Here is a 51031-nt window from a genome sequence, read left to right as displayed (position 1 = left end):
CCTTTCTTTTTATTAGCAAGAGAATATTTTTCTTTGCAGTTACACCTTGACATTTTCATAAGAGGTTTCATTAACTAAAACCATTAAATTATTGTACTTCCTAAGAATTTGAAATTTATCAACATCATTAAAATAAATGAGATGCACATGCAAATGCATATTTATATTGGATGTACCTACCCAAGGAAAAGGATGTAAAAACTGCTTTATCTTGTAGTAAAAGATTTATATTTACAACGAGATCTTATTTTCTATACATCTCTCATCTTAATTTGTAACTAACGTTGATTAAAAAAGCATTTTTTGTTATAAAAAATCTAATAGATATCTTTAATTGCACTTATATAATAGTCATATAACCCTCGTTTTTCACGGTGGTCAGTTGAATTGCCAACAGCTTATTTCTTATGTCATAAATATTCCTAATGCAGTCATTTTTATAAAACGCTTAAATTTTAACATATAAAAAACAATAAATTACTAGTTCTTAGGATATTACATATAAAATATACGAACACATCATCTGTGATCCTTAACAATTACAAAAAAATTATTTGTTTCTAGTATCACAATATAATCATCATGGTGAATGATTAGAGCATAATTTAAAAAAAGTCAGTCAGTACGACACATATCACAAGACACTAACAATTTAGTTCTGCTTTACATCGCAGTTTCTAATGGCTGACTTTTACTTCTACTGTATTCAGTAATGGGATGGTTAAATTGGGGACTACCACCAGGTGGTGTGTAATCGAAATTTGTCTCTAAAAACACTTCACTTTTTGCCCTCATCTTAGGTCTGGGATGAGGCACATCAAAATCAGTTTCTAGTACATCTGCTGAAGATGGTCTTTCAACATCTGGTGCAGCTAAACCTACTGTGTTATAATCAGGAGTTGGTGAGTACTGCAAACCCTCAAGTTTTTCTGAATACGTAGGAGACTGGACGTCTGTTGATACCGGATCTGGTGGGGGAGGTGGACGGTGCGGGAATTTATTTTTCAGTTCATTCAACAAATTTGCATTGGGTCTCTCTCTACTATATATAGGATCATAATTTCTATTCTTATTGATATCGTCTATCCCTTTCTTCAAATCCAAAGTCGAATCCGATTTACCTGAGGTGGTACTCAGTGGTAAAGTGTCTGTGGTATAATATTCACTGGGTGGGTATGACACACTATTGCCACCGTTGTCTTGTATAATGGGAGTTTCTTCGTTTGCGTTATCTTGAATACTTTCCGCTCGTGACTGGTAATTCGAGTTGGTGGCGAAAGTTGAATTATCTCGAAAACCTTCGTTTTTGAAACCTAGGTCGTACCCATTAGGTTTTGCGTATTGGTTTTCAAAACGATTCGGCGATTTGTGGTATTCTATCGTTGGGCTATAAGCAAAAGCGGAAGGGTTAGGATTATGGGCTTCGTAAACGTCATACGATTGATTATCGTCGATCGATGAAGTGTACGTCGACTTTTCCATGCTGTCGATGGAACCATTTGTTGTGATCATCTTTTTAGTTAAAGTATCGGTGGATCTGGTGCTCTAAAAAATTAAATTGATTAGTACGAACTCACTTATCGTGAAAAACTTACAAGTTGAGCTGCCTTTCTTCGGTAGTTAGCATCAGCAAAGGTTCCAGGAGCCAAACCAACAGATCTTAAGGAATGTAAGCTCTGGCGAATGCTATTTCTTCTTTCCAGTCTTTGTGCATGGCGATATTTAGATTTGCTCCACCAGCATATCCCCACAATCCCAATCAGAAGTAGTGCCAATGCCACACTACTAAACGCAACGATTGTCACTAGGTCGTCAGTCAACGGTAAGATGCTAATGGATACCTTAGGATCTGGAAACACACATGGTTAATTTACCATTCAAAATCTAGTATAATGTAGTTTGAACAACTGTTTTAACAACTATTCGTATATCAATATTAACACATCAAGTACCTATTTCGCATATGAATGGATTTCTTTGTTCGCAGTCATCCGTTTCAACTTTCTGATATGCAAAGATAGTGCATTCGTTTATTCTGTCAATATGTTGCACCCAGACCCTATCGGAATATAAGTACCATTGTTGTTGCGACCTCAAAAATTCGTACAGCTCGACATAATTCAAATTCCCCAACAAGTAGGGTATTGACGCGTTATCGGCCTGCAAAGTTATTGTTTACTTGTTTGCTCATTTGAAATCGAGTATTAATTTACCTGGCAAAATGATTTCGCTTCGTGGAATGTCATGGGGGCCCCTATGTAAGTGTAACAAGTCCCCCCAACTAAATCCCATCCAGGAGGACATTTTCCCTTTTGTAGAATGGATTGGTTGTTAAGAAGGAACGGCGTGTAGTTTACTTCGAGCAGTTTTTGGTCGTCACTTTGATCTTTAATGCGCCCTCTAACACCTAACGTGTTATTTAATCCCCAGTAGTTATAAACGGCGTCGATTTTTGTGTTCCATAGCTGCAGAGTACTAAGCACAGAAAAAAGTTAATTAACGAACTTTTATGAGTTGATTAAAATTAATGAAACAAAAAAACGGCAATAAAAGCTGGAAAAGCAATTTCTATACTTTAAAACAAACAGCATGCAATATACACAAATTAAGCGATTTTCTGGAAATATTGATCTTTCTTTATGCAAATAACAATAACTGAATCTTTATAAACTAGTTTTACAGTAGTATTACGACAATTTATTAAAACATTTATTGCTATGCTATTTCTTACCTGTTGAACTCAAATCTGCATGCACCATGCAACATAAAACAAAAAATATGTTAGTGTTAGCTTATAAATAATCTAAAAATAATTTTAAATTGCTAAAATTTATTGGTTTAAATAAGTCTGCGAATAATTGCATTTGAACTTAGGAGTGGCAATAAAACTAATCAACTATGTCGTGAATTAGTTCATACAAATATAGGTCACGTATAAATGTTTTATAATATCATTCAATAGGTCTGCTGTAACATGAGTGACACTTATCTCGTAAGTCTCGTAACAGTTTTGTAATCATACAATGGCGACAGTGTGCGCGGTGTTTATTCCTGTAGAACAGAGACGATTCTACAGTTTCTGTAACTAACACTTTTAAATTGGAAAGCAACCTTCTTCAGAAGATGACATTTTAACAAATTTATGACAACTATAATTCATAAAACAATTCGCGTGTTCCATGGAAGCCCTTAAGTTCAAATTTTGTAATAATTTGGTGTTTGTTCCAAAAAATATAAAAAATGTTGGCTAATTTTGTGAAGTAGAGTACCTCGGAGCAACGAAAAAGCAATAAAAAACACCATCAATAACAGCCATGCATTTTTGAAGATTCGTCTTTAATAGTATTTTCGTCTAGATTTACCGTCAATTTGAAAAAACTTTCAAAATTTCATGGCTCTCTTTGATCAGGTTTATTATTGTTCTCGCAGTTGGTAGTTTGAGCATCATTATTTGCAGCATGTAATTTATTTGACTCTAGTATTTTTGTTTTGTTTTTGTTTACAGCATTGAATTCTGTCATTTTTTCTAAGTATAGTATAATCGTATTGTAGTAACAGTAAAGAAGAAAAAAATTGAGAAAAACCGGATCAAAAGAAATAGCGTCTGAAAGTGATTGTTGTATCAAAAAGGTAACGATTTTTCTCGCTTTGGTGAAAAAAAAATTACAACAAAATTTAAAACTGATTCTACAATACATGTGATTTTACAATGATCCCAAAATTTAGAATATAAGGGGTGGTCAACTGACAAAGTCATCAAGTTAGCGTGTTTTTTTGTGGAAGAGAACGTAGCGAAAAACGCATGTGTTTTATTAATCCTTACTACCGTGTATAAATGATATATTTAACAGAGTTCTTTAAAGGCGTTAATTTTGTTATAAAAGTGAGAATAGGTTGTATCATTCCGAGTTTTCAGTTGTCATCGATTAAATTTTTGGCTTATTTCAGACATACTTCATAATGTTTATAAAAAATCAACGCCAATTTGATGACTCTTTCCACTGAACACCCGTTGTGATAGGCAACACACATTTTATGTTTTCATGCCATAATCATCTATTTCATAGATAAATCAATGATGAATAAAGAGAACTCTGATGTGGGTACGTTATGTGAGGAACACTATGTGTATTCGAAAATTATTAGTCTGCGGTGATTTTAAAAGAATTCAATGACATGTCAAGGAATAACAATATATAAAATAACTATGTATAGTGAACCAAGAGTTATAAGGTTATATGGCCATCATAAAATCATCCCATTGTGTCGAAATTAAGTTGTTTACAATAGAAAAGGTTTTAGGGTCGTAAATAACTGCAGCTCGACCGGCTCTTGTAGTTTCGTTCAGGGACGGCTTTCATTAAATATGAAAATCCACCACTCCACTATTTCTTTACTACCTGCAGTCGCTGAGGGTTCCGAAATAACCACTCGCTTTGAAAGACGGCCCTGTTAAATATGAGCAAGAAATGTTTAGAAGATGATTTATTGCCAACCGGTAAGCTTAGTGCGAACCACACAAAGGGGGTATTTATTTGCGGTCAACTACTTTTATGATGGCCATATAACCTTATAGGTCTTGGTTCACTATACGTTAGTATTTACACTGAAGCACTGAAGTTAGAAGCGATAGTAGTAAACAACAATTTTTCGTCAAAATAAAAAAAAATCAGTCAGAAAGGTGAATCTAAGATTTAGTTTTTTAGATGTTTCTTTTAATTTCAAGTTTTGTGATGTGAAAATTAACAAATCTTTTAACTTTTGGTTACTACAGATCTTCAAAGCTGTAATGTTATTAGTAGCACTTTTTAAGTGTACTGTTATAGATTTAAAATGTCTATAAAAAATTATGTTAGGAAAAAAAACAGAAAAAATGTATGACGTCACAATTGTCACTAAAGTACTTTATTATATCATAAATATAATATAGTACTCTAATTGTCACCATGCGATTCAAAACTTTTCTTATCTTCCTAAACTACGAATTTCATGACATTTCCCTAAATATTCACGGAGCAAAATATGAAATGTGTTTTGTAATTACGATTACCTATTTGAAAATAATGAACAAGATTTCCTAAAATTAGCATATGATGATAAAAATTATCCCGTGATGATTCCGTTTATAAATTCAGGTCTTTTAGGCTTGCACAAATGTGTAGATTCATTTCAAAAATTTATGAACATTTCAAAATATTCCATATTTTTGTCCATGAGCACATTTTTTGTAATGTGATTACGCAAAGTACTATATTATTACAACCAGTTTTTCCTTCTTTTAAGATACCAACTAAAATATTAAATTAAAAAATGTCATAAAAATTCTAGTTTTGATAGCAAGGAAATTTGAAATTTCTTTTTAGAATGCAATTGCGATAAAATTTGTTTCATCTGCCTTAACGGATTTTCTCAGTTTATGCTATTTTGGATCATTTGTATATTATCTAGTAAACAACTTTATAATACGATTAATTTAATATGGAGTATGACAAAACATCAGTATTTTTTATTTTTTCTAAATATTATTGAACTAAATTATTATTATATTTAGTATTATCTATTTGAAAATAACATGTAAAAAAAATGTGAATATACCGAATGATTTTGTTAAATTTGGCATGAGATCAGGCTCTGAAATTAAAAGACGTAGAACTTCTTTTAATTATATTTTATGAATGTCACTGTCATTGACACAAGATTATTCTAATGAACCTGCGCCCTATGTCTTTCATATTTTTTGTTTCCGGAGCCTTCCATTATATCCAATTTAAAAAATCATATGGTATCACGTTTACGTTCCCATTTAAATGACAAATTCAAAAATAATTGACAGAATCCTTAAAATTGGAGAATATAGAATTTAAAATACGTTAGCCTTGTGTTAGCCCTTTCGCATAGTTTATAACAAACTGAACATGGAATGAATTTACAATTTTCCTAAAATAATGCTTAAAATATATTAATTGAAATTATTTCTACGTCCTATAGTATTTTGAAATAGAAAGGTTGCAATACAATCTTTTTAAAAGAGTTTTAAAATTAATCAGTTGAATAAAATTTATTACGCTGTTGATTCTCTATTAGCCTCTTCCTTTATTAGACCAAATTAGTTTCAAATATAAAAAGCGCCTGCCATGAGGTCCCAATCTTTCACTGAATATACCGTAATAATCACTAATGCCAGTGTGTGGTACCACCCGAAGTTCTCGGCCGCTCGGCTCTCGTCGGGTGTTCGGTACCACCCCCAATATGATTCATCACCGCCCTCCTGGACGAACGAGTGGCGGACCAGAGTCACCAACAACCCGTCAACGGGCACGCGTCGCAAAAACACATAAATACTTTCATCATATAATATATATATTGACATGTACATAATAATCAATAAATCGTTGTTAAAAGTGCACGTCGTTCCACAATTAATAATCACTACAGTTTCCACATTGGTCCTTCGAGCCGGATATTAATACCGCGATTGTATTATTCCGAATTGATACGCGACGCGTGGTAGTGACGTTCCGTGGTAGCAGTGGGCAGCATTTCTGAAAAAGGAAACACCACCCCATGGAAGAAGTTTTCAACTAACAAATTCCGTGGAAGCAGTGGGCAGCATTTCTAAAAAAGGAAACACCACCCCGTGGAAGAGGTTCATTCAGCGATCTCCGTGGCAGCAGTGGGCAGCATTTCCGACAAAGGAAACACCACCCCGTGGAAGAGGTTCATTCAGCGATCTCCGTGGCAGCAGTGGGCAGCATTTCCGACAAAGGAAACACCACCCCGTGGAAGAGGTTCATTCAGCGATCTCCGTGGCAGCAGTGGGCAGCATTTCCGACTAAGGAAACACCACCCCGTGGAAGAGGTTCATTCAGCGATCTCCGTGGCAGCAGTGGGCAGCATTTCCGACAAAGGAAACACCACCCCGTGGAAGAGGTTCATTCAGCGATCTCCGTGGCAGCAGTGGGCAGCATTTCCGACAAAGGAAACACCACCCCGCGGAAGAGGTTCATTCAGCGATTTCTACGGCAGCAGTGGGCAACATCTCCGACGAGGAAACGCCACCCCGTGGAAGAAGTCGTCATTCAGCGATTTTCGCGGCAGCAGTGGGCAGCATCTCCGACGAGGAATCACCACCCCGTGCAAAAATCTCAACATCGGAACTAGGGCTTCAACAAGAGGGAGTCAGTACACGTTAAAGCTACACTCTTATCGTGGACGAGTGTAAACCATTGAGAGGAGAAAGGTTAGTGGCTCTTTTGTCCTAAGATTTCCCTTTTTTACCATATTTGCAAGGCTAGCTTCAACGCGTATTTGTGTATCTATACATTTTTAATTGGCTTTAAGGTTCATTAATTATTCAAAAATATGTCTAAATTAGATCAGCAAAAAAGCAAATTGAAAACCATTGATGATACATTGAAACGAATAGAGGAATATGTACAGTCATATAGTCCTGGGGTCAGTATCAATCAATTAAAAGCACGATTATCACTTCTTGACGGAATTAGAAACGATTTTAACGAAACTCAATACCAGATAGAGCAACTTGAAAAGGGAGCCGCAGAAGCCTATGAAGGCTGCAGATCGGAATTTGAAATTCGTTATTGCGATGTTGTGTGTCTTATAAACGATATTATAGAAAAAAGTCTCGCGGTTTCGGTTCCATCGACTTCTTTATTGCTTAACCCTACGGACGGTAAAAATCCACGAGATTCTAATGACAGCATGCAGTTGAATCTACCTGTTTTAAATATCAAATCATTTAGTGGCGATTACAAAGAATGGTTAAATTTTGAAAATTCGTTCAAATCGGTGATAGATGAGAATAAGGCGTTAAATAATCGTCAGCGATTTCAGTATTTAAAGTCTTCCTTGCGCGACGAAGCCTTGCGTACCATCGAATCTTTAGTTATTAACGATGAAAATTATAAAGAGGCATGGAGATTACTAACTAATCGGTTCAAAAATACTCGTTTAATAGTGCAAGATCACGTAATGTCCATTTTAAATGCTCCTAGTATAAATAAGCAATCACCATCCTTATTGCGGGCTCTTGTCGATACAGTGGTGTCGAATTTAACGTCTCTAAAATCATTAGGAATAACGGTGGACAAATGGGATGCATTACTTATTCCTATCATTGTAGAAAAGTTGGATTAAAGTACAAAACGTGAATGGCAACTTTCCCTCGATAAAGATGTACCGACTTACAAACAGTTTATTGACTTTCTAGAAAAACGTTGTTTAATGTTGGAATCATTAAGTTATATGTCGAATAATAAAACATCAAATGAAGGAAAGGTTTATCATAAACAAAATAATTATTTCAACAAATCAAAGACTGTTTCTCACATAACCACTAATAAAAAACAAGCATCTTGTTCAATGTGTAAAAAATCATCTCATGTTATTTTTCAGTGTATAGATTTTTTGAAAATGTCAATTCCCGAGCGTATAGCGCAAGTTAAACGTCTTAAATTATGCATCAATTGTCTCCGAGAAAATCATCAGGTTGCTACATGTCGTACCAGTCATAAATGTCAAGCTTGTAACAAAAAACATAATACGTTAATACATACAGACGAAGCTGACGCCGATGAAAATAGTTCAGTAACTTTAAGTAATCATTCTTCTAGTTTATTAAAATGCTCAGATTCCGTTTTACTATCAACGGCTATAGTTCTTATTAAAAATGCTAAAAATGAATATGAAACTTGTAGAGCTTTGTTGGATCCAGGTTCTATGTCCAATTACATAACTGAACCGATGATTAAAAAGCTAAAATTGAGCACGAAACAAATAAATATTCAAATTAAGGGTTTAAATGGAGCGGCAAGTTCTTCTCAAAAGCAAGTTTTAGATGTGGGTATAAAATCTATTTATAATGCGTACTCAACAAAAATAAATTGCATCGTGGTGAACAAAATAACCGAAAATCTTCCGTTAGTCGTCACCTTAGAACTGGTTTGCCGCATATCCAGATCGCGTCCGAGGGATTTTCGCCTCTACTGTTTGCTGCAGATTTGCCGCATGTCGCACTTGGGCGAAGCGAAACATAGTTTAGATTCAGTGCTGATTTGCCGCATGTCCAAGCAGAAATCGATACAGTACCGTTATCCGTTTTTACGTACTTCCTTGCTGTTTTGCTTTTGAGCGTTAGGTTTGGGGTTGGGAAAGAAATCGTATTCAACTTCACGCGCAGAACAATAAGAATAATGTGAAATAAATAAAAAAGAGACTTAACAATTTTGATGAATCTGAAATTAAAAAAAAGCAACTGTAATTTGTGCAACTCTTTTTCTGTTGTTATAGATGTTACAAATATTTTCGATTTTTTTTTTAAGAAAGATTGAGTTTCAAATTATTAGATTCGAAATTTTACAAATTAAAATTTCAAATAGATTTGTTGCTCGTTAAACAAATAATTTAATTTTTTACTTAACAGTAACATTTTTATTTAATGATTTCTCGGAAATGATTGAACTTATTTTCTCTAAAATTTTAGTCAATAAAATTCATAATGCTGCATACCTGTATTCGTATTTGTGGAAATGATATTTCCACATCAATAATTACAGATAATAATAAATACATTTTTCAGAGATAATTAAGATGAAAAATTGAAACGATATTAGAAATCGCGTGGTGAAGTAGTTAACTAAGTATAACGAACAATGAATGTTAAGTTATTGATGTTTTGCTTCAATTTTTTCTAAATATTTTTAAAATAAAGAGACTTATTTTTCTTTATTTTTATATAAAATCTACATTTGATAAAACGCATTGCAGTCATTCATTTTACCTAAAAATTGTAGAATCCAAATATTGCATTGTTAATTTCCATTGTTAAATGGTGAATTGTGAACGAAATACGGAGTACCAAATTTAAATGTGTTTTACAGAAAGGAATTATTTTTACAAAGGATAATAAAATGATATTTTCTTTGCATTGGCGGAGTAATGGCGGCTCGTTGACTCGCTGCAGTCCTACTTGCAGCTTAATATGTAATTTTTTTATATAAAATATTCAAACTGATAAAGAACACTCGGGTAAAAATAGGTTGTTGTCTCAAACAATTAGATTCCAGTATTTTATTACATTACGTGGATATTGACTACAAGTAGCTATTGTCGGGCAACCAGAGAAAATTAGCAGTGATACTGTTTAAAACTGTAAATGCAGTATATTTGGATTTGGAAATAAATCATTCGTTTCCATGTCTTATGTATCAAAGACAATTATGTTGACTGCAACCCAAATCTATTTGATTACCCCTAACTCCATAATATCTAGTACTTAACCCTTAATTACTCGCGCTTTGTCTTGTTTATTAATTGGTCGCACAGTGTATTTTATACACCATCACGTTTTTGGACTTTTTAAGCTTTTCTTTTATTTCAGTTTTATAATTTTTATGATTTTAACCAACTTGTACAATAAGAAAAATTCAACAATTCAAAATTCAAATTCAAAAATACTCTAGGGTTTTATTTAAATTTAGAACATACAACATAAAATAACTTTAAATTCACAAAAATGAGAAACAAAAAACAAAAATTCAATTCTAAAACAATGAGAATAAGACTTTATTCTTGCTCTTCTGTTCTACTTTTACGACAGCTTACGCATTCTTGTGTTTTTACTACGTGTTCTTTACATGCTAGTCTACCACACAAGTCGCATGTGATGGTTGTAACGCGATTTTTCTTACTTTCGCAAAAGACACATTTACCTCGATTTCTTGTAACATTCCTCTCAATGTTCGTTGAAGTTTTTTTATATTTAGAAAGAAAGCCTTTTATATCTATAGGAAGCGTCTCAATGTTTGCTCGAGTTTCCAGATGAGGCTTCATCAAAGACAATGCAACGTTTTTCAGAAAAATACGTCGTGGCTGTTTATTGGAGTCTATGTGAAAGTATTTATAAATTATGTTAGAGTTTATTCCCGCAATATTAATCATTTGGAAAAAAAGAACCAGAGGCCAGCGTCTTGTTCGTTTTTGTACCGAATAATTACCACACATTTCGTCAACGGTGTCAATTCCGCCTTTAGTAGAATTGTAAAACAAAACGATATCAGGCTTATTTGAAGATCTGTCGACAATATCGTCGGCGTGCATAGTCGAGAGTAGTATCACAGCTTTATTTTTTTTTTGGCAATAGGATACTAGCGTCATATCCTTCCGAAACGCAAATATTGAAGATGGAATTGGTCGTGATTTATTAGGTAATAGTTCGGCAGGTATCTCTTTTTTATTTTTTCTCAATGTGCCAACTAATGTGGTTTTTTTGTTTAGTAAATCCTCTGCAAGTGGGTAACTCGTGTACCAATTGTCAGTCGTCAAGTTTCTATTTTTTCCAACGTAGTCGTTTGTCAACCTACTGACAACTGCTTGTGGAGAATTTTCACAGACATAAGGTCCGTCTGGCTGCTTGCCACAGTAAAGCTCTAAATTAGACAAGTAAAATGTTTTGGAATCGCATAAAGCAAAAATTTTTAGTCCATACTTTGCCGGCTTGTTTGGCATATACTGAATAAAACTGCATCTTCCTCGGAAAGGAATCAGCATCTCGTCAATTGTCATAAACTCTCCAACGCAATAAGAGCCCTTGCAGTTTGCAACAAATGCATCAAATATATGTCGTATTGCTGCCATTTTGTCGGTTATGCGTCTGTTTTCTCTAGTGCCCACATCGTCAAATCGGACTACAGAAAGAAGAAACAAGAAACGGTTTGCGCTCATACAAGCTCGAAATATTTCTATTCCCGTTCCGTCGGCGCTAAACAATTCGTGAAAATTGGTATGACCTTGTTTTTTTACACCGGAGAGAATCAGCAGTCCCAAGAATGCCAAAAATTCTTCCTTATTTGTCTCACGTGCATCTCTCTCTCGCGCATAATTTTCCTGTTTTCTTCTGATAAAAATATTTGTACATCTTACAATCTCTTCAACCATCGCAGCATTTATAAATTTCTCAAAAGCAGATATTTCGTTTGATATCTCACTTTTTGGGACGAGGGGATGACAACGTTCTTTACAAATGTTTTTTGCAGGTGTCTTTGACTTTTTCTTCAGAGGCAATTTGCTCCATTCCAAGTTATGCTTTGTTTTGTAAACTGGACCATCGCCATCGTTTGCATTTTGAAGAGCTGTTGTTGCCGTAACTGAATAATCTGAATGTTCATCTTCATTTACCAAATTATCGACATTGTTATCGCCACTAGCCTCTTGTTCTGAATTGCTTTCATGTTCACTAAGTTCGAATTGTTCTTCGGAATCTGCTGAATCGTCTCCACCCACTATTTGTTCTTCAGATAGATCTTCATCATGAAAAGCAGCTAATTCTTCATCAGTCAAACAATTGGGATTCCTCACTTGGATTGGAAACCTGTTTTCAAGTGAAAAAATATTTTTGTAATCAGTTTTTGATCAAATTTTATTCGATGTATGTTTTATACTTTACACAATTAATACTTACATATTAAGTCGCACGGTGTAATTTGTACACAGGACAAAATCAAACTAATTTAATTAGCAATAACACACTGTACGGTCGCTGTTCTTAACCTCAAATGCTTATAAGAAAGATAAATGAGGAATACCTAGAAGCGCTTGCGCATTGAAATAGTTTTTAGCAAATGGCCGACAAAAACGTCAACTGCGTGTATTTTATACACGCATGCGAGTAATTAAGGGTTAATATAGTTATACGCTTTTCAGTTGAAAATGAAAGAATTATTTGTACTGGTAGTTGTAAACAATTGTATAAATATTTCCGTTGGATTCCTTTGCGAACTCTTTGTCAATTATTATTTATGATACTATGGTATGATCCCAAACTGTTTAGAGAAGAAAGGGAGACTGTGGTGTGCGCACGTAAACTTGTCCTATTTCTTTCCAATACATTAGCTCTATATATTAGCTCTCTGTCTATCATCTCCTACGTGCGCTTATCATAGACTCCTTTTTTCTAAAAAGTATGCAGTATTTCCCGCGCAAACCAGCAGTCAGATCTCTAGATTGCCTGGCCTCGTGATTTGTCACGTATTTTTAAATAACATACAGTTTTCTAAATTTGCTGAAGTACTACTAAACTACAAAAATAAATAAACGGGTAAATTGTATTCTCAAATTATAACTCCGAATTAAACATGCAATGTGAAAACTTAATGCCGTGAACCCTACTAAGTATAAATTAAACGTCATTGTTTGCTAACTACATAATTGATTAAACTTATTATTTTAATAAGGTAAGATATTAAACTAGACAGAGACTTGAATACTTTTTTTTACTAATTTTAATAATTCTTGTAAATGAGTAGATATTTAATAATAAAGCAATACATATTATTATACGCAAAAAATGTATTTGCATGCTTTTGCATAAACTTCCTGCACTTATAATTTATGAACAGTATTTTGGACGATGCCCAATTAATTGATAAATAATAGTATGTTGATGTAAAAAGAGTATCATTACATTACTTCAAATTCTTTTAACTTTTTTTATGTAGTATATCCTGTTTCCAAAATCTCGAGAAATTAGGGTTATGGTAATTCAATTCAATCTGGGTGCTTAGGGTAAAAACTCAATAAACAACAAATGAAAAAGTATGTTATTTTTCAAAATTTATATAACATTTATTGCTGTAAAAGTTGGAGATGACGTTATATGATGGGGAGGATGATTACAAAATTTTGGTCAGCGTTTTATCAACCGGAAAGGAGAGACCTATGTTTTCGTATTATAGGAGTCATGAAACGTTGAGAAGCCATAAAAGTAGCCAGTCGCCCGATGAACTTGATTACAATACTTCCTTAGCTTACGCTCGAGACATAAAAAAAATAAACAATAACATTTGGATTTAATAGCTTTTGATATCTGGTATACCTAAACAGTGAGTGAATTTTATGCGGCTATTATTACCATTACATATAACCATCCACTTAAATTAATAGGTAAAAAAATTTACCCATAGATAAGTTATTGTAAAGTTATTTTTATTTACACGCGTATAATTGCACAACAATAATTGTTAGACAAATAGAATGAAAGGCAATGTCATATTAAAAAACAAATTACTCGTTTCGATGTAAGGTACCTTATGTAAGTTAACAACATACATCTATTTAATTATTATAGGTAAAATTCTAATACGAAATTTATTCTTGAAGTAAGTCGTAAATTGTAAATAGCTATAAATTCGGAAATAATTCTTTTTAAAAGATACAAGTCAAAAATGTATTAGGCATGATTGTCAAGAAACATTCCAATTCTGTTTCAAATTTGCAAGCATTTTATGTCAAAAGCTGATTTTTGTAAACGTTCGAGTAATAAATTTCGAAGCAAAATCCACCTAAACAACATTTTAATTTAAAAAATTAAAAATGTATCTATTATTTGTGATTATTGATGTAGAAATATCGTTTCTACAAATAAGAATACTACAAAAAATTGTGAACTCTTTTACTGGTATGCAGCGTTATAAATCTTGTTCACTAAAACTTTAGAGAAAATAAGTTCAATCATTCCCGAGAAAAAATTAAAGAAAAATGTTACTGTTTAGTAAAAAATTAAATTATTTGTTTATCGAACAACAAATCTATTTGAAATTTAAATTTGCAAAATTTCGAATCTAATAATTTGAAAATATTTGTAACATCTATAACAGAAAAAGAGTTGCACAAATTACAGTTGCTTTTTTTTAATTTCAGATTCATCAAAATTGTTAAGTCTCTTTTTTATTTATTTCACATTATTCTTATTGTTCTGCGCGTGAAGTTGAATACGATTTCTTTCCCAACCCCAAACCTAACGCTGAAAAGCAAAACAGCAAGGAAGTACGTAAAAACGGATAACGGTACTGTATCGATTTCTGCTTGGACATGCGGCAAATCAGCACTGAATCTAAACTATGTTTCGCTTCGCCCAAGTGCGACATGCGGCAAATCTGCAGCAAACAGTAGAGGCGAAAATCCCTCGGACGCGATCTGGATATGCGGCAAACCAGTTCTAAGGTGACGTAGTGTCTATCAACCCCTCATCTTTGGAAATTCCCAAAACCATAAAACTAGCAGATCCCAAGTTTTTCGAATCTGGTACAATAGATCTTTTGATAGGAGCCGGCCTTTTTTGGAATTTACTTTGCATAGGCCAATTGTCCTCGCCGGGCAGTGGGTTAATATTTCAAAAAACACATTTAGGGTTTATTGTGGGAGGCCCTCTCGGTACCATAAACTTACCGACAAATTTTACAACATGCAATATTTCCATATCCGGACCCGACCCCGGCTTAGAAATACAGGCAAGAAAGATTTGGGAATTGGAAAAACCAGTAATTACGGCGGATTACGATAAGAATGCGTCTAACGAAGAAGAAATTCTTTGTGAAACCCACTTCCGGGAAACTGTCCAACGGGACCATGACGGGCGATTTATTGTACGGTTGCCCATTAAAAATAACAAAATAAATATTGGTAATTCACGAAATGCAGCTCTCAAACTCTTTTTCAGTCTTGAAAGGAATTTGATCAAAAACCCACACGTTAAAACAAATTATGTAGATTTCATGTTAGAATACCAAAATTTAAATCATATGGAATATTTAAGCCAACCACCCAACGACAACAATTGCGTTTATTTGCCTCACCACGCCGTGCCAAAGGAGTCTAGTACGACAACAAAATTAAGAGTTGTTTTTGACGCGTCGGCAAAAACTTCAAACAAACAAAGTCTAAACGATAATTTGCTAGCTGGGGCGGTATTACAACAAGACCTATTTTCAATAATAGTACGCTTTAGAACATTTCAGTACGTGTTAAACGCTGATATAGCGAAAATGTATCGTCAGATTAAGATACATCCCAACGATACGAATTATCAATTAGTTCTTTGGCGGAATCATCCATCCGAACCCCTAAATACGTATCGTCTTTTGACACTAACATATGGTACTAAACCGGCAAGTTTTATTGCCACGCGGTGTTTGAAGGAGTTAGCTGATCAAAACCAAGCTAGGTACCCTGTCGCGAGCGAAATCATTCGTCGAGATTTTTATATGGACGACCTTTTAACCGGGGCTGACTCGATCGAAGATTTAACTGAAATAAAAAATGATGTAACGGCCATATTGAAACAGGGTCAATTTGAACTGCGAAAATTTCAGTCAAACGAACTAAGTGTTGTATCTAATAATGATAATTTCCATGATTCGAACGTACAATTGCATAAGGATAAATTTACAAAAATTTTAGGTTTGTGTTGGAACCCTACCGTCGATAATTTAAGTTACGAGATTATACTGAAAAATATACCTAATAAAGTAACCAAACGTGCCATACTTTCGGTAACGGCCCAAATATTTGATCCGTTAGGGTTGCTCGGACCCATCATAATGCATGCTAAATTAATTTTGCAACGTTTATGGACGCTGAAACTGGGTTGGGATGAATCAGTACCTCCCGATATATATACGTCTTGGATTACCTTTTTAAGCAGTTTGAACCATATACGTCAAATTAAAGTGCCAAGAAAAATTATACCCATTGCATTTTCCGACATTAGCGAAATGTCCACACTCTTAATACGCATTGAAGCATGTTCAAATTCAAGACCTTTGACCCCCTTATTGTCCGATCCCAACGACCTGAGCATCCTAACACCCGGTCACTTCCTCATCGGAGAGCCATTAATTTCCTTTCCAGAATACGATGTGACGGAGGTGCCGATTAATAAACTGTCCCGATGGCAATTGGTGGAAAAAATTCGCACGCATTTTTGGCGACGCTGGAGTCGCGAGTACCTAACGCAACTGCAATCAAGATCCAAATGGCAGAAACAGCAAGAGCATTACAGAAGAAAATGTACCACCTCTCACATGGAAAACCGGACGGATCACGGTTTTCATCCAGGCGACGACGGTGTAGTGCGGGTGGTAACAATCAAAACTGTTCATGGACTCACCAAACGCGCCTTACGTAAAGTGTGCGTTTTACCCATAGTGCGCGATCATTTGACATTACTTATGATGCGAACTGACTATTATAGGGGTTTTTCACGTTTAGACATTTTGGTACAATTTTCAATTTTCCAGGCTACCCCTCTAGGCCAGCCAGTCGTAATATGTTGAAGGACGCACCTTCAAGAGGGGAAGTCATGTGTGGTACCACCCGAAGTTCTCGGCCGCTCGGCTCTCGTCGGGTGTTCGGTACCACCCCCAATATGATTCATCACCGCCCTCCTGGACGAACGAGTGGCGGACCAGAGTCACCAACAACCCGTCAACGGGCACGCGTCGCAAAAACACATAAATACTTTCATCATATAATATATATATTGACATGTACATAATAATCAATAAATCGTTGTTAAAAGTGCACGTCGTTCCACAATTAATAATCACTACAGTTTCCACAGCCAGGGTGTACAAAAACAAATAGGTATCGTTTTGATTTTCCGTCACGGCCATGGTACTTTTTTCAGTATTTTTCAAAAACATGAAATATTTTATCTCCATGATTTTTGCAGATCAAAATAAATATTGAAACAACGCATTTCAAATCGTAGCAGGAGTATAATACTACTATTTATTAGTAGTGTTACTATTGGAAGGAAGATATTCAAGTTTACAGAAAAGTTTCAAAAATAATTTGTTCGACGTTGCATGTACGGTTATTACTTATACTGATAAGTATAAGTATAAGTTATTACTGATAAGTAATAACCGTATATGCATTTTTCATTAAATAGTATGTAAAAATTGTTTTACTAATACTGAATTAAACACGCTAGGTAATTGCTTTATCTGCATTTATAACGATTATTACGTTTACTTAATTCAAAAAAGGAAAAGGAGGGTTTATTTAACATCCAAACCGTCTCTCAAACAAAAAAAAAAAAGAAAAAGAATTTATAACATAATAATTTTCCCCCTTCTCAAAAATTAAGTATTTAGGTGTCATCAGCCTTTAGATATGCTTTCATGAATTATTTGTTACTCGTTTCAAATACTACAAAATATTTTAAATGCGATTTAATGTACTAGCTTGCATGCCTCAGATGGTGCATTTCTACTCTACCGATCGAAATCCTGCTCATTCTTGAGAACCTTAAGACACTTGAATGCATCAATAAAACGTACAGTTAAACCTTGATCACCGTTTCCCTAATGAATTGTTCATCGGTGAAGTCAAAACTTCCTTGTCTAGACCTAAAAACTGGTTTTTCTTATAAACAAATAAACATGTTTAAATTTCCATCTTAGATATTTTGACCTCTAAAATATGCGAAGACACGTAACCTTCAATACATCTCAGTAGAACAATAAGAATGAGCAGAATAGTGTTTTATCTATCTAGCCCAGTGGTTCGCAAACTGGGTGCCGCGGCACACTAGGGTGCCGCGGATCCCCCAAGAGGGTGCCGCGAAAATTTTGTAATGATGTTTATAAATATAAGCACAGAACCAACTTTAAAAATAATAATTGATGATCTGATTTTATTAATATGGTACAACTGTTCAGTAATGGAAAATGTGTTCTGAACATGTTAATTTTCTTCATACTGAAGTAAGATGGCTAACAAATATTTATAAAACAATCTTAACATCAATTACATATTATACAAACATGTGATAAAGTGTTTTTGATAATAAATTAGTTACAATTAAAACTGTTCTTGGTGGGGTGCCGCCAAATTTTGTTTAAAATTTTAGGGTGTCATCAATAATAAAAGTTTGCGAACCACTGATCTAGCCTAATGCTACAGTAGCGATTCCCATTATAGAGTTGACCTCAATTTGACTGCAATAAAAATGAAAAGTACTTACAGGGATCTGTTCACTGTTATCATTTCATAATCGTTATCTGGGTTAAAGAAAATGTTATCCACATACTGCTGGCCGGCCGTTCCCGCAACGACAGTCGATCGGCTGTGGAGATGTACGGCATAATTGCTAAAATGATACAAATTATAATTTCATTTAAAGCTTCGTTTTACATACTTACTGATAAAATCCATTATGGGAAGTAGTTTGGTAAATCGGAAGCCTCACTTTGTCAAATCCCGACACTTCCAAATTTTGCATGCCAATATTCCTTTTCACGTAGTTCAACGTAAAATTAGAAACTACTTGCTTCAGAACTATGTTATTGTAATATCTTGCTACATTTCTTGTGAAATAATTACGGTAAATAACAACTTCCTGATAGGGTGAACTCTGTCGACCTTCCACGTACAGAACAGGCAGGTTGCTGTTATTAACGAATAAGTTATTGTGAATATAACCCTTGAGAGAAGTAGCAGATCCTCGTGAATCCGCCTTGATTGATAAACCTCCTTGGTTGCCGTCAACTAAGTTGTTCTGTAATAGGATTAAGTTATTGATTTTTTCTTAAATGGCGCAGTACGCTCACTCTAAAGAAAATAGTTTGTGTGTTCTGTATATCGATTTCCACCGCTGCATTACAGGTCGTGAAATTACCGTAGAGCTTCTGGCAGTTGCGCTTGAATTGATTCTTGTCGATGGTTACGATGGGGTTGACTTCACCTGCCGACACGTAAAGCATGGCCCCATCTTTATTTTTATTTACTACTGAATAAGATATGTTGTGCTGCACATCTCGGTCTGGAAATAAAGAAAATTACATTTTTATTCATCACGCGGTTATTCCTTCGACTTACTGAAGCCAATCGCCGATATTGGTAGCGTGACGACTTCGGCAATAAATCCATGATTGGAGGAAGCCCCGTTTGCAAAAAGTTTGACACTTAAACTTGGCAATTTGGTTCTGAACAATTTCTTTTCATTATGTGAATTCATGGTTATATGTTCGATTAATTTTGATGAAACGTTGTAAATGTCTCCATCATAAAGGGAGATAAAATCGGGGATTCCGTACTCTTGCGTCGAATTGAACAAATTGAATTGCAGCAGTCGGAATCCTAAAGGTTTGATGTTGTAGGCGCTTTTGAAAATTTTGATGCAATTGACTGGATGATTGTCGTATTTGTAGTAAAGCAGAATTCTTTCTTCGATTCTGATTTCCTTATGAGTGTCGCAAATATCGACCAAACTAAACAGGTTGTAAGGAATATTCAGGCTTTTCAATGGAGTAAAACTCGATTCGTGCGATTCCCTGCCTTCGCCGGTCAGCGATAACATATTTATGCCAACTCCGAGCGAGTCCTCGACGGTGTTATACAACAAGTTTATTGTATTTGAAGGAGAAATTAAATTGATACCGTGCGACGCACTCTGCATGACATGGACGTAGTTTATCTTAGGACTCTTAATAATGCTCTGGATGCCTGGAGATTTCTCGTTATGTAAGATTCCTGCCCCTATTATGTTGACGTACTCCATTACGGACTCTTCAGTTTGCATTGTTGAATGCGTCTGAACATCATGGATTCTATAAGCGTATAACTGCTGCTCGAATTCCGGATTGGCAAATCGAATACCGCCCCAGTATTCATAATTCTGTTCCAAATTCCTCTGGCCACAATGGATAAACACAAATTTCGAATTCCATTTGCATCGATGTCGGTGCCCAAACTGTTGACCATTTAATCTAATAGGACAATCTTCGTACTTTTTCTCCGTTCCTTTGCACTGTAGAGGTTCAGGCCATGACCATATTCGTGACAAAGAATTACTGTGGAACTCAATTCTAATGTCATGGTCGAAAAACGCATTCAATGGATCGAAACCTAACTCTCTACAGACAACCTGGGCATTTCTCTCAGTGAATCGAGGATCACACATCGGAATCCACTGCAAAGTTGTTTTGTTGAAATATTCGAGGAAACCTTCACGAGGTGTACTTTCTTCGCCATCGTAACAATTTCTTCCTTTACATAATCGTATACTTTCCCCTCCGACGAGAGATTCCAGTTGTCTTTTTTCCCGTACTATAGGATTGTCATTTTCTGATTCTAGATACCCGGCCACAGAAATAGGTCTCATGACAATTTCACTGCCTTCATAACCCCGAGCTTTTAAGCTACCCAAAACAAGAATTCCAACATTTGGTCCAAACTCCATTACTACGCCGGGTTCTATTGTTAAAGTGACTTTAGGCATGACTGTGATATCTGAACGAATAAGGTACGGGAACTCCCTGTTATGTAGAGTTAGATCGGCCGTTAATCGACCTCCAAGGCTGTCCAAATCGATAGAAGAGTTTGTCGTAAATGAAGGCGAGTAGCTCGATTCGAAGTCATCGTTTAGAAGATACGGTTTGAATTCTGCGACTGCGTGATTGTTCCAATCGTCAAAGTCGAAGATCTTTTGCTTTATTTCGTTTTCGTTGCCGCTGCCCCACCAGTTTTCACGTACGTTTAAGTAGTTATTGATTTTTGCGGTTTGAATTCCAGCGATCAACTGATAATCTAGCTGGTTTCCAGAAAAGAGGTTTCTATAAACGTTGACTTTCTGAATTCCTCGAAAAGCCACTACACTTGTTGGGTTTTTCTTCAGTTGCAGTATACCAAAACTTCGCCCCGTTACTCCATACTTGTTGTTTCTTAACTCGTTAAAAATAAATCTTGCTGGTACTTCACCAATTATTTCAGATTGACTATTCGATACGAACTCAATTATGTATTTTCCATTATTGTTGGTAAACTTGTTATGGCTTATCAACAGTTTCTTTTCCATTCCACCGATTGATATTAATCCGCTTGCACAATTATTGTCGTTGAAAATATTTCTTGTGATGTTAACAACAGCGAAATGTCCATCTACATTAAAACCGAATTTTTGATTGTGCATCCATGTGTTGTTGTCCATGTAAACGGAATGGGTAAAGTTTTCATTGTACTGCCACACGTATGGTAAATGGATATCGAATCCCCCGGCTTTGTTCCTTTCCACGGTGTCATCTTGCAGCACGTAGTGGAAGATGTTATTCGATGACCTCATATCTCTAGAGAAATGATAAAAGCCTTTCCCATTGTCCGTAATTAGTGAATTATTTATCATTATCACGATTTCCGAAATGTTGCTTCGATGTAAATCCCAGTGAGGCGAATGAACAAAGATGGCTTCGTTTTGATTATGGGAAATTTCACAGTTAATAAACTGGAAACTTTCATTTGCTTTCCTCAAAAAATGATTACCTAATTCGTCTAAATATCGGTTATAATATGAAGCGTGTAGACCAAACTGATTGTTTCTAATTTTCGAATTAAGAAGAGTGACGGTAGGAACGGGGCCTTTTACAATTCTCTTGTAAACGTTTTGAACGGGAGCTTTGATTGTGCTTATGACTAGAACAGTACCACCGTAGGCGTAATTCCCGCTCGTGTATTCCAAAATTATACCGTGACTACTAGAAGTTGTGGGAAAGACTGTAAGGTCCCTTTTTAAAACCCATGTTGTGGATTTTTTGTTGTACGAAATAGCGTCTTGGATTTCTATATTTTCGGTACTGCGATTCTCTATAGGGTTCAGTAGTTGAATTCCGATCACCCATCCAGGGTCACTCGTGAATCTATATATTTTAGAAATGCTGTCTCCTAGTACTCTAGATGTTACTAAATACTTGGTTTCCCCCCGTTCTACTCGTATGCTGTTTTGATCGGAAGTATACGGAATCATGATGGGTTTATAGTGGGTGTTATCTTCAGTTTTCAAGAACCATCCCGCAAACTCCCTCTGTTGCAAACCAGTGAGAATAGGATCGTGTTTGACACCTATAAAATTGTTCTCGATGGAGCTGCCAAAAATATTGAAACCCAGTTGTACCAAATTAATCCCGGCACCCCTGTTACTCGAAAATTCCGAATTTTTTATTCTGTTGACTGCATCGTCCGTGAAGATATCTGCATACAGAACGCCCAGCCCGTGATGGTAGTTATTAGAAATACGTATGTTCTCAAAATTGTGTCTGGCGAAATCAATCTGTAGAGCCGGTTTAAAAGTACTAGTTGCATAATCCAACAAGCCCGCCATTTCGATGGTAACATATTGAATGTTACTTCTTTCAGCCAAAGCTCCAAATCTAACACCCGCCCATGACGACTTATAACATCTTATACCCACGTCGTTTTCGTGTGTACACGAATTCTCAAAGTTGCCTTTAGTTTCAGCTTTACATTTAGTTATATCTAAGTCAAAGTCTTCACATTGCACATTAGACAAAATTACGTCTTCTGTAGTACCAGCAGAAGGAATTTCGTTACGTTCTAAGTACCAGTCTTCAGGGTTTAACACATACCCTAATTGTTGACACACTAAAGCTGCATTTTTAATGGTCCACCCATAATTGCACACAGTACCCCACTGTTGGTCAATTTTCACTTGTAAACGCCCTTCATTTTCAGTTGCTCCACCCAGCAACCTAATAGGAACTTTCGGTTCTATTTGAATAATTTCGGTTTCTGAGTCGTATTTCTCCGTTTCCATTTCGAGTGTTTCGTTATCTGGTGGATGCACGATTTCTTCTTTCAATGTAAATTTGATGCTGTTTGGTTCTATACCGCGAGCTTCCAGTTTCCCGCCAACCATCATTCCTATTGACGGAGGGAATCTTAAAGTGACTCCGGATTCTATTGTTAGTTTACCACCAGGGCGAATGTTGATATCCTTTTCCACTATGTATACTCCTCGTGATAGAGTTTCTTCTCCTTCCACTTCTCCACCAACTTTATCAGAGTCTGCGTTAATGAATTTAGGCACGTAAAACTGATTATTATTTATTTTAGTAGTTGAAGGGTTTGAATTGTGTAGAAGAAAAGGGCTAAAGTTGATTTTGGCTAAATTATATCTGTCAAAACGGTGAAACAGTCGAGGTAGTACACTTTCGTCTAAGCTGTAACCTAGCCAGTTGTACGTACAGTTGATAGATTTACTTTGGTCTTCGAGGTGACTCCCAATTTCATATTTAGAAAAAGGATTTTCAATGATGTTCCTAAACACGTCAACATTATCGGAACCAACAACAATGGGAGCTGCTACTCGACCTCTAGGATTCAAAATAGAAATAGAACCATCTTCTGGTTGGAAGGGTTCGGCAATTCGGTTATTTTTCACGAAATTGCGCGTGAAAAGAAGGAACTGATCTTGAGCGTATGGCGAAAGAGCCAAGTTTGCAACAAAGGTACCAGAATTGTTGATGAAGTAGTTCTGGACGATTTCTATTTTTGTTTGTAAAATATTAAATTCCTCTAAGGGTTTGTTTTTAATTAAAACTGAACCAAAAGATCCTTGACGGAAATGGTTGTATTCAATTTTGGCATCCAGATTCAAGGCTGGCGTAATTCGCAAACCTATTCTATTGTTACTAATAAATTCGTTATGTCCAATCTGGAGTTTCGTGGATGCTTTGCTCATTCTCCAACACGTCAATATTTCCAAAGCATCATTCAAACTGTTCTTGAAGCTGTTCCCTGTGAAATTGAAGAAGGATTCCCCGCAGAAGTTTCCGTGAAGAATTCCGGTGTCTAGATTTTTGTAGATCTCTGAGTACTGCACAACGGTTGTTTGGTTGACTATCAAAAATTCAGTTTCTTTTGTGTTGTTCAACCAAATTGCTACGCCATAACCGGAATTTGAACTAATGCCAGACTTAGAAATATTTCTGCTCCCTCCGGTGTAAGTGATGTTGATACCGTCACCTTCATTGAACGAAATTCGGCTCTCAGTAACATTGATGTCTCCAACGCCACTAGTAACATGAAGCCCCGCTACGTGTTGGTTCTTAGATATAGAACTTTTATAAACATGAACTTGCGATCGTAAATTATCAACAGCAATTCCTCGTCCTGAATTTTCAGAAATATCTGAATAGCTCACGTTTAAATCGTAGCCTTTGTTCAAACCAGAGAGCAAACGCATGAAGATAGCAGTATCTGTTCGGGCGTCTGCTTTGAATTTGACAAAAATCTGATGACCGATGCTAGTCAGAGACTGAGGTCTTGTGTTATTTCGAATGGAGAACGTTGTTAAGAGTCTATGATTTAGAGCAGAACCGTCGTATATTTCTACAGTTGCGCTGTCGTTTAGATTTGTAACGGCACGGAGTATGGTTAAAGTTATAACATTGCCTAAACGAGTGGTGAAAACTTTATCACAAGATTTCATTTGATTGACAAAAATCGTTTGTTCGGCGTACAACTGCAAGGGAAAAGTTTGGCTAGAGACCATGGCGAGATTACAGAAATCGTTATAACCCGACCTATCGCTTTTTTCTTCTAATCTTTCATCAGCTCGGACATATCTGATACCATCACCACCATTTTCATTGATAATGCATCCGTCGATGTGAGTTAAACCGTAACTAGAATTGACGAAAATACCATAACCTCGATTGTTACGTAGGGTGCAGTTGTTTAAAGTTATCGGACCCTCAGGCCTAGTAACATTAATACCATTATATGCCGAACTTATAATTTCAAGCTGATTCATCCCTGGTGGCACGCCTTCCACTTCCACAGCACTGGTAGTGTTTTGATTTCTCCCAGCCCCCGCGTAAAGAATTTGAATGAAATGTAACTTAGACTTGGACGTAGGCACATACAAAGTGTTCGATAAAGTCAAAACTTTACTATACTTCGCATCTTCGAACTTAATTCCTCTCCAGAAGGGTAACGTTTGATCATGTCTCGGCGCACACTGTATAGCGAGATCTGGATGGTAATCGCACACCCCCGATCCCATTTGTCTTGTATTCCACTGACATTCGAGTAAAGAGTTTTCGGTTCCCATACATTTTGGTTCTTCGTATAGAAGTCGTGGTTTCAGCGGCATTTCTCTATCAATCCAATTGAAAAAAGCTCCTCCCTGAAAGCCGAGTTGTCTGCATGCCGTTTCCATATCGGCACGCGTCCAACTAAATTTGAATATGAATATAACGAACGACAAATATGTGACTTACTTCTTGGAATTGGTGCACACGCTGCGCCAACGACCATTGTGACGTAGTTGTACTCGGCCTGCCAAAATCGTTGGACCGTCAGAGAGCCGGATGTCGGGGAAATTAATATTCTTCGCAGAGGTATCTCTTGCGGTCGTTAGAAGGATTCGTTCATTTTCGGTGCCCTAGAAATAAGGGAAATGGTTTAGTTTAGTAGATTTACACCCACGCCAATTTATCTATTGTGTAGGAAAAGAAAGTACTTGGAAAGGTTTCTGATAGATTTGTTTGTGCTATACGGAGAACTGCACTCGAAGGATGTAATTTTATGAGAGTGTGCGTACAGTCCGGCGCCATTAAGGAGAGATTAAAATTATGATTGTATGTACAAGGTTAAAAACAAGTATTGACTCATAGAGCCGTGGATTTTTAATGCTGTCAAGAGGTGCGGTGAATGCTTAATTGTTCACATGTCATTCGTATTTTTTTAATAAATATAATTGTATTTTTAGTGAAATTTTAAATATTACTAAAATAAAAACAATATGACTGGTTTTATTAAAAAACAAAATATAGGAGCGTTTTATTTTCAAAATAGTTTAAATATTTAAAAATTTTGCATACTTGAAATCATTTTGCATATTTTTCCCTTTTTGGTGAAACCCGTATATATTTTATTATTATATTGATAAAAATAGATATATACCTACTTTATTAAACTTAGGTCGCAACCACAAACATAAAAAGAATATAGAGAGCGAATTTCGTTTAAAATTTTGAGATTTGTATTCATTTTTTTCTTAGTTTTATGTGAAAGAAACTATTACATATGCAGCTGACTACTGAGACTTATCGACATATATTATGCACTTCAAGACGTCTTTCTAGTAAAGATTTATTTAATAACTTTTCAGATGTTGCCATCAACTTTTTAATCATAATATAAATATGTACCTATGTTAATTCTTATGTGTACAGAGTAATATTACTATTACTAGGTAATGTTGAAATGCTTATCTTCTTAGATGTTTAGTTAATTAAATAAATCCATTCATAAGTTAATTTGTTGAAACACCCTGTTCAGTAATGGAATATATATATGACACCTTACAAAGGGGATGAAAAATTAAAACATTTGCATTGTTTTTTCTTCAAAATCAGGGGATGTTTTTATAAAACTGACAAAACTGTCCCACCAATGAATCACTAAACAAAATTAGTTTCTATTCGTACAAGAATTATAACACTATGCAACAAATTAAAAAAAAATAAAATTCACAGAATGTACAGTATGTAGTTAAAATTTCTTACCTCAAACTCAATTGAGGATTATGCTTGAAAGAATCGTATCACATCAGGTTTCAAAATGAACAGTGTTTATTGAATTTTTTGAAATCGTACAAAATTAATAAAACAAAACTTCATTTTTCATTGAAAAAGGTCTGTTTTTTTGAACGATTGGCATTCCTATTGTAGCCAGATCTCACAGTATTCCTCTGAAGACACCAACAGAAGTCTGCAAGCATGGGTGGTTACATAAAAGCGATATTTTTACGATTAACTACAATCAAGTGTCCCAAAAAGTACGAAAAACAAAACACCCGTTATCTATGTTTTCTGACGTGATATGGGTATAAAACATTTTTTTCTTTAGTATATGGAGTATAGGTACCCAACCTATCACATCAGGTTTCAAAATGACAAGTGTTTATTCAATTTTTTGAAATCATACAAAATTAATAAAACAATACTTCATTTTTCATTGAAAAATGTCTTTTTTTTTCGAACGATTGGCATTCCTATTGTAGCCAGATCTCACAGTATCCCTCTGAAGACACCAACAGAAGTCTACAAGCATGGGTGGATACATAAAAGCGATATTTTTACGATTAACTGCAATCAAGTGTCCCAAAAAGTAATAAAAACAAAACACCCGTTATCTATATTTTGTGATGTGATATGGGCATAAAACATTTTTTTTCTTTAGTATATGGAGTATAGGTACCCAACCTATCACATCAGGTTTCAAAATGAAAAGTGTTTATTGAATTTTTTGAAATCATACAAAATTAATAAAACAATACTTCATTTTTCATTGAAAAAGGTCTTTTTTTTCGAACGATTGGCATTCCTATTGTAGCCAGATCTCGCAGTATCCCTCTGAAGACACCAACAGAAGTCTGCAAGCATGGGTGGATACATAAAAGCGATATGTTTACAATTAAATGCAATCAAGTGTCTCAAAAAGTACGAAAAACAAAACACCCGTTATCTATGTTTTGTGATGTGATATGAGTATAAAACATTTTTTTCTTTAGTATATGGAGTATACCCAACCTCAAACACTATCTGAACTTTCTGTGAATTTTTTAGTGTTGCATAGTGTAATTAAACTGTCAAATTCTCGGTACGTGCCAAGTTATGTCGAGTAAAGGGAAAAGACAAATTTGTATCTGTTTTCATTTTTTTTCTTATCATTGGTTAACAGTGTAGAACTGTACATTTTTGTTGGTATGATTAAGGACAATTAATTTATGGATTCTTATCTATATGTTTCCAAAACTTTTTCAACTGTATCAAAAAACAACTAAAAAATTGATAGGACAAAATCTGAATTATACCATCTGAGGAAATTGTGACAGTAAAATCCTAGAAAGGGCACAAATCTTTCATTCAAAATAGATGTTCTAACAAAAATTAACTAGTGAAATATTTTTGGGTAGCTGTGTTTATTCTCTGTAAGATATGTAGTCTGACCTACTAATGACAACCTTGTTATATGTAATTGTAAATGTTAAACTGATTGCAAGTCAGTTCTTATTCAATATTTTTCTACATAAAGGTGTATCAACCAGAAAACCAAATGCATTATAAAATTATGTAAACAGGTCCACATATTTCTATTGTATTGCTTTCCATCAAAAATTTCGTTTCCTGCAAAGAAGTCAATATTTTTTTTTAGTTTTTTATTTGAGCTTCAAGCTTTCTTGTTTCGCCGAATTTATGTGTGACCATTTGATAGTTTTTTTTTATGTATTCTTATATAACAGGTTTTTACACCACTTCATGTTTCGTCAGATTCATATCAAAATTTTTCTAATTTGAGATATATCTGTTCATTTGCTAGTTTGCTACAGTTGCTCCTCTGTCCAACATCGTGCTGGGAGTCTTGGTTCAATAAACATGTTTCGTGTACACCGAACTTTTAGACTACGTTGTACATGTTGTAGTCAGATGATTTCTATAACAAATAACACTTTGTGTTCGAAAACTTTTTTTAATTTTTCACAGGTTGTACGAAGGTACGAGTATATCTCAAAAAATACGACTGATAATTAATGTATCGATGTTTATTTGTTGACGGTTACAAACAGACGAGAGAGAGAGTCTTTGAAATATGCATTGCTTGCTAACAGTAAAAAATGGTGGATGTGTAAAACGGGGGTTGGTACTAGTGGTACCAAACATGTTTTTGCCTAGTTTTGCTTCCCATGGACAAACGTTGTTTAACAACTCTAAAAACAAACTGATTTTAACTTTAGCTTGATGTCCTTTTGTTGTAAACCGTTTGTCCCTGTATATATCTTTAGAGGTCACCACGCTCGAAGTGTGCTTGCATAGCAAATTTCTCTTTTTCTTTTAATTTTAATTTTTCAATTGTTGAGTGAACTAACTAATGAAGCCTTTGTTTTAAAACGATAAATCAACTGAACAAAATAAGAGCTTCGCAATTATAAATTAGTTATAGTTAGTTATAATTTATAATATGGAAAATTATGGAAATATAAATATAGAAGATCAGTTATCCAGCTCGGGTGGTCTTAAACCTAACGGTAAAAATGTTTTGGGTCAAGTAAGGAAACATAAAGAAAAGTCTTGTGCTGACATTCTAAATTTAAAATCACAGAAAAGTTTCATGCCTGAACATTGCAATCTTCGTACACACATTTTAAAATTTATTCATATATGTGTTCTAATATTTCAAAAGGTCCATCCAATTCTGGAAGAGGGGAACTTCCGAAATTTACAATAGAACAAAATGACGCGAATATCTGGATTTCTGGGTTTTTCTAAACATGACATACAATATCAACAAACTTTAAACATTGAACACACGTGGTGTGAAAGTTAAAGTGTTCAAAAAACACAAAAAACAAGTAAGTTGTATTCGTGACACATATAAAATAAGTCGTAATATCAGGTTAAGATTTTTTTTTACATCCCGGTCTCCAGTTTTCATATGTTTGTCTGCCGTCTATTTGTCTTTGTCGATTTTAATTAGACAGATAATCTCCGAACATAATTTTGTATGTAGGTATATTAGGAATATTGTGTATATGTTAAAACACTAACCAACATTAGTTTGATCATACTCTTGTACTTGTGGTTTATGAATCCGCATTGAATTTTACCCTAGGCATCCAAACTTTTGCAAAACAATCCAAACTGAATTACCGGTACAAGCGATACGGGAATCATATTTCTTCTAAAACGAAGGTTGCGTGTTCGAACCGCTCATGGTGCTTTTTTTAAACTGTGACTCTTATTATGTGTTTTTAATTAATAACGGTTATCACAAAAAAAAACTATCTAAATAACGTATGATCAATTTTTTAACACATAGGGATTGTCATAAAATAAAAACAATGGTAAAATTAAGTTTTATAATTTTTTAAAGAAGATGGGTTTGTTTGACTATATTTCAGGGGTGAAGGAAGTTCTGTACAAATAACTTTAAGCCCTTCTTTTTGTAGGTTACAATGTAAATGTAGATTTTTACTTCCCAAGCAAAAATTAGGGAACTATGTATTATAAGAACCATTTTCCGACCAGCTTATTTCATGTTTTCTCAACGTTTCATAGCTCGTGGACTCTGATAGGTCACCCGTTTCCATTTGTCGGTTTACTGGATTGATTGTTGTGAAATTTAATGTAGGTACTTTAAGAATACAGTGTAGATGGTAAAATGCAAATCACAATTTATTTAATCATCTTCAGCAAACTTTTAATAACATTATCTTATTAATAATTTTGTGATTTATTAATACACCCTTATGCATATAGGTTTAAAAAAAAGTTATTATTATCACGAACCTGGTAAATCTCTAACCAGAATTCAAGCATTCATGCTGCTTTCTTTGTAGTTTAATAATGTATCCATATTTTTTTTATAATTTATACAAGATGTTTTTAAAACGTAATTAATGGAGTTGTTTATTTTATCAACTAAATCAAAAACGGTTTACTTAATTTTCCTGAAATTCTGGATATACATTGTTGTTGTTATTACTATATATAACGTTGTACACAGGGAACACTTTTCATGTGTACAACGATGTCCTTGCTAAAAAGTTGCTGATGTCACTACAAAATTGATTATGATATTGTTACTTATGATAAAGAGCAAATCATACAACTTTACCTGTAGTTTATAATCTGACCGTATTGTTCCTTATTTGCCGAATCAAATTGTGATATATATGTATAGTGTGTAAATCCAGTGGTATACAATGTGGTTGCTTAAAGGATCTATTCTGTGACTACTATTTGAAAAGTGGTTGGAAGTGAAGTAACCAGCTTTCGAGTCAATTTTGTAAATAGTGGTGTATACTTGTAGCATCCTCGTTCAGGTAATCACGTTTTACTACATATGTAGTCGCAAATAAGTGATCCAACCAGTTTTTACTCCTCCACAAATTTGATCCTTAGAATGAAATCAAGACATACCTACGTAAATTTGGTCATTCAAGGTAGATGAAAAATCGCACACACATTAGATAATTTGTTAAAGGAACTGAAGTTATTTAATGGACTGTATTGCAAATGCGAAGGAAGTTCTGTAGAAATAATTTTTAACCAAGTTCTTAGTTTTATGAAGAAGAAGAAATTATTTCAGAAATTTAGTTTCCAAAAGCAAACTGCAGATTGTTATATGTAGGTATTTTTTATCATTCTTTTACAACATTATAAAGAATCTAATTATCTGATTTACTGCGGCAAATTTTATTAATAAGATACGCGTTATCACGATAAGGCATCGTTGTTACAAATGAAATTATAACAGAAGCAAACAAAATTCTATTATTAATGTTTAAAACTTTATGGTCATTTTATTTCACATTAATTACGGTAGTACTCTGTGAAAATAATGGTTTCTAGTTTGACTAAGTATATTATTCTCCTGAGTGCACCAGGCTTATTCTAAACATTTTCATTTCTTCAAATTACTCAATCTCAATATAGATTTTTCTAATGCTCTGGTTCATTTAATAAAGCTTCAAATTTAAAAAATTTTGAAAAATTTCATATTTTATTTTTCTTGTTCTTTTCTTCGTGAAGTTTCTTGTGCTTTTTCGCTGTTTCTAATTATTCTCAGTTTACATTCAATCTTTTTTTACATAGTGTATAAAATTAACTTAGTCCGGCAATTTTATATTAAAAATCCAGTACAACTTTAACAGACAAGAATAGACACTAGTAACTTCTAAGCAAACAACGAACTAGGCTTTTTTGCTTTTTAATAGTGAATGCATTTGCATATAAATATAAGTGTGCGATTTTGCTATTTTTAGTTGCCTTGGGATTAGAATTGTAAAGTTCACACTGTGTCAAGAGATTTCCCGATACGCTAAAATAATGAGTGACCTTTCAACCACTCTTGGAACACGGATTTCTCCTACTTTTTTTTTCTAGCATATGTATAAAAATAATATTTAATTTTTTTGCATAATGATTTTATCGAAACTCTTTTCAAAATTTTTTAATTTAATCTCGTGTATCGCTACATAATTTACTTTTATCTTAACCTTACCTTCATCAGTGAATGATAAACTTGAAAAAGATACAGAAACATGGTACTAACCAGTCATGCTTAGAAATTCAAATCATCTTTAACTTCGTAACACTTTCATGCTAAAATGAGCATCATTTCATGAAAACGAATTTCACAAAAGATTATGTGACTATGGAAATTCATTTTTCCCAGGAACTCGGTAATCAGTGCCAACCATCAAATAATGATATTCATACTTACGACAGTCATTTATAAAGTGAATTATTTTACTACTTATCTAACTTGTCTGAAATATTAAAAACGCAATAGAGCTATAATTAGTGTTACAGTAAGTAAGTATATCTATTACAATAAATATAATGGCCTCCCTCAAAGAGCTAATAAATAGATGTCACTGAAATCCGGTACCTATTAATTTGTGAAGACAATATTTTCCTATATATATTTTTTTCTAATGAGCTAACTCTATCAACATTTAACCATTAAAGGACACTTCAAGAAAACATAGAATTGATCTGAAAAATTTTATTTTATTTTCTTGTTACGTTCAAGTACCAACAAGCAATATTGTTTTTACTCTGTAACGCACTCGAACGCACAGCTTTCCTTTCTCCTCTTCCGAGTGTCACTTTGCCAAAAAACCGATATTTTCCACGCTCAGGTAATCCAACTGGGCGGAAACAACGGTTGAAAAATCGTCTGGCTCTGTTTAAATTCGTTACCAGAGCAGAATCATATACCATAAAACAAAGCGAATCCAGTAAAATAGTTCTTGAATCTTGAAATGATGTTAGCGATGCATATTAAATGCTACGGTACACTCAGGTCAATGGCATACCGTGCAGCTTATCCGATCTCTTGCGACTCCCGCGAGCAAACAAAGTCTTCACGTTCACCTTCTTTTGCTTCAAAAACTGCCACAAGAAAGTAGTACGAAGTCGCTGGAAGAAGGGAGACGATAAGATCGCTCTGACTTGAAGTAACTGTTTGCTGACGAGTTAGCAGAACGAGAGCTTCGAATTACAGCCTGTTATTCTTGGTGTTTTAAATGTTGAGACATTGAACGGACGAAGAATATTGATGAGGACATTTCCGGGCGTCATCAGACATAATATTGAATAGAAGCAATAACTTGTAGATAGATGAGCTTGTTTTTTAGTTGCTCGTGGTACGAGTATGACCCTGTTCAAAGAGGTTAATCAACTTATTGGACGTTTACGTGGGTGTACCCAATGAAACAGTTTTTACACAGGAAGAAAGTGTCGAGGTTGATCGCAACTACTGAACGACATAATTAACAGATTTACCCACAACTTTCATTCTTTTGTAATTACTAATTAGCAAGCTTTGCGTTATTCTTTTGGGTCAAAAATTATTCGACCATTATAGCGTTTTATGCATAAACAATGACAATTATTTCATGATGTTGCAAATATGTTTCTATGGTTTCTGGGCTAACAATATGCCAGCAGCAATAACAATTAGGAAATAATAATTAAATGATTCATAAAAGTAGGTACTGAATAGAATTTCATCAAGAAGAATCAAAAGAATGTTATTTGCGGACACGGAATGCACATTAAATAACCGAAGCGGAAATTAGCAATGATCTTAATGGATGGTTTAATTTTAATTATACCTATTGAAAGTCCTGAGGTTCAGGTCATCTAATTAAAAAATTTAATGTTTTTTAATTAGATTAGACACAATACTCTTTAAATGGTCAGTCGCACCGCGAAATTGTTTTATTTTTATTCACAGTTAGACACGAAGGTTGGTGTCTCGAATTGTTTAATTGCTTACATTGAGCGTGTCACCACTTGTAAAAAATATGCTGCATTTGCGCTTTCTAAGCTTAATTAGATCAATCACTATAAGTTAACATAGTTTTTCAAAAATTGGAAAATACGCACAGAAATGAGGAAGCTAGTACAGGCTATCAATAATTTATTTGTTACGTCAAACTGTCAGTAGAAATTTCAGTCAAGCTTACTCAACAAACTTAGCTGTAAGCTACGTATAAAACAGTATGCAACATCAGTTTGACAATTTGATTATAATTCGCATTTCGACACGGCGGCAAAAGACAACACCCATTGTGCTGTTAGAATCACACTATGATGACTACAAGTATAATCGTGGATAGCAGAAGTGGCAAACCTAACTTTAAGATCTCAATATGGTTACCACAAAAGTATGAACTTCTTCTCTTTCTGCCAGTGTCTGATAAAGACGATAAACCATTTTCTTCGCATCAGTACTTAAAAATTTCACCATTTTATAAATTTAATACAGTAATGCATAAAGTCGTTTTAGATACGTATGGAGAAGAATTGCGTAAAATATGACTAGTTGTTACCGTTTGATGAGGTATTGCAAAAGGTATCGTTCCACTTTATCAACAATTGTGACATTAAGATGTTCTTCATTTTTATTAAGATTTGTGACGCCTTCTTCTCGTTCATCAACACCATTGAGGTCCATCTGAACCTGTACCTTAGTACCAACATTGTCACACACCCATGGTTTAAGAAAGTTACAATTAAATAAGTCATAAATTGACTTAAAATAATATCAGATATTACTCCTAGAATCATTCCACTTGAAATTTGCCACACCCACACCTCAGACAAAAAGTTATCTCACAGTCAAAACTAATCAGTAATGAAAAAGGTATACAAAAAATGAATCATTTAAGACACGGTTTACAATATAACCAGATTAGTTTTTTGGAAAAACGACATAGGATGGATGTTGGGAGCCTCAAAAATTAGTACAGATTTATTTTAAATACTTTTTCAATCGCTAAAACTATTTTGACAGAATTTAATACACAAGTTTTGACTGTAAAACCTCCTGTACTACTAAAACTGTGTTAAAATTTCTTCTCTACTATCCTAGTCAGATCTTTTTCACGAATAAATTCCGCGGTCAAGTTTAACCCTTTTGGCTGGTCTAATTCTCAAAAAAGTTATGGGATACTTGGCAACAAATAGGGAATTATAAGGGTTATCATTACCTAGAAGTACCTAGTTAATAAAAAAAAGGGTCAAAAAAATTCGAAAATTGTCTAGTCTGCAGCGTTTCTGATAAAGTATCACCAAATTACTGTTTTATTTTTTACAAGATGATCCTATTGATCTAAACTTTAATAACATGAAAATATGTTTTAAGTTCTATATACATTTTTAATGATTAATAAATACGTGTCTCTGAAACTAAATTATTTCTCCGAGTGCTTATTCGTTTAAAATTGATTAACATTCAAGTAAACTAGATATTACGACAGGAAATCTAGTTTATGTTATTAGCCCTTAAACTTATATGCAAATCTTTCTGACCGCAGCGCGCAACTGATCCATGCCCCTTGTTTCATATAACTTACATGCACATTAATTTTAAAACATTGGTCTAGAGTTATTTAGACAGAACTTCTCTCGCTCCTGAAATACAATACATAACATATTCAGCTTTTTCGAAAAATTCTAAAATTTAATGTTGCGAATTTTATTTTTTATAACCCCTTTAAGTTAAAATAAAGATATGTGCATGATGTTAAAGTAGGTAAAGGAGCATGCAATTCGTATGTTTCAAATGAGGTTGTCCATTATAAAATTTTATGATGACGTCATCAACTTTTTAACGAGGACATGCGTATCAGTTTAAGTAGATGCAGTGTAATGCTAATAATAACAGTACTACAGTCCAATTTTCAGCAAAATGGAGTGAACCGTTCTTGATTTCATAAATAAAATATATTGTCTCATTCATTAGTTTTCTTGAAATACCCTGTATAAATAATTCTTAAAACTATGAATGCATAGATGAACTACAAGTACACAGTCATAATATTTTGCACATTTTAGGTAGGATTTATTACTCAAAATTTTGAGATGAGAGAAAATGGAGAGAACAAACGGATAAATTTTGATCAAGGATTTACCGTGCTTACGATAACCTTAAAACGTTTGCAGTTTCAGAGTTAAATTGGAATATGTTATACAATTTTGATTTTTTTTACAAAAATCTGGATGCTTAGGGTAAAAACGCAACACGGATTCATAAATCACAAATGCAGGAGTATCTTATTTTATAAAAATTTACATAAGATTGACTATTGTAAATTTTGGTCAGCGCTTACACAATATTTCTAACATACATATAAAATTTGACTACAATTTCAGAGATTATTTATCTAATAAAAATTGACACAAACCACAGACAGACGAAAGACAAACGACAGACGGACGCAAACGCCAGACCTATACTCTTTCATACTTTAGAGGTCATGAAACGTCGAGAAAACATTAAAGTAATGGAACAGATATTTTTATTGCTTAACCATTTGTATAGATATAAGCCAGATTTACGACAATTTTAATTTCGGTAATCACCACCGTTGGAAACAAAACATATTTCAGAATGACAAGTAAAGTAAAGGCACAATACTGAAAAATACTGTCCAAATTATTCTTTTCTAAGCTCGAATTAGTAAACCTGCAGATGTGTAACTGTGCCTTATTACTGGATGATCACCTTTATACAATGTGACCATACTTGGCATAATAAAAAAAGTTACAAGAACTACATTTTTGTTTATTAACTGTTTGCTAGTGTGAAATATTTATTTATTTAGTATGTTAAACAGCTTCAGTTTAATGGCAAAATGACTGCATGCATTCGACAGAACTCATTTATGTGAATAATTTACAGTTACTGTGTACCATATGTATCTACAACTGTTTTGTCCATAATTTAATGCAGAACATGTTTATTTTTAAACAAAATACATCCAACTATATACGAGTACGCTTAGATTTCATTTCACTAAACAAAAAAAGAATATAAACATTATTTTTTTTCGACCAACCTCTCTCGAGATTTTTTACATTTTTTTTAAGTTGTTTTCAAAATTTAATTTCCCAGAAAGAAGTTTGTAACATTGTACGATATTTTAGAAGAGAGAAAAGGAAGAAAATGTGAACACTATAATGTTAATAACTGGTTTTGTAAAATATCACACATTCGTTATTTTTTAGAAAAAAACGTTCTCATTCGTTGCGTATAGGGCTGACCCTAACAGATTGTTGATACTTGTTTTTCTTAGCTACACTGATGCCAACAATATATTTATACTGATTTCAGTTGTTACAGATGACATAAAGAAAAATGTTGACAACAAAATCAAACTAACCGAATTTCAGACTGGTTTTAAAGGAGCAAACGTCAGTGAATTCATGAAAAGGACCAAAAAATTGAAAAGCTAATGTACAGGGTATTATATCTGAAAATATATATACCTTCATTTTGTTTATACTTTTGAAAACCATTCCAACGAAAGAAAAAAATTCTTGAATAACCTTACACATTTTCCTCTGTAGAATTGATTAACAAATATTTTTTAACTATACACATTAATTGTTTCCATAAATGAAAATGTAAACACCTTAGCAATAATTTGTCTAGATATTCGAGTGTATATCATCTCCACTTTTTTACTGTAAAAGATCTTTGTTATAAAAGGTTTATATATTCAAAATAATGTGTGAAAAGTTCATTATTTAGAGATGTATATTAGTGTATTTATTCATAGGCGAACTATGCCATGATAATTATTCATATAAATAAAAAATATATTGCACATACTTAATAGTTGTGTATGTGTTTATTTATTGCAAGGCTGAACACGTAGATTAGGTTTGGATAGATTAGTTCATAAAAATCAACCTAAATTTGTTAAAAGTAAGCAAAAAAAGTGAAATAGTGTTTTCGTAATAATGCGCAATGTAAGAAAAGATTAACATCATCAGGATAACGCAAGTCAATCACTGTCCCTTATTGTATAGGATAAAATGAAAGTGTACATAAAATTTCAACCATCAGTTCAATAGTTTTGGAGATTAATAAAATCTCCAACAGACAGATACGCGACGACAATACGTCCAGAAAATAAAATTCATAAAACAAAAATATAAATATTTTAAATCTTAAAATTTACAAATTTTATACAAAATTTAACAATTGATAGCTAAAAATTACCTAAAAATAAAATTTGAGACATTCAGTATACCAGAATAGACATTACTTGATCAAAGATAAAATTTAGTTTGCTGATATAGGAGATATACACCTAATCTATAATTCTATATTGATACAGTTTCAAATAAAATAAATTATTACTTTCATCAACTGAGATAAAAAATAAAGCATTTGACAGATAAATCATGTTGACTCAAAAATTAAAATTACAAGTTATTATTTCGTCATTAGTGGTGAAACTGAACCATCTAACAAATAACCTCTAATCTATCATATCAGCAAACAACTATTCACAGGTGCTGAATAAATATTGAATTTTGATAAAAATTTTCAATAGCAACATTTACAATGCCAACGATGAATATTTTGTACAATGAACACACAAGACCCACAGCGGTACTACCGCTCCATGCTTGTACAGACAATGTATGCAGGTTATTTACGGACGTTATCACAACATGTGTTTCACACCTGATAACGTATCACTTATTACTAATTACTTCTAATTTGTTCCACCTCCTTTTCGAAGAATTTCAACTAAAGCCTCTGATTATAGTTCACTACACGTATTTCAACAAGTGAAGTCGAGGAATTCAGAAAACGAGGAGCCATTAATTGTCACACACGTTAATGATTATAGCACCGCCACACCCAAACAAGGCTTTTATAGTATGCAAGGGACAATCGGCTGCCGGAAAGAGGAAAACATTGTTTACAGAGACACAATGTAGCATCCTCGCATCTTTTTTTGTTTAATTGTTTATTTAAATTGTGGGTCGCTGACTAACCGTTCGTTATTGGCATGTCTGGAACGTTTTTTCACTTTGTTGAGTAATGTAAGGTTTCTTTCTGGTTATGAGATGACTCATTTGAAATGTAGACGAGGTACTACCTGTTAATGGTATGTAATTATTAACATTTTATTCGAAATGGGAACACTTTTATGACGGAGTGAGTGTCAAAGATGAGTCAATGATTTATAGAATGACTCACAACAGAGTTTAATTGATAATAATGAGTTACTGATAAAACCACAACGCTTGTCGTCTATGGAATATATTTAAAAAATACCAGGCAATAGGTCCTTGTTGCTAAATGTTTCCTAGAATAAACGTACCTACATATTTTGTCATTTTCCAAGAGTTGAAAACTTTAGTCATAGTTACGGTTATACGTTTTCTGCAACATAATGGTAATAATGTTAACGAAGTTGGATTCTTATCTTTCATTTATTGGCCATTAAAGTATAGTTAAATTAATATATGTCTACTAATTTTTCAACAAACGAATGTCAAAACTTCTTTTAATGTCGGGAAGTTATCAAATCCACTGTGTAATTCGTAATACGTAATTAATTTTATGGGACTTCCGTTATGAAAATAAACTTTCAATTAAACATGACTTGGTAAACCGTTTTATGTTCAAGAAGTTGTAAGTTTTGAGCTCTTTTGAAGGGTTTAAATAATAATTGGCAACAATAAATGGGACCTGAGACATGGTTGAATTTCTGCCGCAAAGCAAATGCAAGATCAAACAAGTTTGAGTTTCAAGAGTCAATTAAGAAAAAACAACATGTAAACACTAACCGTAAACGTATATTTCTATAGCTCTTTTAAGAATGTAAACATAAATAAACTGCCCGTTACAATATTTACATGTTTTAATGTTATTATTTTGGATTAGTAAAAAAATATGAATTAAGTTTCTTAAAAATGCCACTGTAAGTTGTAGATTTAAACTGATACTGATGCAAATCATCAAACAAGGCAAAGCACCAATTTTACAGTAAAACATATATTTGATATCAAATAAAAAAAATTAAAATTTCTAAATTGCGAAAGAAGTAAATTTATTGTGACACTTCTTTTAATTTAAAAATTAATAATTGAAAACACTATGATCTATAGGGTTGTCCATCTAATGGATTTTTTTACCGTTGAAACTACGAGTTAGCTGCTCACTTCGAGTACCTTCAAAGTACTGGGTGTTTCATTTATGACTTAACCCCATTTCTAACATTTTGTATTTATATCTACACTCTATGTATTATTTAACCAAAAAACACCTTATTGAAAAATTTGGGAACAAATTTATGTAGAATTTAGTAGGATCTGTAATGTTTTGTACAAAAATTCTAGTGGTAAACAAGTTAGATTTCTTGAACAATATTTATGAACCTCAGAAAGTGTCACTTTTTGGAAAATTGAAATGGCCATTATGCAAATTATTGATAGAACTGTGAAGTAGTATGAATATTATAACAACCAAAATGAGTTTAATTTCACAAAGACAGCAGGCAAATGTGGTTCGAAAAACTGGCTAAATTTATACTGTGTACAGTACAAAATCAATTTTTTTTGTTTTTCAAAGTTGTCCGAATGTTTAGTTTTAAAGTAGTAGCAATATTTTTGTTTCAAATTACAGCAGTCTATCTTCATAAATAAAAAACAGCTAGAAAGAACAGTGCAGTCTTAAGTGAAATATCTCGTTTATTTATTTGGTTTTCAACTTATATTGAATATACGTTTAAACTAACAGTCGTAATACGATTAATATTGTAGAAAACGTTAGTTCTGGAAGTTTTTTCTACACCAATGAAAATAACTACATAGTATTCTTATGTGTATGCGAGAGCATATACCTACTATTTAGACGAAGTATAAGTTTTAAAGATAAGTACATTACGACTACGAGTTATACATAAAAGAAAATCAACATTTCGATAGAGTTTAACTAAATGTTCTGCTAAGTAAATACATGAACTGCTTAAAAGGATGAGTCAGATAGATTGCATTATACAGCACATGTTCAACAAAGGATAAAATATTTAATTACATAATTTCATTGCCAACACAGAGTTATCACTGCTGACTTATCGGTTATATCTAAAATTCAATCTAACAGCAAAATGAGTAATATTTAGTAATAACTAGACATTTAAGCAGAAGCTTAATTCTGATGTGTATAGTCAGTCAGTTGTCACTTTCAAATTTAAGAAAGTTGAGTCTAAAATAAAATTAATGGTAAAACGTGGTACGTGTGTAAATATTACAAGTTTTGCGTCACTAACACAATTAGAACTAATGACAGCAATTTCAACAAAATCGGAATAAAGTTCGTAGAATGTTTGCAAAAATTTCTAAACTATTAGTCACTGAAAATATCAGAAAAATTGGGAATTCTGATAGTCGTCAACTGTTATCTGATTGAGCAGAATAATAAATTAATGAACAGCGGTTTATCGCAAGGTAAACATAAAAATTGTCACGAATCAATACAGGTTAGTGCTAGATGATTGACTAATAAAACTAACACAACTTAACAAAATTGATGACGTTATTCTGTTTTAAAAATCTCGAGTTCGAATTATTATACATTATTTTCATGTTTTTGATACAATTTTTGTACTTGTTTCTTTCATTAATCTTTGAAATTTCCAAAGATTGTAGTCGCACTTTTCTTATTACGCATCGTTAATATTTACTGATTTCGTAAGCTATGAAACAGATACCTAATTACCTTATCTTTACGAATGTGTTTTATCAATGATACTCTTTTCATTTAGTAAATAGTCAGATAACCCCTTTGTTACCAAAAAAGGATTGTAAATTTACTTAGACACAAAAGGTACCACCATTATTCAATGGGATTGTTTGATCGATAACTTTCAATAGTTCGTGAAAGCCTATGATTTTCCTTTTATTGAGTAACTGTGCTATAACAGCCACACCATAATACGAGCAATAAAACCAAAAAACATAATTTGATAAAAATGTTACACTATTCGAAGAAAAACACTTACCACGGCAGTCAAAACTCCTCGAACGGTAATTCCAACCTGTGGTTCAACATAAATCGTAACTCCTGGTTCAATAACTAATTCTGCGTTCCTTTCAACAATGATGTCACTTCTTAACCAGTACGGACTTTTCAATTTTGAAAACACTAGCTTATCATTAACAATAGTACCACCAGGATGCTCAGTCCTAGTCCCCCTCGTACTCTCCGTACTCTCAAAATAGAGTCCTGTTTCTTGCAGCAGACCCTCATTGATGATTAAAAAAAGACATAACGTCCTCAAAAAATTAAACATTGTTCCGCAGGCCACTCACAAGCATCACTCTTCCCAAACGGCACTCGACTTCGGAAAAAAAATAATAACCGTTAAGACACTGTTTACTCACGACGAACTTTAACTCTGCTCACTTTCTTTTAACTTATTTATGTCGAAATAGTCGCACTACTCGCACGTACGATTCAATCGATTAATCGAATATGATAAAGACACTTAAACTCGCGCTGTTGCAACTAAAATTTTTATTTTCTCACGTCAACTGCCGCGGACAAAGCTTTTAATTTTTGAGATGCGTTTTTTAACGAACAAGAGGGACGGTAGGCGCGGTTTGACTTGTTTTTTACGTAAAGAATCTAGTCACGTGACCAGGTGAACCCCCACTCACCTGTGCAGGTATAACAGGTGTGACTGTATTTCGACGTTCCGATAGATAGCGCTTTGCCAACTGTTTACCACGGTGGATGGGTTCTGACTGTGATGAGCTTTTCGTTGCATTTCAAGGAATACGTTGACCATAATTACGCGTAGGACGCCAATTAAGGCGGCAGTTCACCTTACTACTGCAGCCATTTCAGTCTAGATGCAGCTGACCCTTATTATGGAGAGGTTCGTCGTGGATTTTCACCGTAAACTGTAATTTAGAGAAAATTGCTAAATCGTGGGTTTGCAGTGTCTTTTGTCGTTTGCGGTAAACATCGAAGATGATTAACGAAACTGCCAGTCTCTAGGTAAATGTGAATGCAGTTATCTGAGCAAATTGTGTTTGCGTTCTCTATCTAAAAATTTGTTTCTTTCACGTTTATTTAAAAAACTAGCTTTAGACCTTATTGTATGACTGCAATTTATGCACCCTGATCAGTAAACAATGCTCACATTTAAGCCATTTTTCAAATTATTAGGTACAATTTTAAAACGTTAATTTATCGAAGGGCATTGATCAAAGAATAGAAAAACGACCAAATATAAATTATAAAATTTACCTATATGTTACTGGAAATGATAATTATATCGGAGAAATGAATTGTTGTTTTATTGGTTGCCTGTATTTCGGTGAAAAAAGCAATTAATATGAATGTACTATACACAGTCAGGTCGATATTTCAAATAGGAAACTTAAATTGTCTTTATTTTTTTTTAATTCCCGAGTAGCAGGTTATGGCTCGATCATTTTGCCGAATGTCTAAGCAATGTTCTTCTTGTGTCTTGTAGTTCACGCATACAATAATGCAGATTTGTCGTTTGCAACTGTTTGTGTTCCTTACGTGTGTCATTTTTTATTATCTGAGAACGGATAGAGATATTGAAATTCTGTAAACGCCATTGTTTTTAGATTGAAGGGGAAGATGGAAATATTGTTAATTGCCACTTTCATGTTTTCTTGACTTTTCATAACTCCTAGAGGTCGAATAAAAAGTGCTCTCCCGTTTTCGTCTGTCTATCGTCTCTGTCGATCGATTTTTCTTAGACAGATAAAATCCGAAACTACCGGACGATTGTTGACTTCATATCAAATAATTCTAATTTAAAATGATGTAAATGGTATATAATAATATAGGTACTCCGGCCAAATTTTCGCAAAAAATTAACAGAGTACAATAACGTTTTACCAGTAAACACAGAATGTAAACGTTAGTGGCCTCTATATCGGCACGCGGACCTGCTGGTCGCAACCAAACTTGGCTGTTGTTCCATTGTCGTTTATTTAATGAAATTTGTCCTGTCCTCTCTTTTGAAAATAATCAGATTTTATTTCTTTTTAAGGCAGATACTTGTCATCGAAACGCACTAATAGTGAATTCTTTCGAAGTATAAAGGTGGATATGACTTATTGCACTTCAGGGGCGAGGAAAGTTCTATCGAAATAACTACCATTTTATTTTCTCTTGCACTGGTGATGTGCTGTGACTAGTAGTATTATCCATGTTGATGCCGTCATCACAAAATTTTGTTCTGGAAAAACTCGCTTGAAACATACGTATAACATGCTCCTTTGTTTTAACAATAGCTAATCGTCGAGTTCTTTAGAAGTACAAACATAACACTCGAAGTGAAGCATGTTATTGTTACTGAAAGGACACGTTTGTTATCTGCTTTAAATATATTTTACACTGTCAATTCCGTACTTGTGCGGACTGCGTCCCCGTGGAATTTACGCGATGTCATTTATACCGCTGGTTTTCAGTTTATAAAGATCATCACAAACAAATTTATAAAAAAAAAATCGTTTAAAGAGTTTTCGCTTATTTACCAGCAACAAAGTAAATAGGCAACGACGTTTTCAACTTTTAAGCTCCCTGTGCTCAGTGCTATAAAAGTAAACTTCACTTCGAACAAGTGTTAGCTAACTAGTTAACTTTTATAACTACCAAATAAAACTTCATACTCAAGTTTTCTCATTTTCTTATATTTTCTATTAAAACTCAATAATTAAAGTTTATATAGTGCATCCAGGAAAGTTTAATTTTTTTGATACTGGAATTATTTTTTCGATGTAATTAATTTTCTTCTCGCTAGAATAATAAGAAAAGAATAGTACTTATAAACGGATGAAAATTTTTAGAATACATAAAAAAGATCGCGAAAAAGACAATAAAATATTAGCAGTCGAATATAATTTATCGAGAATAATTCTTCCAGACATCAAACGAATTATAACCTCATACCGATTTATGGAAAATATGCGTTTATCTGAGCCTAATCCACGTACAAGGGGTTTTTATATCTCAGGGATGTTTTATGGCAGAGCACGTAAATCTCCTACCGTACCATAAAATTTTAATTTCTGAAAAAATCGACAATATAAACTCAGGGTTTTTTTTATTACAAGTAAGAATAATAACATCTTGAACTCATTTCAATAAAACTCAAAACGCTTTTTTATTTCTGTTACAGCATCCTGGACATTAATTTTAAAATGAATAAATAATTATGTATTAGTTAATCGAAAATAACAATAAACAATTTCAAGCATCATCCATAAGATTTAACGGCGAAATGGTTACAATTATTTATTAAAGATGTTCAATGGTCTTGAAAAAAAAGATCAAACAAAAGTTATATGAAACAAAATGATTGTGATTTAGTGTTTAGTTTAAAAAAATTATAACTCGTATATACGTTAATATGTTGCAAAAGCAATAGTACAAACGGCCTGATTCTTTCTCTTTCAGTCTTCTTTGTCCTCGGCTTTACCCTACTTATTTGAGGTTTGCTCTTCTGGTTATTTTTCTGCAGTTTGGGGCGTTGTTCCTGTTTCGGCGTGTTTTAAATCTATCAAAACTACTGGCATACATGTGGGATCTATGGGTAATCTCCAGGAATGTCATGTGTCCGTTGGTCCCTCACGGCGTGATGATACCACCGTAGTCGACTTTCAGTGATTTTATTCCTCGGATAGATCTCACCTTGTGTAATTCTTCCTCTTTCAATATTATTAAATATATTTTAACAAATAATCAAAAATAGAAAACAGTTTTTTTTTCGTAAGTACTACAACCCATCATTTGACTACTTATTTATTTTAGACAGGAGTAACAAATCTCCCGTTTCGATATTGTATATTAGGAATAGTAGAACCTATCTTCTAAGGCTATAAACCATTTGCACACGTTTAAAGATTGAAGGCTAACAGATTCGCCTTCAGATTTCTGCAAATGTTCTTACCCGATAATTTTAACAAAACAAAGCGCAGTCCAAGATACATATTTTCCTTTATTGTAATAAATTTGTTGAAACTCAAACAGTTGGATCTACACTCAGTTTGCACAAAAAGTACAATTAATTGAGTATATACTTTTTTTTCTTTTTATACTAAAATTTCCAAGTTCGTCCTTCCATCTCCTGGCAGATAGCAAGCCGCAAGCGCAATATATTTAAATTTTTACAAGCATTGCGGTCTCTTCTCAATGGAATAAATTGTTGGCTCTTACCCAAAAGAGCCGATTTTACTGCTGTTATATAACCTTAGAAGGTATGTTTTACTATACTAGCTGTTGCCAGCAGCTCATCTTGCGAACTTTAATCCCTTATTTTACCCTTTTAGGGGTGGAATTTCTAAAGTATCTTTCTTAGCGGGTGGTTACATTGCAAAAAGAACCTACTGTCCAAACTTCATGCTGCGTTGATGAATCGGTCAGTGTGTCAGTCAGGATGAGGATAAACACTTCTGTTTATATAGATAGAATATTTTTGTAGTACATAGTATAGTGTCTCAAATACTACAAGGTTATATGGCAGTTGTAAAATTATGGTATTGTGCAGACGACAATGGAGCACTTAATAAAGCAAACCCACAGTTGTAAAATATATTTGTGTTGGGTTAATGTACCAAAAATGTTTAAGCGGATTAACCAGCAGTAGATATTAAGGTGGTAAGATATTGAGACAAATTCCTGATTCATGATGCTAGGATTGAGCCGGTAATCAGCCGCACAAAATAAATTATAACATCCCATTATTAAGTTTAGTGGAGGCATATAACCTTGTAGTACCTACATCATAGTTAACCAGACTAATGATAAACGTTGAAAAGTAACTGTGTGTTCAAATCCCCGATTGAGAACCACAGATTATTTTTTGATCCTTTAAGCTTACTCGTACAGAGGATCGCCAACGCGAATTAAGGTACCTATTCAACAACGATCCACCAAGGATTGGTTGGTGCTACTTTTTGTCTATTACAGCATAGCAGCAGCTTTAAATTAAGTAATGTTAATTTCTGAATAAAAAATGAAACAAGTGTATAGAGATACTTGAATTAAAAAAATGCCTTTAACAGAGTTTCAAAAACAGATTATTGAACAAAGACTTGTCTCTAAGATATATTTTTGAAGAATTACATGTCAGCAAAAGCACAATTTTGTTAGCGAAAAAAAAAATGAAAATTTCGGGTAAATTACACGCACACCAGGTACGGGTCGCCCAAAAATTACTACCGAAGACGAAGATCTCTTACTGGCTGATTTTCTCCGTGGATCTCTCACTGGCTGATTTTCTCTGTGAGAATTCTTTTGAATCAGTGGTTAGAGCAAGGCAGGAAACACATTTCCCCGCATCTTCAAAAACCGTGCGAAGACGAATGAGGTTGAATGAGTTACGGAATAGAGCTGTGACAAGAAAGATTTATCTTACAGATGCAAACAAAAAGCAAAGGTTAAAATTTGCCATGCAATTTGTAAATCAACCGCTCAATATGTGGGAAACTGTGGTATTTTCTCATGAAAAGACATTTCAGTCCCGTAGTAATGGTCAAATCCGTGTTTACCGGCCAGCTGGGACACGGTATGAAGAACAATATGCTCATAGATCTAACCAGAGTGGTCGGTTTTCAATAAATTTTTGGGGGTGGAGAATGTTTAGTCGTTTAGGATCGCTTAAATGCAATAGTGTACCGCAGAATTTTTGAAGAAGTAAGCTGCCATAAGTTTTACCAATGTTTCAAAACCAGAACTTCATACATCAAGATTGTTCATTATTTATTGCTAACTTTGCTTTTTTATGGCCAAATTTATTTATACACATGATTTTAGCCCACAAAATATTGGCGAGTTACAAGAAAAGGTTGTAACCGCTTGACAAAATATAACGTCTGAATTTACCGGACAATTAGTTCAATCGCCTCGCAAACTGCAAAATGTGATACACGCAAACGGTGGAATAACAAAATATTAATTGTTTATTTATTAAAATATTGTTAATTAGTACAATGTTTCTAAAAATAAAAATTTAGGTGCTGTTGAGATGATTCGGGTTTGACTAATTAATGGTCATTAATAAAAGAGCCCAAAGACTTTTTTCGCAAATTCAACCGAAGATATTCTCGGCTTTCTCGTTTAATCATGCGACAAACCACTAGAAAATCATCAAATCCACGTCAAAAATACCGATTTACTCCAGATTTTTATGACAGTTTTGTACCAATTTTATATGTCCAACGTTTGTACCTGTCAAGGTCACCCTTTTCCTCCATTCGGTGAGTTTTCTAATCGGACCTTTTGATCAAAAAAATTACTTCCAATTTCAATTAAATTTCAGGAGAAGTTTTACAGTTTTTGACTTGTTTCGATTCTGCATCGTCAGACAGACAGACAGACGGGCGAACGGAAACGGAGACCTATTTCTTCGTGGTCTAAGTGTCATGAAAGGTCGAGAAAACATAAACGTAGGAAGTCGGCCGATGGACTCGATTACAATACTTCCTTAGCTTAGGCTCAGGAAGTAAAAATCAAGACGGATTCATAAAAACTATCGGTGTAGAAGTATATTATTATTATTTTTTTATAAAATTGAAATAAAGTTTATTATGTAAAATTTTGAAGTGACGTCATGACATTTAAGTGATGTACAATAGTATAGTCCTTTACTTATGGTGTATGACTCCGTTTTAAGTTTGGGGTGGTGATCACACGTCAGCACTTGGACTTGCAGTTGCGCCTTCGAATCCGAACATAGCCCTTTCTTTATTTTCTCTTACACTGTGACTAATATTATCTATATTATTTTTAGGGTATAAAGGTTATCACAAAAAAGTCAAATTTCGCATAAACAAATTTTATTATTTTTCACAAAAGTAGGATTTGTTAGAGTGTACTTCACAGGCGAGAGAAGTTCTGTCGAAGTAACCTTTGACCATTTTTTTTTAATGCAAGTACACCTAGGGCCGGTTTATAGAACAGCGAATTAATCGCGAATTAACTTTAACTTCGCTTTCTGTAAATTGGGTCCTAATGTTGTAAATTATATGTGATGGATATGGCAGAAAATACGGCTTTAATAACCTAGAACGAACAACTTGTATCTTGCACTAACAAACTGAAACTTGTTTATACCTGTATTCCCAACATATGGTTTAGTGAAATGTTTTCGGTGTACTTTAATTTATGCACTTTGGACGAGTTTGTTAGGAACATCAGGTACATTTTTTTGTCGGTGTGCTTCCAGTGGTACCAACTGACTTCACGTAAAGCATCAAACATGTCCTGCCACTGTAAATCCCGATTTCCTGAATTTGTAAAAGTACTTCTGTGCGTTAACTTACCATATCTTCGATTCTTTGTCCACTAACCACAAAGCCAACCAGTATTGCAGATACTAGAACGCTGAGAGCTGCAATCCGAAAATATTGATCTGCCAAAGAACCTTCAAACTAGTATTTTTATATTAGATATTTTAACCTTTGTGTAATTAGTACCGCGAAACAAAACACGACGAAACTGGCGGTTACAGTAGTACCGATAACTTGGTATGGTAGAACATACACTCCTGCGAGTTGTAAAACCTTTTGACCATACCTACAAAACTCTTTGCTTTTACGAATAAAATTTTCTGTAGCTTACATGACAAAATGAATGTGATTTTTCACGCAAAACAGCAGACTTTTGTTGACGATCTGTTGGTACTCCACACAAGTAGAACTTATGTGCTCGACTTTGGTATAGTTTGCGTTAATATTTTGCAAGTAGTGTATTATCATAAGCTTTTGCAAATTGGCGTGCCCATAGTAATACAAAATTGAGAATCCTGGAGTACTTACACCCATATAGGTTAACACAAAAACGATAGGTTTCATGAAAAGTTCAAAAAAAAATTCCAACTGTGGAACATATGTGTTCACAAGGTTAAAAAAGAAGATGAACTCCTTGTCTTGTGACGTTGGTATCATGTACGACACAGACACCACCAAGGTGAAAACTACGACCACAAGTATGTACAGCGTGACGAAAAACCACGTTCGCTTGACTTTTTCTGTAATTTCTGCAGGTGCTTCTTCGAGTTTCCATATTTGAATTTCCTGAAGATATGTCTTAATGATGCTGGTTGTGTATTTCTGACAAAAAACACAAACCAACTCCTGAAAAAAAAAGTTCTAAGGCGGTACTCACTTGAAGTTTGTGTTTTACGTATAATGTGAGGAAGTACAACGGGCCGTACTGGACGAAATAATTCAACTCAAATTTTTTCAGAAACAAGTAAAGTTGGAGCAGAACCAGAGGTGTTATAACCATTTTAATGCAAAAAAGAAAGAGCTTGAACATTTTTACTTGAAAAATGTCTATGGTGAAAAAGCGACACAAATTCACGCAAAGCTGGACTAAAAAATATATGAATATGATGGAAATGGGGAGAAAAGGAAATGTTACCTGCCATCGCGATCAGACTGAACAATTCTTTGTACCCGTTGTGTTTTACAAAGATATTACAAAAAATTATGAACATCAATTGCGCTGTCGCTCGTAAAAGGATGATTAAAAATCAATACAGAAAATGAGC

At 33.9% G+C, this 51031-nt stretch overlaps 1 protein-coding gene and 1 long non-coding RNA gene across 5 annotated transcripts; both read right to left on the bottom strand.

Moving 5' to 3' along the window:
- Positions 1-205: 205 nt before the first annotated feature.
- On the bottom strand, positions 206-43223 carry LOC135130688 (protein bark beetle). 4 transcript variants are annotated; one of them, XM_064058140.1, is made up of 12 exons: positions 42491-43223; positions 25878-26041; positions 19681-25832; positions 19413-19624; positions 19005-19360; positions 18827-18952; positions 2732-2746; positions 2214-2475; positions 1953-2160; positions 1596-1849; positions 1439-1545; positions 206-1387 (listed from the first exon to the last, which is right to left on the bottom strand). In XM_064058140.1, exons 1-12 carry the CDS (start codon positions 42779-42781, stop codon positions 664-666), a joined length of 8871 nt encoding a protein of 2956 aa, XP_063914210.1. In that variant the 5' UTR covers positions 42782-43223; the 3' UTR covers positions 206-663. The 4 variants fall into 4 exon arrangements, with proteins under 4 accessions (XP_063914210.1, XP_063914195.1, XP_063914202.1 ...); XM_064058125.1 differs by having other exon boundaries at positions 206-1545; XM_064058132.1 differs by lacking the exon at positions 2732-2746 and having other exon boundaries at positions 206-1545.
- A 6167-nt stretch (positions 43224-49390) lies between these two features.
- On the bottom strand, positions 49391-50051 carry LOC135122570 (uncharacterized). Its single transcript, XR_010279414.1, has 3 exons — positions 49800-50051; positions 49591-49746; positions 49391-49539 (listed from the first exon to the last, which is right to left on the bottom strand). It is a non-coding gene; the product is annotated as an uncharacterized LOC135122570 (long non-coding RNA).
- Positions 50052-51031: the final 980 nt, after the last annotated feature.

The sequence above is a fragment of the Zophobas morio genome, unplaced genomic scaffold (assembly GCF_036711695.1).
Source record: "Zophobas morio isolate AGI-343-1 ecotype UQ-CSIRO unplaced genomic scaffold, CSIRO_AGI_Zmor_V1 ptg000002l, whole genome shotgun sequence".
In the NCBI taxonomy this organism is placed as follows: Eukaryota; Metazoa; Arthropoda; class Insecta; order Coleoptera; family Tenebrionidae; genus Zophobas; species Zophobas morio.
The sequence above is the reverse complement of the archived record's forward strand: the minus strand, read 5'-3'. Positions and strand labels throughout refer to the sequence as shown.

Excerpts from the sequence above, each read along its gene's own strand:
- LOC135130688 (XM_064058125.1), bottom strand. The coding sequence starts at position 42,781 with ATGTTTAATTTTTTGAGGACGTTATGTCTTTTTTTAATCATCAATGAG. Across the intron at positions 26,042-42,490 it reads GAGGAGTTTTGACTGCCGTG|GGCACCGAAAATGAACGAAT; the intron begins GTAAGTGTTTTT and ends CCTTATTTCTAG. Across the intron at positions 19,625-19,680 it reads AATATCGGCGATTGGCTTCA|ACCGAGATGTGCAGCACAAC; the intron begins GTAAGTCGAAGG and ends CTTTATTTCCAG.